Genomic DNA, 71307 nt, shown 5'->3' with positions numbered 1-71307 from the left:
ACAGCCCAACCAGGGGGAAGGAAGGGGGAAGAATGTGTCCACTGTCTCCATTGGCCAAAGATCTGCCCAACCTCATTCTTTGGGGTTGTGGGTACAAGGCCCATTAGTGGCACCTCATACCTCAGAGGCAATATGGAAGCCCAGAGGTAGGAAAAGAGGTGCACAGTGTGGGGATGAGCTGAGGGGCTGGCAAGATGGTGCCCCCTGGAAGTTGGCTGGAGCTGATGCTGAGCTGGTTGCACAGAAGCAGCTAGAGCACAAGCAGTAGACAGGGGCCCCAGAAATGGTGAGGCCAAGAGCATCACGGTGGTTTAGAAGGGTGTCTCATGGCATACGTGACTCCTGTAGCCACCACGTGCAGAGGGTTCTCGAACATTTGAAGAGGAGTAGGTGCTTCGATATAACAACTATAACAATTTGTGTCAGGGCGAGACCAGATAATGGTCTGCCCCATTATCAGGCTTGCTTGGCCTGGTGTTTTGGAAACGCTCAGTAAACATTAGCTATTATTACTATCAGCATCCATGATATCAACCCTGCTCCATCTCTCTGTCCCGGAAAAGGTATTTCTTGCCCACCCCGTTGGCAGTATTCCTAACATGTGTGGCAGGTGGGCCTTTTCCAAAGGCCATCCCACCACATCACATAGGTCATTCTGGCAGCCCACAGAGCTGGGCAAGAGAAGAGAAAGTGGGCCTGAGGGTGGGGCTGTGCTGGGAGGGGTCCCTCAGCTGCATTTCCCCAGATGACTTCCCCTGGCCCTGCCCAGCCCTGCTTCTGCTTCTCTCCACTTGGTCAGCAGACATGAACCAACACAGCAGGCCTCCTACCCAGTTGCCCAGGGCCAGCACCCACGGATGTATTGGGGCAGTTCTGCAGGTGCAGAGGCTCTTTCCTAGGCTGAGTGCCTTGGGAAGGAGGGCGCAGCTGCTGGAAAATACCAGGAACTCCCATTTGAAGGTGGTGAGAGCCTGGCCATGAAGCATCTCTTCCTCATTCCCTCATCCTGATGCAGTCCCTCTCCTCACTACATCCTGGTCATGGTCTCTCCTTACCAGTCTTAGTCTGGAGCTAAGGCCTGTTGGCTTTGAGCAAGTCAGTGGTTCCTCATGGCACCAAAAAGCAGTCAGGCTCCCGCAGGAAAACAGCTCACCAGTAATGGAGAGAGGGGCCAGAGCTGGAACTGTATCTCCTCTCCCCCATCCCCCAGAAGCAGGGTCCCATGGCCCTCCCCATGATAGGAAATCACCCAGTAGCCTGCATCAAAGAACTCCTCTGGACCCGGCTGGAGAGGCACAAGAGGAACATCCAGAAAGCTTCACCAGAAGGATGCAGCACAAGAACTTGACATGTGACCCAAGAGTCTAGCACATATGGTGGTGGACAATTCATATGTATGTTCCTCACTTTAGAGTTACAATTAAGTGATGTGATTTCATTAGCTTATTTGTTCATTCATCCGGCAAATGAGTTATTAGCACAAGAACAAGGGACACGATCGTGAAGTCCAGCTGCAGCAGGAAGAAGGTCCACAAGCAAGTTAATGAAATTATGACAGAGGGAAAGGAAAGGCTATTAGCTTACAGAGAAGGAGAAACTAACTCTGCCTTAGGGAACCAGGAAGGAATTGTCAAGGAGGATTTTTTTAAACAGGGTCAGGAAGGAAAAATAGGAGTCTGCCAGGAGGAAAAATGAGGAGGCTGTGGACAGGATTGGTGCATTCCAGGGAGTCCGAAAACTGTACTAAACTATGGGGATATGAAGAAACATGTATTTATTATCATTCTGTGAATTTTTACCTAAAACATGCTAGGTTCCAGGTAATTGGGTTCAGTGTCAGGAGGGCAGAAAATAACAAAGCAGGAATGATCCTTCTCTCTTTCTAGTTGAAAAACCAGAAATTAAACAAACAAAACTCACACAGATAAGTGTACAATTGTGCCAAGTCTGTGAAGGGGAAGAGGACCTATGGGAGCATGAATGGGGTGAGAGGGACCCAGTTGATCTGGGAATCAGGAAAGGTTGCCCTGCAGAAGACAAGTTGAGCTGATTAGTCAGGCCAAACATTCCAGGAAAAGGGAACAGCATGCCTGACAGTTCTGGAGTAGAAAAAGCATAGGTTCCAGAATATCTGAAAGAAATACCGAATTCAAGCAGCAGAGGACCCTGGCTTATGGGATGCAGGCAGAGTGAGATGACACAGGACCAGAAGGCTTCCTTCTTTATCCTAAAAGCAAGGGGGTGACATAATGAGATTTGTCTGCCCCTGACCAACCCCATGGAAAATGGAGTGGAACAGTAATGGATGTGGGGAGACCAGTTAAACGAGCGAGTCTCAATCACAGCTATAGGTTAGAGTTAACTGGGAAATTTTTCATAAGCATGGTATGGAGCCCACTACCAGGGATTTTTTTTTTTTTTTAATTGGACTGAGATGAGGTTTTGGCATGAGTGAATTTTTAAAGTACTACAGGCGTATCTAGGGGTGAGAAGCCTGGAGTATGAGGATATCTCTTTGAAGAAGAGGAGGAGGAGAAGGATGCTATCACTGCACTTCAAGTGACAGAAGATGGTGGTTTGGCCTAATGGTGATGGAAGGCAAACAATGGGTACTTTTAGGAGGCAGAATAGAGAATAGTAACAAAGAAGTATGACCTACCAGAGTTTGGGTTTGGGCAATTCACTGAGAACTAAAACACTGGGGAAGTGCCAATTGTGGGGTCATGACATGAATTCAAGTTTGGATGTGTTGAGTGTAAGAGGTACATTCATCTGAGTGGATGGAAGGCAGTTGGCTACATAGAGCTGGATCTCAGAGAAGTCTGGGCTAGGGTGCAGATATGAGTGTCATGGATGTAGAAGTGGTATTTGAGATGTGGCTGGGATTGCCTAGCAAAAGGAAAATGTGTGGGGTGGGAGGAGAGAAGAGGACCTGGGGACTAAGGCTGAGGGACTCCTCAGCTGGAGGTTGAGGAGTGGCAACAGAATCTATAAATACGAGGCTGGAGAGAGTCTTGAAGCCCAAAGAAGTCAACATTTCAGTGTTCCTGAAGGTCAAAAACAATAAGGTCTGAAAAATGTTGATTGGATTTGGCAACCTCTAGGTCACTGATGATTTTGGAGAGAGATGTTCTGATGGAGCAATTAGAGCAAAAGCCAGACTGGAGAGAATGGGAAGGAAGGAAATGTAGAGGACACCACAAGAGTTTTGTTGTAGAAGGAAAAAGGAGAGGGTGGTGGTCGCTGGAGGGGATCGTGGGATCAAGGAAATGTTTGCCAAGATGTGAGAGAACAGTGTGACCTGAGTGACCTGAAATGTTACCAGGAAGGAGAGGGAGGGGTTGCAGACACAGGAGAAAGATGGGATCGTTGCAAATGTAGAGGGGTGGGATGAGACCCAGAGCCCTGGAAGAGGGGTTGGGATCAGTGATAGCAGTCACCCTCTGTTGTAAGAAGATTGAGGAATGAATGGTTGGGCGCTGAAGTGAACAGCTTTGTTCCTTTAGGGCGGAAAGGGAAGAGACGTCCCATCTGATAGCTCTCATATTCTCCCTGAGGCCATCTACTGGGAGCAAGGGGTGTGCGTGTTGGGAAGGACCCTTCAAGGGTGGGTGCTAGGAGGCCTAGGAATCTGAAGAGAGTTAGGATGATCAGCAGTATTTATTGTGGAGACATGAAGGCTGAGGTGGCCAGAGAAACAGTAGAATGTGGGGCACAGATCTGTGGAAAATGCTGCTCAGGAATTTATAGTATTAAGTTCTAGAGTGGTTTTCTGAGACCTAGGGAGACTCTATTATATTAATTATTTATTACCGTTTAACAAGTTATCACAAAACTTGTTAAAACAACCGACCTTTATTACCTCAGTTTTGGGTTAGGAATTTGAGTACAGCTTCGCTGGGTGACTCTACTTTGAAGCATCTCACATGACCGCAGTCAGAGTGCAGCCTGGGGCTGGGGTCTCCTCTGAAGGCTCCACTAGGGAAAGATCAGCTTTCAAGCTCACTTGTGTAGCTTTTGGTGGGATCCCGGTTTCCCACAGGCTATTGGGCTGAAGGCCTCAGCTTCTCCCTGGCACTTGGCCTGCAGCCTCCTTCAGTTCTTTACCTTGTGGACTTCTCTGGAGAGCAGCTCACAACATGGCCCCTGGCCTCTCTCAGGGCGAGAGGAGGGTGTGCAGGATAGAAGCCATCATCTCTTGTGACTTAATCTCAGAGCTGATACCCCATTGTTTCTGCCTTACTCATACGGTAGAAGCAAATCACCATGGCCAGCAACTCTCAAGAGGAGGGGATTACACACGAGTCAGGAGATGGGGATGACTGGGGCCACCTCAGAGGCTGCCTACCACATTGCACGGAGCATGCCAAATAGGAGACGAGGCTGGGGAAAGGATTTGGTCAAGTCGTGTAGGGCCATGGATGCCAAACTAAGAGATCAGAGTTTCATCCCACCGACTATTGGGAGCCATGGACAATTCTGAGGCAGAAGGGGTTTAGATGAGTTTTTCGAAGGCTTACTCTGAGGACGGGGACGATAGAAGAAGTTCAGAAGTCGGTGGCAGTCATCTCCTGAAAGGATGGGGACTTAAATTGGAGTCTGAGAGTGCTTATGGGGAGGAAAAAATGGATTCCAAGGACAGCTGAGCAATATTACATGGTTCTCAGCCAGCCCAACTGGTTGTGGTCCAAGGGGTCGCCCCTGATGAGGCGTCAAGGGGTTCTTTAAATGTTGGAAGGACGGTGTGGACTCCTCCCAGCATGAAGCTGTTTTCATCTTGGTGAAACGAACAGACACAGAAACGAACAGGGTTGGGGTAGCCTCCAAGAGGGTAGGTGGGGCTGTCGATGAGCCACGTCGTTCAGGGAAGGTGGGGACTTTCATAGAGCAAAGGAGCTTTAGGACAAATGCAGATTTTTGAGAAGCTAGTGGAGGGTGGGCTGATTCAGAGTCACCAGCTCGATAAGAAAACGTACAGGGTAAGAGGAGGAGGAAACAGGAAGGAGCGCTGCTGGGTGGAACCCAGGCTGGGCGGACCGAGGTGGGGGCTCAGCCACCGAGCTGAGTGATGGCACTGGGCCAGGAAAGCCCGCTAAGTGGCTCGGCCCACAGCGCAGTGGGCCCTGCCTCCTGAGGCAGGGTCATAACCACATGCCCTTCCATGGCAGTTGACAGCCTGCAGGCCCCTTCCACGTGGGTTCCACTGTACTTTCACAACAGTGCAGAGAGGCAGGCAGGGCAGGGCGGATAGTCTCCACAGGAGAGGTGGAGAGAGCGAGCCTTGGGGCCCTCGGTTGATTTTTTCAAGGTCATGTGGCTAGTACACGGCCGAGCTGGAGCGTGAACCCAGGCCGCCGAGTCCAGGCCCAGAGCTCTCTGCCTCACGGCGCCTGAAGTCATCAGGGGGCCCACACAGAAGGTGCCCCTCCTTCAGGGATTCAGATGGCCAAAGGCAGGGCAACAGAGCCACACGAAGAATCCCAGAGTTTGGGCTCTGGGGCTCACTTAGGAGAAACGGAGGAAGACGTGGGAGTAATGACAGAGATCCAGGTGGATTCCAAGGGTGGAACCTGGGGGCCTCTCCAGGAAGTATGGGAATCAGGAACCGGCAGCTGTTAGGACCCCTAAGGGCAGTCTCTCTCCCAGTCTCCAGCTTCCCACGTTCTATCTTTGTGTCCATCTCTCTGGTCTCTCCCTCTGCCTGTGTGCACCCGTCTCTGGGCCTTCCTCTTTCCCCTTCTACCTGTGCATCTGCTTTACCATCTTGTCACCAACTGTTTTCTCTGCTCCTATGCATGCTTGTGGTGCTGAGGGAGGAGAGTGCAAATGGGCCCACCCCATGGTTCTTGAGGCCATGGCACAGCTCCACCTGAGAGCAGACCAGACCACTAACAGAACCTCCTGGAACACAGGATCCGATACGGCCAGCCCGGTGACTCTTAGAAAAGTGGGTCCTTGGGGTGCCTGGGTGGCTCAGTCGGTTAAGCGACTGCCTTCAGCTCGGGTCCTGGAATTAAGCCCCATACCAGGCTCCCTGCTCGGCGGGAGGCCTGCTTCTCCCTCTCCCATTCCCGCTGCTTATGCTCCCTCTCATTGTCTCTGTCAAATAAATAAATAAAATCTTAAAAAAAAATAAAAGTGGATCCCTATGAGCTGGGACCTAAGCACTGGGGTCCTCAGCAGGGATTCTAGTTTGATGCTGTACCAAAGAAACAACCCCTGGGGCCACAACAGTGACTGCCCTCAGCCAGGCATGCTCCAGCCCCGGGGCCTTTGCACTTGCAGTTTTCTCTCCTTGGAACTCACTTCCCAGATATCCATATGGTTTGGTCCCTCATGCTGCCCGGGTCTTTGCTAACATGGAACTTGTCCATGAGCCCTCTCCTGACCACCTGATCTACAACCGCACTCCCAGCCCCTTCCCACATTCGTTACTCCCAGCTTCACTTTCCTCCATTATACACCACCATCAGGCCCATTATAGGTCTGTCACTTATTTTTTTGTGGTCTCTATCCTCCTCCTGCAATGTAAGTGCCACAGAGGCAGGGAGTTTTTACTGTCTTGTTCACTTTCCTGTCTCCAGGGCTGAAGCATAGGGTGAGTGCTCAATGAAGATTTGCCGAATGTACTTGTTAATCAGTGAAGTATATCTTGTCTCCCCAAATGCCCTTTGCTCACATCAGTGAATGTGAAACAATGGTCTTGTGAAGTGGGGGTGAGTGGGCTCCCTTGAATGGACAAGAAAACAAGATTATGAACCCAGAGGTAGACCTTTGCAAAGGAAATCTTTTCTATTCTTATAGGTTGACAGAATGAGCTAATGGTTTGGGAATGAACACAAATAGAGACTTTCTAGGTAGAATAACTACAGATGTGACAAACTCCATGAAATGGAGTAAGTGTAAATGTTAGTGAAGGCTGTCATGTTGTGGGGTTCACCATGGTCCCTCGAGTAACGCCCCATGGGCAGACACCTAGCCTTTAAATGACTAAGCCTGGCTTCCCTTGGCCTCGTTCCTGCCCTAAGTAACACAAGTGTGCTACCAGGTGAGGAGCCCTTGGCCAGAGACGTTGTTGCCCAGAGGGCCAGGAGGAACCATCCAGCTTGGTCAAGACCCAGGTGGGGCAAGGCTTCTGGTGAGGCAAGCCAGGTGCTTAGGGCAGAAAATTTAAGGAGGCACACACTCTGGGGTTAGTGACAATGCAGTTGGTCCTTGAAGGATCTTAAAGATGAGAGCCTCCCTAAATCCTGTGCTTTTAATAGGATACTCGCTCTCTGGATGGGAACCATGATGGCTTTCAGGGCCCTGGGCACTTTTGCCTTTGTGGACCCCTTCCTTCTTAAAAAATATATATTAAAAATTATATTTTCAAACTGGGTTAAAAAGACTAATGTAATCCAAGCTGGATTATATTCACATTTTTCTTCTGATTTTAAATATTTTTATTTATTTATTTGAGAGAGAGAGAGATTGAGAGAACGAGTGGGAGGAGGGGCAGAGGGAGAAGCAGACTCCGCAAAGAGCGGGGAGCCTGTCGCGGGGCTCCAACCCAGGACACTTGGATCATGACCAGAGCCGAAGGCAGATACTTATCGACTGAGCCACCCAGGCACCCTCTTCTGATTTTAAAATAAAACATTTTAATGGCCCCTAAAATTGTCCTGGGCCCTAGGCACCATGCTTAGTGGCAAAGCTGCCCATGGCAAGGGGTTATGCATGCTTGAGACCGAGTCCTCCTGAATGCTGCACCTTAGATGTGTCATTTGCCTCCCCTTAGTCCCCGCCCCGGGCACAGGAGTATTTACAATCCTGAAGTTAAAACCTCTTTCAAGTGATTTTATCTCCTTCCCTTCCCTTCTCTGAGCTTCAGTACCCTCATGTCTCCAACAGTTATAATCAAGTAAGAGTTGTTTATTGCAATATAAATAGGAGAACCTGGTAAAATCACCATGCGACTCAGCAATTCCACTCCTAGGTAATACCCACATGAACTGAAAGCCGCGACTCAAACATACTCCATTCACCCATGTTCACAACATCACCGGCAGAAACCATGTAAATGTCCGCCGACAGAGGCGGACACAGAATTCGATACACAAGCACCCCAGAATATTATTCAGCCAGAAAATGAAGGTAAATGCTGACACAGGCTATGGGGATGAACCTGAAAACATCAGGCTAGGTGAAATAAGCCAGACACAAAAGGACAAATACTGTAGGATCCCACTTATAGGAAGTACCCAGAAGAGGCAAATCGGTAGAGACCGAAAGTGATTCAGAGTTCCTGTCTGGGATGATGAAAAAGTCCTGGAAAGGGATAGTTGTGATGGTTGCACGATACTGTGAATGTACAGAGAGCCACTGACTGAGACACTTAAAAATAGTGAAGATGGCACATTTTAGGTCTATTTTCCCACACTACAAGAATATATACATAAGCGCTTTACACAGGGTAAAATGTCATACAGAGTAAGACATCGTTATATTATCGTTATTGATAATTACTGTAGAGGTGCGTTCCAAAGTTCGCAGACAGACAGGCGGGCGTAAAGCTGCTTTGTAAACACAACCTTCTCCAGCCCAGACCTGTTGCTCAGCACCCACTGTAGCCACAGATGTGATGCCTGAGTCGAAGAATGCATGGACGGTAGCCAAGATTCTAGAAGCCTTGGGTATCGCAGAGCGTGCACTTTCACCCTCGAGATGCACCACTCCCTGCCTTCCAATAGCATTTCCTTTGGGGGGCCGGGGACATGGGCTGGTGGGCTGAGAGAGCTCAGACCGTCTTGCTGTTGGTGGCGTGAGGAGTGAACCGTGAGAGGTCAGGTCACCTACCGGGCCCGGACAGTGGGCACTTTGTGCTGAGCTTGGCCCGATTCTGCCTCCTGGTTTGGAAAGAAGGTCTTGGTATCTGAGCTGAAAGGAGAGCTCTGGGGGCACTGTGACCTGGGAGGGGGGCCCTCAGCACAGAAGCTAGTTCTCCTTCCACGAGCAAACCCCATTTGCCAAGATGAATCTTCCAAAACTCACAAAAGGGGGTGAGGTGGGATGAGGGAGCCCGAGGACAGAAGGACACTTCACAAACAAATCCCCCACATGGTTCCTTTAGATAACAAGTCTATCCAGGGACACCTGGGTGGCTCAGTCGGTTAAGCATCTGCCTTCGGCTCAGGTCATGATCCCGGGGTCCTGGGATCGAGTGCCGCATCGGGCTCCCTGCTCATTGGGGGAGGCTGTTTCTCCCTCTCCTTCTACTGTTCCCCTTGCTTGTGTTCCTTCTAACAAATAAAATCTTAAATAAAAAAAAAGGCTATTCTGTGCAAATTTGGATCCAGGGACACCATGCCTCTTAGGGGAGCCTGTGAATTCCCTGGAATTGGCAAGCAATATGCTGGTATTTGTGGGGAAAAAGTTTATAGGTCCCATCAGATTCTCAAAGGGGTGCATGACACCCCCCCCGCCTCAAAATGCTTTTAAAAACACTGTTCCTGTGAATTTAGGGACCAGTATTCGACCTACATCGTTTCCAGCAAGTGTACAGTTGGCTTCCAATTGTGTATTGGGCTGCACATACCTGGCGGGAAAGATACGATGCTTCAGGAAGGGTCGCTGCTCAATCCCCTTACCTTCTTAAGTGAAGCAATTGGTTTCTAAACAAGCAAGCTTTACATCTGGGCACGAATGCTGTTCACCATTATCTCTCCTCCTTCCTCCCAGCTTCTGTGTGTGTCAATGACACGCCCAAGTCACCAGTGAGCCCAGAGCACCGAGCCCGTAAAAGAATGACCCCCACAAGCCCGACTGATTCCAGTCTATTTTAAGCCCCAGAGTCCTAGGCGATCTGCAGGGACTTCGGGCCAGGCTGGCCAGCATCAGGCAAATGCAGCTGGCCTGGCCCCGTGCTTCCCTGCATGGGAGGCAGTAAGGAGAAGGGTCATAATGCATGGGTAATTTAAAGGCTCTGAAGAGTGACTCAGACATTCCAATGGGGCTTTTATTTTTCCTTTTTGTTGATGTGTGAAATGTAATTGTAGTCATTTTTTCCAATGAGTTGATAGACGGTGATGGTCTGTGGCAGCTTGTGAGCTAGGGCCATCGGGAACAACTCCAGATGCCAACGTTTTTCTCTCTCCCACCCCCGACACCTAAGATAACCACCCCAAGGCCAAGGTTAGAGGTTTCTCAGTCCCAGGAATCGTAGCAAAGGTGTAGGCTGCAAATGGTCACAGGAGGTTGTCTGGGAAGGGTGGTCCCACGGAGGGGTGGGAAGCCTGGGAGCTCAGGCCCGACCACCGCCCGTCCCACCCCCCAATCTTCTGCTCCCTGTCATGAAGGAAGAACAGAGAAACGGCTCGTTGTGCATCAGAGAGGTGGTCATCAAGAATGGGTAAGACACATAACATTTGGTGAGCACCGTCTAGGGGCCAGGAGCTGAGTTAACTATGCCCTTCTTTCCACATGTATCATTTCATGTAGTCCTCACAACAGTTAGGACTGTTTGAGCCTGAATGCATACTCAATGTCAGCATCTACACATACCCCATCTTTACAGCAATTACTCCGGTCTGTTATGGTCTCTCTCCACTTCACCAAGGAGGAAACCGAAGCTCGGAGAATTCAGTCCCATGGTCAGCTAGGGAGTGGTGGGAGGAGAGGGGTATTGAACCTGGTGTAACTCTGAATCCAGTCTCTCGCCACCACACCAGGCTGCCTCCCATCGGAGAGCTGGCCGTCCTGGCCCACGATAGACCTGCATGCCCCACCGTGGCCATGGGGCAGAGCTTTCCATGGATTTCACAGGTAGCGGCTCCTGGTTTCCCCCTCGCCAACCACGGAGACACAAGCTCCCAAATAGAACCTGCTTTACTCATCAGCTGGTTCCTAACAGACCTGCCAGGGAAGGACAAGGCGAGGGGACAGGAGGACAGACCCTTAGATTGGCATTGCACTAGGGCATAGCCCTCACCTCTGTGGGGAGACATTCTTTGGTGGCAGGACTGTTGGGGGACCTCCCCCTAACCCTTGCCCAGGACCCCGGAGCCTAAACCTAGCTAGTGGTATTGGGTAAAGGACAGAGAGACAAAGCAGGACTGGGCAGTTCTTTTGTGGGCTGTTTAAAGACATTGTAGGGGTGCCTGGGTGGCTCAGTTGGTTAAGCGACTGCCTTCGGCTCAGGTCATGATCCCAGGGTCCTGGGATCGAGTCCCACATCGGGCTCCCGGCTCGGCGGGGAGCCTGCTTCTCCCTCTGACCCTCTCCCCTCTCATGCTGTTTCTCTCAAATAAATAAATAAAATCTAAAAAATAAAATAAAAATCCTCCCCCCTCTCATGTGCTCTCTCTCATTCTCTCTCAAATAAATAAAATCTTTAAAAAATAATATTAAACCCCCTAAAGTTAATCATCTTTTTCTTTCTGACTGCTTTTAGGATTTCCTTTTTTGTCTCAGTTGTTCTAGATGTTAATTTGTTGCATCTAGGTGTATATCTCCATCTTTTGTGGGGCGGGAGGGGTTCAGTGGCCTTCTCAAATCCATGGGATGTTGTAGCTAACCACTTATGACAAATTCTCATCCATTTCTTTGTTGACTATTGTACCCCTCTCATTTTTCCCCATCTGCTTCCAAAGCCCCAAGTGGGTGCATACTAGATATTCCATCTCTACTGTCTCTACTCAATGTTTTCATATTTTTCACCTCTTTATCCCCAAAGTTGTTGAGGATGATGTTTGGCACATGAGAAATCATCGTACCCTTTCCTGGTAAAGGTGGGTAAACATAGTTACTTGGCAGGGGGTGGGGAAGCGAGCTTTCTATTTAAAAGACAAACTGAAAAATGCATCACTGCAAAATAGATTTATATGAGGAAGAATTGGGAATTGAGAATGGCCCTCTATATCTTTGCAACTCAAGGCCATTTTCCTGGACTGGTATCCTTGGCCTCACTCAGCAGCTTGTTAGAAATACAGAAACTCGGGGTGCCTGGGTGGCTCAGTCGGTTAAGTGTCTGCCTTCAGCTCAGGTCATGATCCCAGGGTCCTGGGATCAAGCCCCGCATCGGGCTCCCTGCTCAGTGGGGAGTCTGCTTCTCCCTCTCCCTCTGCTCCTGCCCTCACTCTCTCTCTCTCTCAAATAAATAAAATCTTTAAAAGAAAAAGAAATACAGAACCTCAGGCCATCCCAGCCCTCCTGAATTAGAATCTGCATTTTAAGAAGAGCCCCAGAAAATTCATACACACTGTAAAGTCTGAGAATAGCTTCTTCCTCACAAACTTGCCTGAGAATATTAGAATTGCCTGAGGAATTTCTAAAAATACTGGCACCTGGGTGTCATTCCCAGCAACACTGGGGTGAGGCCTGAGCATCGAGAGGTTTTTTTGTTTGTTTGTTTTTTAAAGCTCCCCTGGTGATTCTAATATGCAGTGAGCACTGAGGCGTTCAGGAGGGATGGGTGTCTGGTCAGGGGGAGAAACAGAAGAAACAGAGGATGCACACTCAGCCAGCGGGAGCCAGTCCTGGCTTTTCCCCAAAGGCGGCCACAGGGCTTACAGGAAGGAAGTTGCCTTGGGATTCTGGGTTGTTACCCCAATTCTGCCTCCCCTCCACAGACTGTGTTCCTGAACCTGGTCACTGCCCGTCAAACGAAGGACTAAGTGAGCCATCCCTCTCAGACTCCTGGTGTCCTTACTGGAAAACAAGGCTACTTATTCCCTCTAGCCATAAGGTCTGGTGTTTTCCCTACATGCTCTGTACAACCCTGCCCCCTGCTTCGTGGTCCTGCTGAGGGGGGCCTCTCCCAGCCCTGGCCCCATGAGCAGCCTCGGTAGGGCAGGTGTGCTCCTAATGGGTACAGAGCGCATGATCCCCTTGCCATGAAGGTGGCAATAGCAGTTACTCTTTGGAGTAAGGGACAGTGAAGGGACACTCAGAAGCCTTCTGGGGTGTGAGCACTCTAGATCTAGACCTGGGTGGTGGTTTTATGGGTGTACATTTCACTGAGCTATTCACCTGGGAATTGAGCCCTTTATGTAAATTATACCCCAATTAAAAACAAAGAGCCGGTAGTGCTCATAAGAGGCCCCAGGGGAATGAAAAATTCAAATCACTTGACCATCAGGAGCTGGGGACATCAGCTAGCTTGAGAGTTAAAGCAGAAATTGGGTAGAGGGGGAGAGGAGAGCCAGAGACCCAGATAGACAGACACAGATCAAGGTGGACAAACAGAGAAGGTGCTTATGGGAAGGAGTTGACCCAAATTCCAGGCAGTTGAATTAGTCCTAGGAGAAAAGGGTGGGGTTTGGCCAGGACTCCCACTTTGGGCACCGAAAGTTCTGTATTCTGGGAAATGTCTCGGGCCAAGGCAGTGGGGACAGCTCAGCACCCTGCTCCCAAGGCCTGGTGCCAGGCTGGCGGGCGGGGGCGGGGAATGGAGCAGGCCCAGGGAGAAGCCACCTGCTCCCAGAGCCCCCGAGGGTAGGTGGGCTCTCTCCTCTCCTGCCAGAGGTGGCTGGGAAGCCCCCGGGGGTCTAAGAGGAGGTAGTGACCACCTCCTTGGAGGCCCTCCCGTTTCTCCAACCGCCTTCTGTCCAAACAGCCTCCACCTTCACAGTGCCCAGCAGGTTAGTTTGCAGTTGTTTATTTGCTTATTGGTGTTTTCTTGGCTCGGAGCCCCTGGGGGGTATGGGCGAGGCTTCCTTGCCTTCCCACACTATTCTAGCTCTGCTCAGCACCCCTGCACCAGTGCCTGGGGGCGGGTTCTTGATCTCTGTGCCACAGAGCCTCCTGGCAGCTTGAAGAGGTTTTAATGCTCGTCTCAAAAGAATGCTTTCCTGGGCGCCTGGGTGGCTCAGTCAGTTAAGCGGCTGCCTTCGGCTCAGGTCATGATCCCAAGGTCCTGGGATCGAGCCCCGTATCGGGCTCCCTGCTCAGCGGAGAGCCTGCTTCTCCCTTTCCCTCCACCTGCCACTCTGCCTACTTGTGCTATCTCTGCCAAATAAATAAACTAAAAAAAAAAAATCTTAAAAAAAAAATGCTTTCCATGCACAAAATCAGATGGGGAGGGTCACAAAGCACATCTATTACGCAGACGGACCGCTAGCAAAAGATTATTGTTCGTGCATTTGCAAGCCAGTCATAAACGTCCTCCTTCGAGAATGCCTTACCTACCGAAATCCAGCAGCAGGTGGGGTGCTGAGTAGCCACGACGATGGCGACTGGCCATTCGTGACACCTGCAGCGACTGCACGGCAGAAGTGGGACTGCCTGGGATTTCTGCCGGTGACCATCACAGGTGCCGGCGAGCCTGCTGTGGTGGGCGGCCCCCATTCCTACAGCGGGAGGCCAAGTTTCACTGAGTAGTTAATGAAAATATGGGGGTAATTTCTGTCCCAAGGTCACCCGTACCCCTGAATTCTTGTACTTCAGGTGAAAAAGCACTGTGTAAGTGAAGGAAGGTCAGGTGTAAACTGTAGAGGGCAGTGCCCTGGGAGTGTGGTTAGCCCTGGAGGGACCTGGGTGCTTCTGGGATGGGCAGGGGAGGTTGAGAAGCAGGCTCAAACCGGATTACTAGCCGGCAAACCATGAGGCCAGAAGCAAACAGGGGACCCAGTCTCTGTATCTCCGAGCTGGCTGGCGGTTCTCAATAGGCTTTGTGGTGGTAAAAATAACATTTGGCGTGACCCTGGCCTCCTCTCTCCATTCCCCTGTGTGGGAAGGACTGACAGCTGGCAGAGCGCGGGCCCTGAGGGCAGCCTGGAGAGAGGCCTTTGGGGAACAGGGGGATGTGCTTTGGGGTCAGCCCGGGTCAGCCCCCCCCGCCGCCGCCTGGCCAAGGGAGAGGGTTGGAGGGCTGCTGGGCAGACCTCGTCCCTGAGGCTTCCCTGAACAGCCCCCATGGAAGACCAGCTTCAGGTAAGCCCTCCTCTTTTAAGGTGAGACCCCAGCTGGGAGAGGTGGTACATTCAGACCTCAAGGTCTTAGCAGGAGTGATTTTTTTTTTTTTAAACATATATCACCCTGTGCATGAGTGCAGGGGACCAGAGACCCTGGGGGCAAGAAGCCCCCATTACTGGCACCAGCCCCAGTGACCTCCAGCTGGAACACTGCCCTCTAATTAGCAATCAGGAAATCAAGGCCTAGCACGGCGCCAAGCAGCAGGACCCCAGCCGCGGCCTGGTGACATTTCCACCCTCCAGACAGCATGCCCCTGCCCTGCACAGCAGGGCTGCAGACCCCACGGGTTATTTTTATCTAATGGTGCTATTGTTGGTCATTGAGTAGCTGCTGCGGAGGGTTCCAGCAGCCGTGAGCTCGCAGGGACGGTTCGTTTCCTGCTCGGCTTCCTCCCCTCCCTCACGCGAGCTTCCCTCCCGCCACCAGGGCTCAAGGGCAGGCCTCCCCGAGGGCTCCTTGAGCCTGCCTTCCCTGGCTCGTGCCCCCCAACCCACGAGGGTGCCCCAGCCCCTCTCCTTGGGCAGAGAACTGGCGGGGAGGGCAGGGGGAGTAAAGCTAGTTCTTCTAGGTGCCTCTCTCACACCCCAAGGCTCTAGGAGATAAAAGCCCTGCTTTCTAGCAAGCCAGCTTCACCAGGTCAGGGGCTCTCCAACTGTTCAGGCTGTGACTGACAGCAAGAAAAGATCTTTGTTTGTCATAACCCGGGACACACATCCATACCTCCGTAGGAATGAAAGGTTTCAGGGAAGAACAATCTTCCCATGTCTGCTGCACTCTGATTTTTTTTTTTTTCCCCTGTTCTATTCTAGTTTTTCCTGTTTGAAGATTCTGGTTGCAACCCACAAATAAATCGATTTCACAGCCCAGTAAGGATTCGTGATTCAGTCTGGAAGATACGGTACCGGATACCTCTTTCTGGAGCTGCTTCTCTTTTCTGAGCAAAGGGCACTGGGGTTTCTAGAGGTCCTCTGAACTAGGCACTGGCCTGGTTTGGAGTTCTGTTCATTTGCAAAAAATGAAGCTGAGACGCGCTGGCTGAGTAGCTTTCGCATGAATCAGCCATGGGGGGGGGGGGGGGACATTGAAATGTTGCAAATCAGGGCTTTTCCCCCACCCTTGGGAAGCCAGCTCTTAACACACTTGCTGGTACACCATTGCTCCCCACCCTGCTCTTTCTGGTTCCATAGTCGGTATATCTCGCAGCCTTCTGACCTCAGCTTCCTCATCTGTAAATAACATTAAAAATGCTCACTTTGTGGGGAAAAATTATATTCACTGAGGACATTCTGGTAAGAGGGACAATGACTAGAAGGAAACAAAAATGCAAATAATTATTTGCCTCTGTGATGGGATTTGAAATGAGGTCCCAAACTCCACTGTCTTGTGTAATTTCCATCACTGCTAAATGGAGTTTGTACAGACAAAAAGCCCACACTTTGCAGAACTGTAGAAAATTAGAAGGAAGGAAGGCAGCCTGTAGCCCAGTTGCGAGCTGTGTAAATGGTAGCCAGGGCCAGACAAGAGGGAATTCGTGTTTTTCTAATTGGAAATTGCAAAGGAAGTATTGCAAATGGATTGCATTTCAAAGCAGGACCCTCTGTGCAGGCAGAAGAGAGAGGGGAGTATTTTGATAAATATTCTGATTCACAGACTATACTGACAAACATATCCTACATTAATCACTCATTTTCAAAATTCTAGAATAAGGGCTTTACAGTTTCAAATTTACCCAGTCCAGTGCAGTGGTGCCCCCCCATCTGACGGATTCCTCCACCTGGTGACCCCCAGAGTAGATTCTGAGCCTAGGACTGTGTGGGCTCCAGGGCCAGACAGCAGCCTTAGCCTGGCCGGAACCTCCTCCCGTTCGTTGCCACCGTGCTCTCTGAGGCCACACAGGAGTCTGTATCCTCATCCTCACCATATTTATAATAATAATGGCTGTATTCGTTTCTCATGGTGGCTGTCACAAACTACCGCAAATTTTATGGCTTAACACAGACTTACTATCTTACCGCGTTAGAAGTCAGAAGTCCAGAATGGGTGTCACTGGGCTAAAATCAAGGTGTTGGCAGGGCTGTGTGCCTTCTGGAGGCTCCAGGGAGAATCTTTTCCTGGTCTTTCCTATTTTCTAGGGGCGCCTGCATTTCTTGGTTAGTAGACCTTCCTTCTTCCTCAAAGCCAGCAGCATTTCACCTTCGAACCTCTCTCTGACTCTGGCACTCATTCTTCTGCTTCCCCAACTCGTGATAAGGACCCTTGTGATTAGATTGGGCTCACCTGGATAATCCAGGGTCTCCCAAGCCAGTCAGCTGATTAGCAGCCTTAATTCCACCTGCAACCTTGCCACTTTTACCACAGAACACAGCACATTCGCAGATTTCTGAGATTAGGACATGAGCATCTTTATTCTGCCTACCACAATGGTTAACACGTTTTGAGCACTTCCTATGTACCTGGTACAGTTCTAAGCATGTTACTTATAAAGATGTGTTTAAATCTCACCACAACTCTGTGAAGTAGGAATCCATTTAATAGAGGAAGAAAGTGAGGCCCAGAGAGGAAAAGCAAATTGTCCAAGTTCACACAGCTAGTAAGATGCAGGGCTGAGCTACAGATTCAGAAATCTAGTCTCCAAGCCCATTCTCTTAAGCCATAACCACACTTTAGTAACTGAAGGACAGATGTACAAATAGAATTCTACTTAGTTTAATCCTCATTTGATGATCCAGAAGCCCCTATAGGATGTGACAGTGTCTAAGGTCAATTAATACTGACTGTAATTTGCCACTGATCAGACAACTTTGGATGGGCTGACCAGTGGATTTCCAGGGGCTAGAATGTCTAAGTCTGCTTCCTTCCCCAGTGGGCTTCTCACAATGGGCAATAGTGATTCTAAACTCTCCTCTGTGGTATCTGACCTCAGCTACTTCTCTTTCCCTCTACTCCAACCATGCTAGCTTCACAGACATGCCTCAAAAAATCAAGTCAATTTCTACCACAGGGCCTTTGCACTTGCTGTCACCCCCACCTGGAATCTCTCCCCAGTATACACAAAACTCAACCATCACTTCAAACAGGTCTCTGACCAAGGATCACCTCTTTAAAAAAGAGCGAGGCATCAGGCCCACCTTGGTGGGAGGAGGTGTCTCCCTCTTCCCTCTCCAATATTTTGGTGGAAAGAAGCCATTAACATTCTCTTCTTTTCCCTGCTCCCCCCCACACACCCCACCCCCGCATTTTGTTGAACAAAAGGGGCAGATTAAGGGAGTTGCATTTGCAGGTAGGGAGGTGTCTTCACCTTGAGGTTTCCCTTGACACTGTGTGTACAAATGACCCTGAGCAAAAAGCAGGGGACAGAAGGCTTCTTAACTGCCAGATCTTTAAGGGAAAGAGAGAAAAAATCTTGACTTATGGAGCACCTACTGAATACTCAATCTTCACATCCATGTACAAGAGGTACTAGGAAAAGAATGCTGCAGATGCTGGACATTAAGAAATTGGTCCAAATTACATATGGAGGGGCTGAGTAGGCCTTGAATACAAGTCAGCCTGAATAACACAGCAAAGTTGCTCTTCCTTTATGGAGAGAGGAGGTGAACTGGGATAAAGCGGGGACAGTATTGAAGCAATTCACCATAGAAAAAAATTTTTTTTCTCTAAATGAGTAGTTATTCTATTTAGAAAGTCACATGGAGACAATGGGAAATAGAAGTGAAGACTTTGTTTCTAACCCCAGGAGATATTTGCACATGGATACACAACTGTTTTAGCACCATATGTAGAAAAGACTCCTTTCTCCACTGAGTTGCCTTGGCACTTTTGTCAAAATCAATGGACTGTATTTGTATCTATTACTGGACTGTCTAGTCTGTACTGTCTAGTCTGTTCCATGGGTCTCTATCTTGATGCTAATACCAACCTGTTTTGATTACTGTAGCTTTGTAATAAGGTTTGAAGTTGAGATTTGGGTCCTCTAACTTTGTTCTTTTTCAAAGTTTTTTGGCTATTCTAGGCCTTTTGTATTTCCATATGAATCTCAGAATCAGATTGTCAATTTCTACAAAAAAAAGCTTGCCGGATTTTGGCTTAATTTATAGATAAATTTGGAGACAACTGCCATCTTAACAACATCGAATCTTCAGATCCATGAACATGGTATACCTGTTTATGTAAGTCTAATTTTTCTCAACAGTGTTTTGTAGTTTTCACTGAACAGGATTTGCACATCTTTTGTCAGATTTATCCCTATACTTTATATTTTTTCATGCTCACGTAGTGGTATTTTAAATTTCAATTTCTAATTGTCCATTGCAAGTATATAGAAATATAGTTGAGTTTTGCATATTGATCTTAGATCCTGCAACCATGCTGAACTCACATGTCAGTTCTGGTAGGTTTTGTTTTGTTTTGTTTTTTGCAGGGGGGGTGGTTGGTGGATTTTTGGTGGGGTTTTTTTGGGTGGATTTTTTGGGTGGATTTATTTTTCTATATAGATGATGTTATCTGTGAACAAAGACCATTTTATGAGGGGCTATCTCTAAAAAGGCTGTGTTCTAATAAACTCCATCCACTAGCTGTTGGAAGGAAATAGAGGGACAATCCAAGATGAGGATGATCGAGGGCTGCAAGTTATTCTCAGGACAGCAGGTCCATAAATCCAATGGTTTTATTTAGGCTAATGTTAAAATGGACTCATAGTCTATCAATACTGGGAGACATCCTCAGCACAGATCACTTGATTATCTATACTCAACATAGTTATGAACCCAGATGTGGGCTGAGTGAAGGCAAAAATATCCAGCCTTAGGTTGGAAAATGTCAGAAAACCCTTTCCACAAAGCACCACCTTCTCTCACTCCCACCTCCATGAGGCCTCCTTCTTGATCTCTGGGCCTTCCCTCTTGTGCCCTCCAATCCCATTTCCATAGAGTCAGATTGCATTAAAAAAAAAAAATGCAAATGATCCCGTTCTACACCCTGCACATAGAATAAAATCCAAACTCTTCACCCAGGCATTAGCAACTCTCATGGCACTATTAGCCTGCCCCCCACTAGTTAAACTCATTTCCAGCCTTCTCTCGAGGCACCTCATTCCCTTCTTTGGAGGTCCCTCTTGGCCCTTCCAACAGATACTCTCAGGGCATCCTATTTTCCCTGTGTTGCACTCACCATATTTGTCATTTAATTTCACACTAAAGCAGGGCAGTGAGGGCTGGCACCACTGCTGTGGTGTTTATCCCAATCTCCTAATGATGCCTGACAAATCATAGGCACTCAGTAAATGTTCTGAGTGACTACCGGAGCTCTTTTTAGCTGTATACATGCCCATCCACTCCCCTCCAGTCTTTGTGAATGACCTTATATCTTGGGTGTTTCTCTTCCCTTAGAAAGGTGGCTTAAAACTGTGGCTGTCTGTTGAAAGCTCCCCATGATTCTAAAACATATATATATATATGAATGCTTGGCCCTCGTCCTAGCCCATTGAAATCTAAGTCTCTGGGGGGTAGAATCCAGGTAGTTGTACTTTTAAAAAGCTTTCCTGGTGATTCCGATATGCATCCAGGGTTGAGAACCACTAGCACAGAAGGGAAGGCTGTTTTAATTCAGCCAGGTGACAAAAACCCATGGATGGGCTCACCCTGGAAGGGCCACCAGGCAAGATGTGTACAGAACCTCACTTGGATCGCCTCCTGACTCCGCCTCCCATGCAAGTTGCATCTCAGTGCTGTGTTCGTCCAGTTCCAGCAGAGGTGGAAGAAAAGAAGGAAGCCAGACCAGAGTGGAAAGCATTTTCAAACTTTATTTACAACTGTCACAGTGACAAAAAGTAGTTCGGAAAAAAAAAAATGCTAGTTTCTCCCTGAGCCTCAAAAAAGAACAGATAGAAGTTACAGGAGGTTCATCTTACAACAGGCATTTTTACTGAAATACTAGGGTTGTTTTTGTTTTTTTTTTAATACGATCAGTTAGAAATACACACAAGTTACTTAAAAAAAAAAAATAGGAGGCCAGACAGGAGCTCAGCCACTTGTCCAAGAGTGGCTGGGTCCCTCCCTCAGGCTCGCTGCTGCAGGTCCTGACTCGAGTTGTCAGCCCCCGGTCTGCTCAGACTCCAAAGGGTCATACAAAGGTGTCTAGCGACCAGCAAAATAATAAGTCACCCCCATAAACACACATATACACAAAGTAGATTTGTTATGCAGTTTACAAGCACGTTCCCATCACACGGCAAGACCAGGACAGATGAGAGGGACACAGAAACACAGGATTTTAAAAGGCAAGACCCCATCCACGAAGGGAGGCAGGTGTGGGATGAGACATGCTGCTGTGAGGGAATGAGGAAGGAGGGAGGACTCTCTGCAGCCCGAACAGAACCAGCAGGAGCACGAGAGAGATGCCCTGGGGGTACAGGCTGCGGGCCTCTCCCACTGCCAAGGAGCTGGAAGAAGTTATTGCCATTGGTGTGTGTAACACAAGCGGACAACACAGGGGGAGGGAGCGGGGGGCGGGGAGGAGGGGTGAGCGTCAGCTTCCCAGAACCAAATCCTGCTGAGATGTCAACTGCACACCCTCATCCTGCCCCAGCTCCCCGGAACCACACTAACCTTGAGGTATTAAATACAGCTCTATGCATAAGTCCCAAACTGGGGTCAACCTAGACCCACTGGGGAGCGGCCAGGGTGCCTCTGTTGGCCCAGGTCAGCCTCCAGGAGGATCTTGAGCTCACCTCTTGGCTGCACACTCACGCTGTGAGCTAGAGAAGGTTTGAAGAGTGTGTCTTGCAACCTGCTGCTCCAGATGGTTCTTAACTCTAAGAAGCTCTAAGTCCAAAGCTAGCTTTCTTGTGCACCTGTGCTCTTACAGGGGACAGGTGAGAGGTGGGGAGGGACGAGGACCCATGCCCAGTGCTCCCTCACCGTGCCATCCACCCACCCACGTCCGGAGCGCAAGGAGAAGCCAGGCGATGGCATGACACCTTCAGTTTCAGACTTGATGCCCAGGCTGCTATAGGAGAGCCCTGTTAGCCCCATCTGATAATTCCCAGATTTGGGACCGCCATTAAAGCTCACCTCCCCAACAAGAAACAGAAAGAGTCTCCTCTCCACTCAGCTCCCACCAGAAAAACGGGCCAGGAGCCCACATGGGAGTGGGTGCGGCCGCTGGTCAGGCTGGGAACTGCCCCTGCCCGACTGCTCTGCCCAGGGGCTGCAGAGGTGATGCCAGGGAGAAGGAGGGCGGCCTGGTAGAGCCAGAGCTCTGTGCCTCTGCTCAGAGTAGAGCAAGCCTGGGGGAGCAGCGGGGAGGGAGCTTCGTGTCCAAGCGTCCACCTCGGTCCTCCCACAAAGGTGGGAAGTGCTCCCGCCACTCCCAAAGGGCCGGGGAGGGCAAAAGGATAAATCAGGAGAGAGAAGCTCAAGAGTGCTGCCTCTTAAGAAACCTCCAGAACCTGTCACAGCTGGAGCAGAGGGTGGGGGAGGGGCAGGGAGTCCTTCTTTCCCACGCTTGCCTCCAGCCGGCTTTGCAGGCAGCCAGTTTCTACTGCTCTTCTTTGCCAGCCTCCCGTGAACAGACCGACACAGCTGAAATAAAAACAAAGGCTGGTGGTGGGCAGAGCTGGAGAGAGAGAGGAACGCGTTGTTTTCGGATGCCCGCGGGCGGGCAACTTCCTGGCTGCACTCCTCTGCTCGCTGCTTCCTTTCAAACGGTGTATTTTCTCTTCCCGTCTCCTGTCTCCCGTTTGTTCTCTTACCCTGAATGTTCCCTGCTCGCGATGCACATCCCCCTTCCCCCCACACCCCCCCCAGAGCCCACTGGAATCCCACGGCTGCCTCTAGCCTGCGCAGGTTCAGATACCGATCTCAAAGATGCACCACTTCCCCGCACCCCCCACCCCTGCTCTAAGCAGCTTCCTTTCTCAGAAGGCCTTGCAAATTGTCGCAGAGGGCTCCACTGCCCAGCACATTTCAAAAAAAGAAAAGAAAAGAAAAGAAAACCAGCTCGGTGATTTGCAGGTGCAAAACGGAAGCCATCATTTGACATTTTCAGAACTATTGTGGCTCACTCCCTTCTTCCATCACAATGGGAAAGAACACAGTTCAGGGACAGATGCCGTCTGGTGTAGCCCCCGAGGGAGTCGACAGGGACTCTATTGCTCCTTGTTGTCTTTCTCTGTCTCTTCACAGTTGTCCTGCTCATCCTCCTGGACCAAGAACTCCTCGGGGGGCCACCGGAGCTCCCCACTCTCCACCTCGCCCTCCGTGGGCTCCACCACAATGGAGGGCAGGCGGTCTTTGAGCTTGCAGCAGCGGTCGAAGTCTGACGGGTCGGGGAAGATCTGAAAGAAAAGCAGAGCGAGTCCCGGTCACCTACAGTACAGGAAAAGAGAAATCCCATTCCTCTGCTGCACATACACGTGGAGAACTGAGCCCCCCCTGAGTGCCAGCACCCGTGCCGGGCTCTCGGGACACCGGGAGGGAGCCCTAAGGCGGGAGCCAGGGAGCACATTCTGGGGCCACCCAGGAAACCGTCCCTCGGCAGACTTTAATCCTGAAGCTGCAAGTGTTCAGGGCAGTGCCCCTAAATTTGTGGTGTTGCTCTGTTCATACCTTTTCTTGTCTTTTATTTTCAGATAAAAGAACTTAAAATCATGTAATCCATAGTAGGCCACACCTGCCTGCAGGCAGCACGTCACCCCGGCAGCCCAAAGCATGTCACGGGCTGCCTCCCGAGGTAACCACCAGCGCCTAGTCCCAGGTGCTTTACACATATCCTTTGAACCAATACGGTCGTGCTGAAAACACCTGCTGCTAATACTATCTTAAAGACTCCCAGGTTTGAAGAAGGAGGTGGCCCAAACTATACAGCCTGGAAATGAGTGGTAGAGGAATGAGATTCAAACCCAGGTCCATCTGAGCCCCATGCCCATGCCCATGCCCATGCCCCAATAACACCCCGCCCCTCACAGGGATGGGTCCTGATCTCGCTGCGACTATAAAGTCAAGGCCAAATCAGGGTTGATCAGGGACATTTGCTGGCATGGCCCCAGTCACAGGCAAGCCACGAACAGAATTCTAGGCTCCTTTTTCACCTGTGAGCAGCTCCTGGCTCCTTGACGGTTCTATACCTGGAAGTCTCTTCAGAGTCCCGTCAATGAGGCTTCTTTTTTTAATGCCTACTGTGTGTCCTGCCCAGCACTGGGAGAAACCCCACACCAGGCCATGAGGGGCTTTGCGGATTCCCTGTGCACACCGTGCCCTGTGACTGCAGCTGACCCAATTCTTGGCCCAGCAGCTTAAGTACTTAATCCGATGGGCTGCTGGTCCCTTGCCATCCGCAGCCCTCAGTGACACACCCAAGACCCGGAGAGAGGAGCCTCTGTCTGGGACACTGAGGCTCACAGAACACAGACGTTGAGAGCCACATGGCGTCCTCAAGGCTATCTCTTCCAATCTCTCCATTTGGTAGATGAGGAAACCAAGGGCCAGAGGGGACAAGGGACTTGCTCAAGGTCACACAGCTTGTTAATGGCAAGAGAAAGGAAAGCAAAAATCGGGAGTGGGTGGAGACACATTTGCAGAGGGCCTGGGCCAGATCAAGACAATCCCCCAGCAACAGGCAAGTGTCCTGTATTCTCAGGAGGGAGAAGAAATGCTCTCCTACAAACTCAGGGCTTCCCAGCTCCTGTGGTGCCCAATCTCACGGCACCCCAGCCCCAAGCAGTGCTGGCTCGGTCACAGGCCACGTCACAGGCCACGTCACAGGCCACGTGGGGCTTTCGGGAATCACGACAGGGCCTCAACAAAACCTCCCCAATCCCTGGGGCGCCTGGGTGGCTCAGTCGTTAAGCATCTGCCCTCGGCTCAGGTCATGGTCCCAGGGTCCTGGGATCCAGTCCTGCATCGGGCTCCCTGCTCAGAGGGAAGCCTACTTCTCCCTCTCCCACTCCCCCTGCTTGTGCTCTCTCTCTCGCTGTGTCTCTGTCAAATAAATAAATAAAATCTTTAAAAAAAAAAAAAACCTCCCCAATCCCTGCAGACAAGTGATTATTAACCATTTATCCAATAAAGCCCTATTGCTGGGGATTAAGCCTTAAGCCAGCTGCACAACCAGGCATCATTAAAGACTTAACAGGCTCATAAAAAGTATGGTAATGGCAGCCAGGAGGAAAACAAGCCAGAGGAGGGGCCAGACGAGTTGGGGAGAAAGGCATGGGGAGAGGGACCCCCACTCCAGTCTTTCTCTTCCTGATGCAGCCGACCCCATGGTTCCGCACTGGGACCGCGCTGTGCACACACAGCCGATGTGCCGAGCAGGGCAAGTGGTCTCTTTGGGCTCCTCCTCACTGCCCCTCACCTGGAGCTGGAGGCCCTGCATGAGGGTGAAACACAGGTGCCTTCCATGCACGGGCTTTGCGAGCGAGCAACGGGAAATCCAGCAAGTGGAAAGCACACTACAGTTTGCAAAGCTCTTTTGGATGTCACCTAATGTAGGCCTGACCACGCCCAAGGAGCCGTGAGATCCTCGGCTCTGACGGACACATGTAAGAGCCAGGATTCAAACCTAGATCTGCTGTGTTCAGTGCCTGTGCCTTTTGAAAAGTGAATGGATGCCCATTTTACAGACTGCAAACTGACGAGGGAGGGTGGGCAAGACTCTGGGCTTCAAATGCCCATCCAGCTTAGGTGCCAGGATGACCTCTGGGCAGCTCAGTCTAGAAGATGAGCTTCCCAGTCTAGACAGTTCTTCTAAATCTTCAGGACCTGAGACAGAGCTATGAAATATCAAAAGGAGACGGACACCTGGCTCAGTGCAGACCTGGGCCCCTGCATCTACCCTCTGACCTACCTGTGACGTCCCAGCAACTGGATTCTAATTAGGATCACCCGAGCCAAAGAAGAGCAAAAGGGACAAGACACAGAGAGGCCAGGTGCAAGAGAAGGGGGAGGAGCACGGTGGGAGTGGAGAGTGTGTAATTTTGTTTCAGGCTGGGAATAGGCCTTTAACTAAAATTAGGGGGGAAAGATGTTAAAAAGATGATGGTGGGGGCGCCTGGGTGGCTCAGTCGGTTAAGCGTCTGCCTTCGGCTCAGGTCATGATCCCAGGGTCCTGGGATCGAGCCCCGCATTGGGCTCCGTGCCCAGCGGAAAGCCTGCTTCTCCCTCTTCCACTCTCCCTGCTTGTGTTCCCTCTCTCGCTGTGTCTCTCTCTGTCAAATAAATAAACAAAATCTTAAAAAAAAAAAGATGATGGTGGTGACGGAAGAGAAGTCAGGCAAATTTGCTGGGTAGAATCTCAACCTTCACAATAATCCTATTAAGTATGTAGTAGTGTGAGCCCTATTCTATAGAGGGGGACACTGAAGCACAGAGAAAGCAAGTGACTTACTCAAGGTAACACAGCTAGGAAGTGGCTGCATGGGGACCTGAACTCAGACCTGTAGGACTTCAAATAAGCTGTTCATTTGATAACACATAGTGTAGAGCCACAGACCCCAGATTCTCACTGTGTCTTTGACGTCACTTCCATAACCCCGATCAAGTCCTCCCAACTGCCCGTGACTCAGTTTCTCCTTTTGAAAAGCAAAGTGACCTTCGTGTCTCACTAGATGGGTACAAGTTCTTGGCAAACACAAAGATGAGGACATATGCTGAATTAAAATTGGAATGTCCCGGGTGCCTGGGTGGCTCAGTCGTTAAGCGTCTGCCTTTGGCTCAGGTCATGATCCCAGGGTTCCGGGATCGAGCCCCGCATCGGGCTCCCTGCCCAGCGGAAAGCCTGCTTCTCCCTCTTCCACTCTCCCTGCTTGTGTTCCCTCTCTCGCTGTGTCTCTCTCTGTCAAATAAATAAACAAAATCTTAAAAAAAAAAAAAAAAAAGATGATGGTGGTGACGGAAGAGAAGTCAGGCAAATTTGCTGGGTAGAATCTCAACCTTCACAATAATCCTATTAAGTATGTAGTAGTGTGAGCCCTATTCTATAGAGGGGGACACTGAAGCACAGAGAAAGCAAGTGACTTACTCAAGGTAACACAGCTAGGAAGTGGCTGCATGGGGACCTGAACTCAGACCTGTAGGACTTCAAATAAGCTGTTCATTTGATAACACATAGTGTAGAGCCACAGACCCCAGATTCTCACTGTGTCTTTGACGTCACTTCCGTAACCCTGATCAAGTCCTCCCAACTGTCCGTGACTCAGTTTCTCCTTTTGAAAAGCAAAGTGACCTTCGTGTCTCACTAGATGGGTACAAGTTCTTGGCAAACACAAAGATGAGGACATATGCTGAATTAAAATTGGAATGTCCTGGGTGCCTGGGTGGCTCAGTCGTTAAGCGTCTGCCTTCGGCTCAGGTCATGATCCCAGGGTCCTGGGATCGAGTCCCACATTGGGCTCCCTGCTCGGCGGGAAGCCTGCTTCTTGTCCCACTCCCCCGTTTGTGTTCCCGATCTCGCTATCTCTGTCTCTGTCAAATAAATAAAATCTTTAAAAAATAAAATAAAATTGGAATGTCCTCTTTGGAGCTGTTTCAACAAGACGACAGTCAGTAAGTATTCAATCTCCAAGCAAGAGGTGGTAATACTCACATGGTAACTAAAATAACTCCAAACAATGCCTTGCATACCAGGAGCTGCAAAATTAAGTCTTTTAAGTTGTTGGGGGAAGTCTGAGCAGTGAACTTCTGATACTGCTCAATTGCCAGAGAACTTTGCTCCCTGAATTGCTCAAAGCAGGTGCCATTAAAAAAAAAATTTTTTTTTTCCTTTACAAAGCCTGCTCACTGCACTTAAAAAAAAAAAAAATCACTATAATAATCTCACCTTTCCAGCAAAGATTTTATTTTTTTATCAAATAATGCCAATTTATGCCTCTGAAAATTGTAGCTCTCTCCAAAGCCAAACAACATGCACTCAGAACCAATCAGCTTCTCATTTCCTCACATGCAGACAGAAAGCCTTGCACAGTGTCGCTGAGTATTCTGCCAGCACAGTCTTATCTCCAACAGCTGCTTAAGAGGCTGACCCTAAGGAGGTTGAGATTTTTCCACTAAGTCATGCTTTTTAATCATCTAGGCAGCAGAAAAATGAGAGGTTGCAACTGCAGTGTGACGGGGTAGGGAAGGCAGTGGAAAAAAGGACTCGAGTCGGACTTGCCAAGCACATGACAAGTAGGGCTGGGGCGGTAGGCCAGCCTGGCATGCTGTTTGCCTGCAGGAGCTGGCAGGGAATAAAGAACCACCCCTGCTCCAAAGAGAAACTGCTTCTGGTTAAACCTCTTACTCCAATGTGCACCTTCTCTCTGGACTGGGGAAGGGGAAAAAAAATTCCTTTTCTCTTCCCTCTGCAGCAAAGACTCCTTTCCAAGAGGTCCAGAATGGAAAATGGGAGGCTCTGAGAAGCATTTCCCACCCTAAGCCCCACAGAGGGCAGGGCAGATCTAGAAGCATCCATCCCCAGCTGTGATTCTCTCAGCCCTGCCCTTCCCTCCTTCTGCCAACACTGGACTCCACATCCAGCTACCCAGCTGTCACACTCGGCTGCCACGGCTGATGGCTTGAATGAAGCTCATAGACACCCAGCTCCTTCCTTTGCAAGTGGAGTGAAGTCTTGAAGATCACACACACGGTCCCGGCTGGGTCCTGCACGTCCCACTGTGTAGGAACGGCAGGCGTGCAAACTTGGCGCTCGTGAATCTTACAGAGGACACTTCTTCAGAGGCCTTCTTTGCCGGGTGGCCTCTAATCCCAACAGGCCCTGACATTTTGGGAACTCACATGGGTTCACTTGAAACGTCAAGGGAGCTTTAGGACCTTCTCTGAGGAAGAAATGCTCTGTGAGATGAACCGTGGACGCCAAAATACTGGCATTTCTGGCTGTGTAGATTAGAGCTGTCCACTGGAACTTTCTGTGATGGTGGAAATGTTCTCTAGCTGCACAAGGCCACATACGGCTATTGAGCCCTCGAAATGAGGTTAAATTGTTAAATTTTCTTTTAGTAATGTAAATTTATCTGATATGTGTAAATATAATATAAATTTAAATGTAAACAGTTGCATGTGGCTGGTGGCTGGTGCAGCGGGCAGTGCAAACATTAATAGTTAAATATGAGGACCATGAACAGCAGGGTTGTCCAGGAAAACGGCTCAGGAGGTTTGGTTGATGGGCCAACGTGGGCAGCCTCACAGCAGAAGTCTGGGGTTGGGGGGTGAGGAATTAGTCAGAAGGCTTTTTGCTTAAGTATAAGAGTTGCTGGTCAGTCAGCTCCCATTTCACCCACGGAGGGGGGACTGAAAGGTAATATCAGATCTCCAAAGGCCTGAAATTTGGGGGCCTAGCTATCAACTGTCTGCCTCTAAGCCAGGTGACCTAAACCTCGCTGCCTCTGCGGTGGGGAGAGGAGAGATGTCTGGCACCTGGGATGGAAAATGTGAGCAATTCTGGGTGAAGCAGCCCTCCCCTGAGTGCACGCATCCCTCAGCCATCATTCCTGACAAACAACTCGAGCTGGCCACAAAGAGGGCCGAGGGCTCAGCAAAGAGCCGAGAGATGCTAATAGGGAAAGCGGACACCAGCGGGAGCAGGAGATGAAAGGTGGCGAACTGGACACACAAAGGGCTCATTACCAGCTCTGCAAGCTGAGACCTCCAGAGCATGGGCATCTTGCTCCTCTTTGCTGGGCTCTAACAGAAGGATGAGGTGTGCTGGGGTGGGGTGGAGAGGGGAGGTAGGGCAGAGGGCCTGAGGTGAATCACCAGGCAGTCCCCAAGGCGCTGAGAGGGATCTGCCTCTGCACACAAAATCATGCAGTGAGCCTCGCCCCTCTCTGGTTCCAGAGGGGGAATAATCAACCTCAAACCTGCAATGGAAACTCCCACTCCCACTGGTGGTAGACCAGGAGTCTGAAAAATTGGGCTTTTACTTTACCCCTGTGTCTTATTATCTCTGTGACCTTGATCAAGTCATTTTAACTTCTCTGAGCTTCAGTTGCCTCCTGAGTGAAACAAGGAAGGGATTTCTTCTACTTTATAGTATTGTTGGAAGGATCACATGCTCCTGCATGTTGAGTGCCACATAGTACCCAAGGGGCTCGAAGCCATGGTGGCCCATTTCCCTCCTGTCTTCATCTATAGATTGGGATTAATGTTAATCCCCATCTCATAGGGCTTTGGAGAGAATCAAACACAGGTATGTGTGAACATGTTCTGTAAACTTTAAATTCCTAATGATGGTTCTTATTAGGTAAAACTGGGGTCCCCAAGGAGCATTTAGAGTGAGGGACTGAAAAGTCAATAGTCCCAACGGCTTGGGCCAGGAGCAAGTGAGCAGCACTCCTGGGCTTGCACTCAACAATTCTAGACCAGGTTCTTTGGAGAAATGGGTTTGACTTCACTTCTCTCCCAGTGTTTCTGTTTTTCCAGGGCATGGGTTAGGCCAGGCAGAACAAAAGCCACTGTCTTGTCCAGATCCTGGTCTTCAGTGCAAGCCCCTGCAGCTAGCGATCTTCCCATTATGCACCTCCACACCCCCTCCCCCCAGCCCACTCCAGGGGCCTGCTGCCCAGGCCATCAGACCCCTCCTGCCCCTCAGCTTCCCAACGTCTGGGTTTCTTATTTTTCCTGCAGAACAACAATGGATTGGCCTTGTGTGTTTATTCCTTCCTAGGAGGGGCTGGTTTCTAACAATGGGCAGATCTCTACCAGCATCCTGCTCTGCCAAGGGCTGAACGAATGAGCAGCAGCTAATCCAAACGAAAAGTCACCCTGCTTTTTGTCCCCCAACAACATGTGAAGGCAAGGAATATATATGTTCTTTGAAATACTTGCCTCCTGCTATTTCATCATCATCATCATAGCTATTTGCATTTTACTGACTTTTCAAAGTGAAATGTGGTTAGTAAGAACAGAAAGAATTAGAGCAAATGGCAGAGTAGCTCCTAACTGGATTCAGGAAGAACAGTCTCATCTCCAGCCGGATGCCAGTCACCTCACTCTCCATCCCTGACGCTCTCACTCTGCTCAAATCCCCCTGGCCTGGGGCTCTGGAATATCCACCTCACCCCTTCCTACCCTTCTCTGGTGTCTCTAATCCTATAGGAGACTTGAGGAGAGATTTAAGGCTTTGTAACAACTGTTGGATCTCCTTCCTTTGGATTAAAGATGCTTAAGCCTCCAGCCCTGAAACTTAAAAGAAAAGGAAATCCTCTAGATAAACACCATCCTTCATAAACATCTCTCAAACACACACCCATCCTGCAGGTCAAGAGTTCCAAATTCCAATTAATTAGCACTAATTGCTACTGATAACTCTGGGCCCAGTGAGCTGATGGGGCTTTTGGAAGGTTAAAGAACATTTCTTAAAGCTCTCTAGGGCAGTGAGAGAAAGACTGCAGTTATCTGGCATAGATGATTTCAAATACCCACATCCTATTGACTATATTATCATTGCCCTTTAGAAAGAAGACATGCCTCCCAGTCACCTCTGGGCCTCTGGGGATGACAGATCCCTTTCTCCATCCTCCTCCACTGGAACTAACCAAATGTCCCACAGCCATACCTCCTCTCAGAAAGCCCAGAATGGCACAGCTGCCATTTCCAACCATTCTCTCGTTCTTTGTTTTGGAGACAAAAGTCTTGAATGTGTGGCCTAGTCCCACAGCCTTCCCACCCTTGTCTGGAATCCCCTTCCTGACCCCTTCCACGTGGCTTCCAAACACATCCCTGCATGGAAACAACTCTTTCAAGTCTCTGAGGACAGCCTTACAGCCCTGCCCCAGGGCCTTTGCTCAGCTTTCACTCATCACCACTTCTGCAGCACCCCACCAGGCCATCCGGCCTGCTTCAGGCTTCATGGTCTCTCCTGATTCTTATGCCCCTGCCCTGGCTCATCTGACCCATCTACCTTCATCTTCCCTGTGCCCTCCCTAGACTAGGTGTCATCCTAGGCTTCTCTTCAGACTCAGCTTCCTGGCTTCACCCGTCCATCACAGGTGGAGGATTCCCCAATCTACAGCGGCACTTCCCCCTTCCCACCTCCCACAATGGATGACATCCATCATCTCCAACTCACCTTGTCCCAAAGTGGGGTCATCAGCTAATAGACCCACCTTTCTTTAAGTTAAAAACATTGTTTCCCTCTCCCAAATAGGAATCCTTGCTTGACAGTAGGTGCTAGAAGAGAGGCCTGGAGAATTCAGATGGTCACAGCTACAGTGTTGAGGCTACAACACTGAAACGAACAGGGCTGTATTCCTAGAAGCGGTCTACACTAGCAGGGAGGCGATGGCCCTGCTGTCCTCTGATCACACATAGTCTTCCTGTTCGGTCTAGAGCAGCACTTCTCAAAGCTCAGATCCCAAGCTCCTCTCATGGAAGAAGTGTCCACGGAGATAAAATACTTTCTAAATAATACGAAGATGTCATTTGCCTGTCCCCCTGTGTAAACACTTGCACTATGGCACGCACAGCACCAGTGGGGGAAATTGCTGGCCCCTTGGCAAGAATTAATGAATGCTGCAGCAGCAGACCGTCCTGGTGGTCATTACGTTCTTTGCCACCTCACACAATTAAAAAAAAAAAAAAAAAAGGACCTATATCCTTGATAAAGCAGTCAAAATGAATTTTTGTTAAATACTGACTCTTAAGTACATGTTGTTTTAGTGTTGTATGTGATAAAGAGGAAAGCCAGCAGACAGCACTCTGCTGCATCTCCAAGTCCCATGGTCATCTCGAGAAAAAGCACTCATGTGACGGAGTCGTCAGCTCAACTAGCCACTTTTCCTGCGGAACACCGTTTTTACTTGAAAACGTGACTGCCCAACAAAGCATGGTTGTTTTGACTTGGGTGTTTGGGGGACATGTCCTCAAAAGTGAACAAAACAAGCATGTCACTTCGTGGAAAATGACTAACAATATTTGTTCCCAATGATAAAAATCAAACTTTCAAGCATAAATCGTATCAGCCACCATAAACTTGTCCGCTCTCTAATACTTGAAGGCTTTCTTTTTTTTTTTTTTAAGATGTTATTTATTTATTTGACAGAGAGAGAGAGAGTGTGCACACACAAGCCGGGGGAGCTGCAGAGGGAGAGGGAGAAGCAGGCTCCCCGCTGAGCAAGGAGCCCGATGCGGGGCTCGATCCCAGGACCCCGGGATCATGACCTGAGCTGAGGGCAGATGTTTAACCGACTGAGCCACCCAGGTGCCCCACTTGAAGGCTTTCTAATGAGACTGGTAAAGGCACGAATAAATGTGACTTTCTGATGTTCTATGATGTAATGTGTCCAAATTTGGAAGATCTATCTTACTCAGTGAACATGTATTTTCCAAATGATCAACACACCACATTACAAAACCAAACATGGGCAAAAGACGGATTCGAAGTGCCAGACAGACTGCTGGATTTGAATGGAAGAGCACAAAAACCTCATTGATAAGGTTTCAGATTCCACGTTGCTGCTAACCTTTAAGAAACTACCACTTGTTGAGTTTTGGTGAAATAGCAAAGAAAAATATCTGAATGAGGCTATGAAGATATTTCTTCCTTTTCTTAACTTTTCTAACAGATCTTGCATGGGCCAGATTGTCTTCATTTACTTCAACCAACACGTACGGCAACAAATTGAATGCAGAAGCAGATATGAGAGTCTAACCATTTTCTGTTAAGCCAGATATTAAACAAATTTGCAAAAAAACATGTGAAACAATGCTTTTCTTCTCACTAAACTTTGGTTTGGGTTTGGTTTTGAAAACATATTTATCTTTATTAAAAACTGTTATTTAGGGGCACCTGGGTGGCTCAGTCGTTAAGCGTCTGCCTTCAGCTCATGTCATGATCCCAGAGTCCTGGGATCGAGCCCTGCATAGGGCTCCCTGCTCGGCGGGAAGCCTGCTTCTCCCTCTCCCACTCCCCCTGCTTGTGTTCCCTCTCTCACTGTGTCTCTCTCTGTCAAATAAATAAATAAAATCTTTAAAAAAATAAAAAATAGGGCGCCTGGGTGGCTCAGTTGGTTAAGCGACTGCCTTCAGCTCAGGTCATGATCCTGGAGTCCCGGGATCGAGTCCCACATCGGGCTCCCTGCTCGGCGAGGAGCCTGCTTCTCTCTCTGACCCTCCCCCCTCTCATGTACTCTCTCTCATTCTCGCTCTCTCAAATAAATAAATAAAATCTTTAAAAAAAAAAAAAAATAAAAATAAAAAAAAATAAAAAAATAAAAAAATAAAAAATAAATTAAAAAAATAAAACTGTTATTTGTATTAACATGTAATGGTTTTACTGTTATTTTAAAGGGATTAAAACATGAAAATTTTAAACACTCCATTTTAATATCAAAAGACATAACCCACATAAACAAATATCTCTGGGGGTCCTAAATAATTTTTAAAGAATGTGAAAGGGGCTGAGATCAAAACATTTGAGAACTGCTGCCCTAGAGAAAAAAACACCCTCCAGAGGATGACCACATTAAGTCAAGGTTGACGGAAGGTACGTTTTAAGACTGGGAAAGATCTGAGGGGAATATGAAGTTGCCTTCAACAGCTAGAAGGCTGACATGAGGAAAAGAGAGCAGATTTTTTAAACTCCCAGTGGGCGGATCTAGAATCAGGATGGAGGATTTCACGTCATTATACAACATTCTAACAAAAGTGATCGAATCCACTCTCTCCCGTATAGATGGGGAAATCGAGGCCAGAAAGAAGGGATGTGAGTTTCCTGAGGTGACAGAGGTAGGAGCAAAGCCAAGATTAGAAACCAGTTATCCAGATTTGTAGCCCCTAAGCCCATGTGCTGAGAGGTTCTGAAATTCACATCCCTGATTATGTCCAAAGAACACCTACGTGACCCAATGCCACCCTGCTGTCACGTGCACTCCCACATCTGAGATGCCCTGGTGCCAGTTTGAGTCCACCCATCTGTCTACTCTCTAAAAGAATCTGGAAAAACCCTGTGTCCTTCCACATGTTTTTAAATTGACATCTAAAACTTCTGATATATTACAAACATTAACATTTTAAAATAGAACTTTTATACCACTCTTTTAAATGCACCCAATGCCTTATAAATACCAAAGCAACTTGGTATCAACCATCACCCATGAAAAAACTCACACACAGGGCGCCTGGGTGGCTCAGCTGGTTAAGCATCTGCCTTTGGTTCAGGCATGATCCCAGGGTCCTGGGATGGAGCCCCATGTCTGGCTCCCTGCTCCACGGGGAGTCTGCTTCTCCCTCTGCCTCTGCCCTTCCCCCCCACCCCACCCCCGGCCCCCAGCTCATGCTCTCTCTCTAATAAATAAATAAAATCTTTAAAAAAAATAAACTCATACACAAGCTCTAAAATCTTATTCTTTTCTCTGCTTGAAACTGTATCTCCATCCTACTGTTCATTAGAATTTTAATGTTTTTAGTTATTAGCTTTTTTCATACTTCTCTGCAATAAAGAGACATATTTATTATATAAATGGATAGTTAGTATTTTTATGTCAAATGACCCTAAGGCCTGTTACCAACAACAACAAATCTGGATTGGCTCCTGGCAGCTATGTATGTAACTGATCAATCAACATACCACAATTGTTACACACAAAGGTAATCTTTTTTATTGGTTTCTCCATGTGAGAGATAGGCGGGATTTATGGAGCTTCCTAGGCAGTAACATGTTGAATGGCCCATTTGTTTGGTGCCCCTATGGTTTCTACACCCTGGGGAAGTCACCTTAAAAGACTCAGCAGGGCAAGAAGCAAGGGGGAGGAGGGCAAGCTTGACAGGAAGGTAGGCAAAGAAACTGGGGAAGCCCAGCTTCAGGAAATGGGATTTTAGCAAAGCAACACAAGGAGGCTGAAGATGTGGAACTAGGTTTCCCGAAAATGCTCTCTGCTGTCACATCCCTTGGAAAGTTTCTGTGAACCCCAGGGGCAGCTGTCCGCTGGTTTTAACACTCTGTTAAAACATCAAGTAGTATATACATGGAGCATCATTAAGAAGTAATTTGGCATGAGAACCTCTAATCTTAGGCTGACAAGGAAAACAGCCAGGAAGGATCCTCATGCTTCAACTGCCACATGTGAGGGGCAAATGACCAAAGAAATACGGAAATCATGATTTAGTGTTAGCTGATCTTTAAGAATGCTTTCATCTAAGAGGATACCAGAGTCGAAGAAAAGAAATTCCTTCATGATAACAATAGTGATGCCAACCTCAGGAAGTTGGATACCATGGTAATTACGCCTTCATGTCCACAACCATAGTATGGCTCAATTATCTTTTTTCTTTACTCATTTGTTTAAAACATATAAAAATGAAACTCTATATCACTACAGAGATGGAAAACTAGTATTACTTGTCATAGGTAGTAACCATAAAAATATACCACCATTTCTAAAGCTTGTGTAATACCTGAACAGACTTTGTAAACCACCAGGAGTCTGTGGACCCTACTGGAACACTGGCTTGGAGCATTTATTTGTTGCAAAGAACCTGAGGCTTGCACAGTTGTTGGGTAAAAGGCCCCTGAGTTCTGGGCCCAAAACTTCTATTATGCTCAGATCTACTTCTAAGAGCCCAGTCCATCCTGGATTCCAGGGAAGCCATATTTCTAAACCATGACCAGTCCACGAGCCAGACCTGGAACCTCGGAAGAGCAGGATGGCTTAGGGGACTACATTTGCATCTCTCCAAACTTCATGGGTCTCCAGGCGGAGGCAACTTCACTGGTCTTCCTCAAGGTCACATGGTGTTCCAACGTCATTAATAGAATAAAGGAGACAAGTAGGGCAATCGCCGACCCATATGCATCTGTAATCCCGAGTGTGTCATTATAACCACGAAGGGACAAAAACATGATCACCAGCTATTTTGCAATGCTGGCTAGATGCTGCCTAAACATCATTAGTTGTTATCATCTCTGCTCAAAATAAGCAATTAACAAACTAGAAGAAGATGTACAACATCTCCTAAACACTCTGAAATAAACCACCTTCCTGACTCTAGCCACAGAGCTCTTTCATGATCTCATGTCGATAGCTTTTACACCCCTGAAATTCTATGTGCTAGAGCTCTCCATGCCAGGAGCTTCTATTTTGATAAACTTTTCTATTTGTTTTCTGTCTTTAAGGTAATATATAATCAAGAGGCTTAATTATATTGAATCTCTTTGAATTAGTAATTGTACTTCCAAGAACTTATTCCAAGGAAAGAAATCAGGTCTGTGCAGATATTTATGTAAAATGATGTTCAGAGCAGTGTTCTTTGCAGGAACAAAATATGCCACAACCTAAATATTCAGCAGTAATAAGTGGCATGTAACAAAATGAAATGCCTTTTTATAAAGAAAAACAAATGGACATAGTCACAAAATTAGTCAGTGAAAAAAAAATTCACTAGAGCATACACATATTTATCCCAATTTTATTTTTTTAAACATAAATGCATACAAAAATACTAGAAGTAAACATACCAAAATGTTTCAGTGATAGAAATATGGGTGGGGTTTTTTTTGTATTTTAAATTATTCAAAATTTCTAGAAGGAATAAGTATTGCCTTTATACATATAACATCCACCCACCCACACACACACACAAACTCACACACTTAACAACTTTTGACTTAGAAACTCTGTCCTACGACTCGACTCTGAGGAAACTGTATCAACTATGGACAGAGATTGATTATATTATATAAAGATTATATATATTATATATAAAGATATATAAAGATTGATATGTAAATTATTACATTATTTATAAGAGGGAAAATGGATATAATCTAAAAGTTTTCAACAACTGGGGAACAGTAAAAAGAATCATGTCATCACTTTAGGATCTAACATTGTACACTTATTAAAAATGCTGGCTTTGAAGCATTTTTAAAGTAAGTTGTCATGATGTGATGCTGATGACTTACAAACTGGTAAGTAAAAAAAAGCAGACCACAGCTCTGTGATTTTTGGCTATGTGAAAACATTAAGTGCACTGGAAAAGAAAGGAAAAGCTGCTAAAACATGAACAGCTGTGACGTGGGCATGGTGAGATCATGGTCATTTAGAAAACAAAAAGGTTAAAGAAAATTAAAATTCCATCACGGGCAGAGGTTACTTTTAAAATTTGAGAAGCATGAGAACAATAAAATACATACTTTATCAGTGAAAATATGAAATTACTGGAGGGGGGGAAGAAAGAGAAAATTTTCCTATCATCTCAACACTCCAATCTAAGACAACCCCTATTAACATTCCACCGGCTGCCCTTTGGTCATAAGTGAGTGTGTGAGTGTGTGTACATGTGTGCACGTGCATGCACGTGTGGGTGTTCATGGGAGTGTCTGCAAGTGTGTGTGTGATGAGTACATGAGTCTGAGCAGGCACCTTGGGCTCTGTCCACAGAGATCAGTGGCTGAGTTCGGTGCTGCCCACACGCCTTGGGCTAATAGTGACCTCCTAAATTAGAGCTTGTACGCAGGGCTGTGTCTGGAAAAACACATTCAGGAATTGGGGAAAGCCAAGGATGCTTCTCAGATCCAGGGTGGACGAGTGTTCTACAAAGTAAAGGCAGGAGGTGAGTTCACGGTATACTCTTAATTCTGTCTGGGAACCACCTTCAGATTCAAGTTAGGATAAGGTCAGACCTAGAAGACAACCACCTCTGAACTGAGATTTGTGAATGCCCTTCGTGCTCAGGCCAATTCTACTTCGGGTGAGAGATCCAGAACCTTCCTCCCACTGGCTCCAGTAAAATTTGTGGCTGGGAAACAAGTAGTCAATGCTGCTTCAGCTCAATGCTTGGGTGCCTCTTCTCTACAGCTTACCTCAAAAAGGAGGTTCTGACAGTGCAGGGCAGCTAATTCTAGCAGTCAGGGAGCTCCTAAACTTCCCTTAAATTCAAAATGCTAGCTGCACGATAGTCTGGAGAAACTTCTGGCAAATTTTGTTTCTAAGACAGGTCTGTGCAATAAGGGGCCTCCCCCAGCTGACGAATGAAGCAGCAGACACAGGATCTGATCAAGAATCCTCCTGGGGTGGGCTCAGGGACAAGAGAAGGGCAGGTGGGGAGGCCAGAGGTAGCAGAGGCGGTCCAGCACCTCTGAACTGGAAAGGAGTGAAGGCCTGACAACTCTGAGCCGCATGTGAATGAGGGCCTGTTTTCATATCCTCCGAGGATTATTTCAGGACTTGGACCTGAAAGATCATTTCAGGGCATTCACTAGACACCCAGGAATAGCTCTTGGCTCTGGTCACAAGATTCGCCTCCCAAACTCAACCCCTTCCCCAACGGTACAATCCTCCTTTCTATTCAACTTGCAAGACTGGGCTGATGTCAAGAAGATGCTGATCCTATAAAAATCTCTGCTGTGGGATGGCCACGGTAGAGGGATAGTTCTCCGTGCGGGAAAGGGAGAGGGGAAGGGACCAATGGATCATCCCGCGCTCCTTGCGCCGCTCTGTGCAGGATGCAGGGGCCCGCCCTGCAGGGACAGAGAGCAGCCTAAGACACAGCCCCTGCTCAGGGCAGTGAGGAACACACCAGCCGTGGAGAGGCGTCAGGCCTCACACAGGCCCTTTGAGAGAAGGCTGGGCTGCTCGGTTCTAGCGTGCAACACGGTGGCCAGGAAAGTGAAGAAAGCTTGTTCTCTCCCTGGCCGTGTGACAGACTCACTGTTGTGACCACAGTGTGTGCGCTGGGGGGAGGGGAGGGGGGACCCAGGGGGACGATTCCAGCCTTCTGCAGGCCCTTACCCCCGGGGGCACTCCAAAACAGTGAACATGATGTTTGTGTCAAGGCTTTGGGCCTAAGAAGGAAGGTGCCGGGTCCCTCATACAAAGTAGAGCTGATCTGAACAAGGTAGGCACTGACTCAAAAAGAGGCAGTGTGTGTCGACACAAATCCACCCAAAAACGAGGCGCTCCTTGGGCTTTGGCCCCAGGTGGCCCGAGCTGCCTGTTTTGCCTCACATTATTATGAGTTGTACCAAGGAGGGAGCGGAGTGGAGGGGGTGGGAGAGGAGAAAGAAAACTTGCTGTGATTCCAGTAACATGTCGTGTCCATAGCTGGACGTGTCCTGCCAAATGCTCTGCAATTTTAGCTTTATTTCCCTCCAGGGACAATTGAGGCTTTTTAAGTCTGGTGTTGTGAAAGATGATTTCCTAGGGACCATGGGACTTCCGTGAGGCCACGCAGCAGGGCCTCCAAAACTCTTGCAAACATGTGGAGTAACACAACTGGGGGTCACCACAAGGAGGAAGAGACAGAGGCGGTGGATGGATTCCACCTGTAATGGCCCCCTGAGCAAGGCTTGTGGGGGATGGAGGCAGGGATGATGAGGAACTTGAACCAGGGGAGGAAGCTCCACCCATCAGGTATTTACTTCAACACGTGCATTTGGACGGGTGGGAACACACAGGGGGGGCCAGGCTCAGGGGGTCTTCCTAAAGAAAGACTCCACACAGAGAGGGTTTCTGAACCACTGCCTGACTTAGAGATTAACAAGGGCCTGTTCACTGAGACAGGATTTGCTGCTTCTTATAAAGGGAAGCAGCAGGAGGAGGGTGGAGAGAGCCTGCTGCTGTTGGGCCTGGCAGACAGAGGAGACTGAGAGATCCCCGTCCAGGGAGAGGCGAGCTCTCAGCCAGCCTAGTGCTTTACCCCCGCCCTGAATGCCGAGCTACCACTCAGGCTCTCAGACTGCAAGAAGCAAATGACAGAACTGTGGCAAGAGGTCAGCAACCCCCCCCCCCCCCGTCTCAACTCTCCCTCCTCCCTACAGTGCAAAAGCCAGGCTCTCCCTCCCTCTGGTCTTAGGAAGCGAAGGGAAGGATGCAGGGAAGTCCTGAGCTCTGCGGATCAAAGGGAAGACACAGGACACGGAAGACTGTGGTGTGTGAAGAGTGAGCTCCTTCTGGTTTATAGTGCATCCTCCCTGGCTTCCCTGAGGGGAGCTCGCTGCCTGTCGGACTGGGGATGGATGTCAGGTGGTAGGAGTCTGTGACCAAGCCCAGCATAGGGAATTCAAGGGGCAGCCAGTCAGAGACACGCAAGCTGATCAGAGAGGAATTTAAAGAGCCTCGGGAAGGACAGAGCTATCAGATCTTGGTCCCGATGCTTGAGAAGGGGCAATTTTAAATGAAAACCAAGGAGCCATACCTCTATCTAGAACTTAGCGAGGGTGGTAAGATTGCAGAAGGTTCCCCAGGCCGTGCTGGGGAAAAGGCAGGTAGCAAGGCCAGAATGACGAGAGCCCTTGGGTCGGGGCACGGCCAGCGTCTCCAAACAAAGGCGAAGGACCCTTCCCCGCACAGGACCCAGGCCGGGTCAGCTGCAGCATGAAAGGAGACCCCATCGGAGAGGCACTCCAAAATGCTACATACTTAGAGCCCCTGGATCCAATGGAGGGCCCCACAAGGCAGCCACTGACCTGCTTCCTTGAGTTGGGGCCAAGTAAGAAGGTGGAGGTGGCAGCCGTCCAGTGCCACAGGTGGGGGCACCACGGGAGGCCCACAAATGCAGTGAGGGGAGGGAGCCAAAGCCATTGGGGACCTAAATGTCTTCATGGCTCACTCAGCCCCAGTGAACCAGCCACTCCTCACAGCCTGCCCAGAATGTACTCAGACTTTCGGGTAACCATTTACCCACCCACCCAGCAAGGTGCCATAATTCATGCCAAGTACGTGTGCAAACAAGGAGTTCCCATATCGAGCTGACTTGAATAAATGTTAAGATGAAACAAGGCACTGGCTCTGTTGATTTTTATACATGCTCACAAAACGACACTAACTCCTAAGCATGAAAGGTAGGGCTTACCTGAATTTTCCAGGGCATAAAGATATTTATCTGAAGACTTGGTAGGCCTGAACAGAGGAGACCCTTTAAAAATTCTAAAGTAGAAGTGAAGATGGCCAGCTTTTGGATCAGGAGATTCAACCTCACCGAAACAACCACCATTCACTTGGCACCTGCTCTGGAAAGACCTAGAGCCAGCATGCATCTTGGGCTGGGGAGGCTGATGGGCACAAAGAGGGAAAGAAGGCATTGCCTGCCCTCAGAGACTTGGGCAGGACCCATATCCTCAAAGCGCAGGGCAGCATCGTTTCAGAGAACAAATGCCACAGATGTTGCAAGAAGAAAGGTCACATCTGGGGCAGAGAAGTTAGGAAAGCTTCGTTCTTGCGTAGGTCTGGAAGGTGGGGGAATGATTGACGAAGTCCAGCGTGCCTATCTATTTTACGACCTTGTCTCAAGGTCAAATCACAAGCCTGAGATTCTATTTCATCTGCCAAGTCGGGATTGATGTCTCCTTCCCACTTTCAGTTCCTTGGAAAAGCAGGGCCTGGTAAAAGCCATGTACTATTATTACCCTCAGGAAGGATGCCAAGAACAGAGTTCTGAGATGTCCCGCCCCAGATCTAAGCCCAGCCCGAGCATGCACAGAGGATGGGCTTCGGCCAGTGCCATCCCAGAGCTCTGGTGGGAATGTGTTTAATTGCATGACACTAGCTCTGAGTGGGCCCAGAGGATATGGGTCATATGACAATTGTCAGATCAGCTGGCTGCAGAGCCCTGCAGCTGGTATAAACAGGGGCAAGCCAGGGGGGTATCTGGGCATGCAACAAAATTAGATTAGAGATGGAGGTGCTCTCTCCCAGTCCTAATATTCTCGCAGGGCCCAGCCCCAGTCTGACCGGCCAAGCCTTCTCGTGGCCATCTGTACCTGGACAGACCATGGCTTTGTGTCGCTGCCCCAGACTGCCTGTGTTCTGGGTATTACGCCCATGTTGCTTTCCCATGGGAGACCTGGGCCCTCTGCAGAGTGCCCACCTCAGCAAGTGCCCAGGAAAAATGATGCTCTCCCCTTTCTCTTCATCAGGCAACCAGAGGACCTTTCCGAAATCTGGTGACAAGAGTGCTTTGAAGTTCTAGGTAAGATATTTTGGAAGTGGACAGTAGCCCCCACCCGGGCAGCAGGAAGACATTTCCTGAGGGGCCGTGGGAACCGGGCTCTCAGGCCAGCACCACTAGGAGAAAGTTAGGGCTCTTTCATCAGGCGGCATCATGACATCTTGGGAGCCCAAAGGCGACTTGATTTTCCACCGGCCGCTGCAACCCCAAGTCAGCCTTCCTCCCCCCGCGCTGCAGCCCCTTCCACCCCTTCACCTGTCCTAGCCCTCACTCGGGCAGGGTGGCCTGAAGACGGAGAAAACAGCGCTGTAGGAGGTGGCCCCTTGGTCCTGGGACATGTTCAAAAGAACGTAAAAAGCACACACAAGATATACTGACGACTGTGTTTGGAAGGCTTCTGTGATGGAATGCTAAAACCCAGAACTGAGAGAAAATCTCACCTGTAACCACAAAGAGATTCAGTCCGATTCAGTGGCTTGGAAACTGGTATCCAAAAACACCCTCGCTGGGGGGCCAGGAAACTTCTACCCTCCCACAGGCTGTGGGGCCTTCGATCGTCTCTCTCAGACCCACTCTGGGGGTGGAGGGTAGAAAACCAACCAGGAAAGGGTATCCCCCTCACTTCCTTCATCTCCTCAGGCAACATGAATACTTCTTTCCAGCCAGCTAAAGGGGCTTGGTCAGACCCTGACACTGAACAGAGAGGCCTTCTTGAGCCTCCCAGTCCGAGGTGACTCTGCTGTCACCCACCAAGTTACCTTACACGAACTCAGCTTTCATCTCAGCTCTTTGATCAACCCCTTCCCCATCACATGCCCGCAGCTCCCTATTTGTTTCTTCCTTTACAAAATAAATGCCCTGGAATGGTTCTACAGAATGACTAGCCAGAGCAAGTCTAGATTCTAAGCAAGAACCAGCTCCAGGTACAGACCCGTGACATATCAGAAGACCAAGGCTTTGGAGTTTGGGTCTACTACAGTCTGAGCCTGTTTCTTTGTCTGTTAAACAGAGCAAGAACTCCCACCTCAGAGCTATGGTCAAGAGTAAATGAGTGGGGGCGCCTGGGTGGCTCAGTTCGTTAAGCGACTGCCTTCAGCTCAGGTCATGATCCTGGAGTCCCGGGATCGAGTCCCACATCGGGCTCCCTGCTCGGCAGGGAGTCTGCTTCTCCCTCTGACCCTAACCCCTCTCATATGCTCTCTCTCATTCTCTCTCTCTCAAATAAATAAATAAAATCTTTAAAAAAAAAAAAAAAAAAGAGTAAATGAGTGGGCGCCTGGGTGGCTCAGTTGGTTAAGCGACTGCCTTCGGCTCAGGTCATGATCCTGGAGTCCCGGGATCGAGTCCCGCATCGGGCTACCTGCTCAGTGGGGAGTCTGCTTCTCCCTCTCCCGCTCCCCCCTCTTGTGCTCTTTCTCTTTCTCACTCTCTCTCTCAAATAAATAAATAAAATCTTTAAAAAAAAAAAAAAGAGTAAATGAGTAACATTTGTTAAGTGCATGGCTCACAGCAGACATTCATTTCGTATCTGCTGAATAGGCCCATCACACCCCTTTCGTCTTCCCCAGGCCACACACCCTTTGTACACAATTTCCCTAGCTCCAAGGTCTTCCCTGAAAAATAGACTCCTTCCTCTCCCACAGTAATAACCTCGGAACTCTCCAGTTCACGCCCCCAGAGATATCAAGCTGCTGTGTAGCCCGCTGGGGGCAGCAGGTGAGTGCATAGCAGGGAGGAAGAGCATTGTGTTAGGAATCTGAAGGTCACACTTAGGGCACTTTTTGAGGTCTTCATGTATTTAACATCCATCACGCAGGATGATCTCTAATCTAGACGCCGGAAATCTGATAGCTTGCCTTTGGGGAAAGGTCTCCTCAATTCTAAGTACTTTGAACATTAACTCTGGTGGCCTCAGTGGGTCGACCATCCACCTGAGGAAGAAAGCAGCATTTGACACAGATGTTCCTCCACCCGATCACCTTTCCCCATAAGCTACCCTTCACGGTGATGTTTCTCCTGCCAAGGCACGGCCGTGAAGGGAAGTGCTGGTCTGAACCGACGGCACAAACCACGTCCCCGCCTCGTTGCTGTGAATGTGCGAGTCCACAGCAGCTGGGATGACTAAGGAATGACATCGGCTCATGCCTACTGAACCCTTACTGCGTCCCAGGCACCATGAATGCCCTCTACCCAGCATCTCATCAAGTTGAATCTTTACCACAATCCTCTGAGGTAAGGACTATTGTTGCCCCATTTTACAGATGAAGAAACTGAGGCTTACTGGCATGAGGGGACTTTCCCAAGGTCACATAGCTGTTCCAAGTGGCACTGGGACACAGAACCACATCTGCCTCCAACCACAGCAAGAGTCACCAGCTCCAAAGAGCCGGAAGGAACCCAGGACAGAACTCACCTGATAGGAAAGGCCATCCTTTCGGGGGTTGAGGCCAATCTCCTCCATGGATGGGGTGTTCATCATCACTTCAGTCATCTCGGCAGATCGCAGATAGTCGGGGCTGCCAAGAAACCCAGACCAAAAGTCAACAAACACACGCACTTTCACATTCCTATCCTTGGTGCTTTCTGCTTTTAGATCAGGGGACTGTCTGGAGGCAGGATGAGAGGTGTTCAAAACAGAACTCACAGAAAAACAAGCTCACACCCTGAGGAAGTGCCTTATAAGCCCAGGGCATCAGGGCCCTCAGCCTCAGCCAACAAAGCCCTGAAACTGCCTGAAAACCGCCCTGGCAAACCTCTCTTTCCTCCTCTCCTGTACAAGTCCCCACTGGCACAGAGCACTCTGGATTTTCTTTGTGATACTGGCAGAACTAGAAAAAAACCCAAACAGTAGGTAGCTGAGTCCATATGTCTATATTAAAACCAATTCAACCCGTCTCTAGGGGAACTGCATATTATTATTACATAATGATAACGGGTCAACCTCAGGGAAACCAAGTCCAATAATGCTGCCTTCCCAAATTCCTCTCTCTCTTCCTCTCTCTCTGGTGTTCCTTTTTGCAAAATGTCCCACTTAAAGCCCCAAGGGGTCAGCTTTCTGCAGGCTTCACATCTGCCATCCAACCCCCTTCTCTAGTCCAGCCACAGCAGCTGCAAGCTCACAGCTTGAAAAACATCCCCTGGATTAAAAGCCTTAAGGATGCCCGGACTCTGATTGCAGAGGAAATTTCCAGAGGAGCCAAGCTGGCCCACCAATGGCTGACATGTGAAAGTGCTTTGTACTCTGTAAGCAGGATACAAATGTTCCATTATCCTCACTCAAACCACGGGCACATACAGGGTCCCGAATGCATAATGCCAAATAGTACATACCAGTCAGTGCATTCCCGACACAACACCCAATATTTTCACCATCATGCCTTTACACAGTTACAAAATAAATAAATGTTGGCAAGGCTTTAAACTGACTACATCTAAGGAAACAGGGGTCTCCTTAGATTCTTCTTCACTTCATCATTACTACAGAGAGTAGAAACAGCATTGGATTTGGAAACAGAAGCATTAGGTCTGGTCCAGGCTCTGCCACTCAAGAGCTGTGTGATCTGGAACAAGTAATATAACCTCTCTGAGCCACAGGTGCCCTGTTTCTTACCATGATGCTAATAATGCATATATCACAATTACGCTAAATGGCTCATCTCTGGGGTGGAAAAACCGTTGCAAGCTATGAAGAGCCAATCAACTATAAAATAATTCCCAATTATTTTATTTCCCTTAATTTCTCAGGGGATAATAACCCTGATGGGCCCTAACACCCACCTTGGCAAGTATTGAGTGGCCAGGGGCACAAAGCCTCCAGCAGCCTTCGAAGTCTCACCCACATGGCACCTGGCTGCTCACACACCAGGGAGGCGGGAGGGGAGCGGCGCCCCTAAGGAGGGGGTACGCAAGCCTCACGGGTGGGGGAATTTTTACTTTGTTCTGAGAGTTCATTTCTCTAGACAGAGCCAGGGTGGGGGAGGAGAGACAGAAGATGCTGGGCTTCCGGGCAAGGGTTAGGGTCAGGAAGGGAGGGGGGAGGGGACTCCACAGGCGGATTCATCCCGGGTCCTGGAAAGGCTGCCGCCGACCCCCAAAGAAACGGGCCCACGGGGCTCTCGCCAGGCTCTTCGCCTGGTGTAGGGGCGCTCGCTCCTCGCTCCGGGCTGCGGCGCGGGCCCCAAAAGTTGAAGCGAGAAGCAGGAACTTCCCGGTTCCTGGGCTGAGCAGGACAGCGCGCAGTTGGAACCCGCGGGTCCGGCCCGCCGTGCCCGCACCTGAGGGCGCCCTCCCGCGCCGTCAGTGGTCCCCCGCAGCCGCTCCTCCTCTTCCCGGGCGCAGGAAGGAAGCGGCAGCCGGCGCGGCCGGGGGCCTCGCTCCGCAACTAGCGCGGCGCCCGCGGCGCATCCCTCTCGGCCCAGATCCCGGGTCCGTGCGAACGTCCTCCGCCCCCCGGCCCGGCCCCGGATTCTTCCCGGCGGGTGAGAGCGGCTCCCCGGCCCCAGCCCGGGCCCCCACAAAGGCGCATCGGGTTTTGAGGAGGAATGAGATCGAGAGCGCGCAGCTTGTGCTTGTGCTGCTGCTTGTGGCTTTCATCGGGTTCCGTGTGGGGAGAGCGTTTTTCCCCACCCCTCGAAGCTCTGCAAAAGCCGCCGCTGCACCAGCTCAGCCCCGCTGCCGCCGGCCTCGACGCGGAGACTTGCATGCAAACAAAAAGAAAAAGGGGAGGGGCCGGGGCAGAGCAGGAGCCCCCTGCGCCAGCCGGGGCGCGTGCCTCCTGCAGCCCTCCGCATTGGGGGTTCTATTAGCGGGATTCAGGCTTGATCCCTGGTTCTCCCCCCACCCCACCACCAGCACATACACACCCTCCCAGCCGTCACTTAAGTGAGGGCTTCGAGTTCACTCCCTTTGTCTGGATGCTCTCGGCACCACCGGCCCCCACCCCCACCTTTGCAACCTTGACGTTGACTCCGGCACCGGCTGGGGCGGCGGGTGAGTGCCGGCGCCCGCGCCGCCTGCTGCCCTCGCACCCGAGCCCGCAGGAGCGGGCGCCCGGGCCCCGCAGCCATGGCCGCGAGACAGATGCCCGCCGAGGGCGCAGGATACTCACCAGTGAATGGGGAAATACACAGACATGAAGTCCGAGGGGAGGCTGACCCACGCCCTTGTGATTTAAGAACGGCCACCGCGTCCCGAGTAAGGATGTCAGGGGCGCAGACAGGCGCGGCAGGCGGCGGAGTGCGGGCACTAGGCGTTCGCCGGTCCGCCTTCCGGAGACAGCCCCGCTGCCAGCTGCGTCGGCAGAGCACACGGAGCTCTCGGTTCCCCACCGAGCCCGCGGCCCCACAAAGAGCCCGGGAAGCTGTATTTATAGGGGCGGGGGCGGGTCTCGGCCGCGGGAGGCCCCGCCCCCCTCTCGCCCACTCCTGGAATAACGTCACCAAAATCATGAATGGCTTCAGCGCTCGCAGCTCCTGCCGGCGGCGCCTCGGGGGCGCGCTCGGCTCAGCTCCCCGAAGGCCGTGGTTTGCTTCCAGCCGGGCTCCCTCCCCAAGACTCACACACGCAGACACGCGCGTGGACACACGCGCGCGCGCGCACACACGCACGCACCAGTTCAATGTCAACGTTTCTTCCTGACGACAAACCCGCCCGCGTCCGCGGCCCCCTCCTTGCACACACCCCTGGGCACTCGGGGCGGAGGATCGTGGGCTTGAGGAGGGCGCTGGACCCGCTCCGGACGTGACCGCTCGGCAGCCGCGCTGCGCGGTAGGAGGGCGCCATCCTTCGACGCTGGATGCCTGGCGCCGGCGCCCTCCTCTGCACCTTCTCGCCGTCCCCAACCCCATAACTCGGGGCCCCTCTTCAGCGTTCATCCCCCAAACTAGGCCTCGCCCGTGACACCTCGATCGCTGCGCCCGAGGCGCGTCCCTTCCATCTCCAGCAAGCTGCGTGGAAATGGGAGCATCGCTAAAAAAAAGAGGCAGTGGAAAGCAGGGAGGGGGCGCGAAGCTGGGGAGACCCAGTGCCCGTGGGGGTTCGCGTTAGCTTGCAAGGGGCTGGTGTGCAGCCCGCAGATCCGTGGAGGATTTTATTTGTGTGAGAAAGGATGTGGTGTCGTCGTAGGGTTTTTCCATTGGACACCTACACAACGGCGGCGCGGGGCAGGGGGTGCGGGTGGGCACCGCACAAGCACACCCCACTAGCCTTGGCTCCGGATCTGCTGCAAGGAGAAGAAACAAAGAGCTTCGGCCAAACCCCTCCCACACTGCCCAGGAATTACAACTCCAGGGGTCTGTCCAGGTGGTCAGGCTTCTCAGCCCCCAGAGCCAGGATGGGAGTCTGCCCCTCTGTGGCTGGAGCGCGTTGCTTCACACCTCTGCTCCACAAACTCCCGTAAAATGGCTTTATAACCCTGATCTATATGTGTACTGGGGATTGAGGAAGTGTGTGTGTGCAGAAGAGGAAGGGAGAGCTTTCAAAAACTTGGCAAAATTAAATGTACTTTGAAGTCAGTCAGCTCTTTCAACGGTAGTGAATGTATTGAATCCATATATACACTTTAAAGTGGAAATACATAAGCTTATCTCAGGTGAAAGATAATAGGATTAATGGTGAGGGCTTAACAGTGGCAGGACCATGAGGAGGCCCTCATAATTTTCATCAGCCCTCCCAAGCTAACCCAAATAAAAATAACCATGGGAATTAAATAAAAACAACTTTGCTATTTTGGGTCATTCATATATACAACCTGAGTGATAGTGTACTTCCTATGAAAACACAGCTTCAAGACAACCCCTCACTCCCTGCCTCCCCCCTCCCAGTTGTTCCTTCCAACCTGAGAAATTCAGGAGCTTCTGCTCACCCCCACCCCACCCCATAAGATAAATCAGAAATTGATTCATGCTGCCAAGAACCACCTCCATGCTCCTTCTCTGGAGATAGTGTACTGATGGAGGTCGATGCTTCTATGGACAGGTGCTAAGGGGAGATGCTCCAGTATGGGATTACCACTAACAGAGGGGGCTGTTTGTGCCTTTTGCATAGGGCGGAGAAACTTCTCAAAGGCTGGGTGGGACATGTTGTCATCTACATAGTCAAAGGAGAAGCCAGTGTTTGGAGAGCTTATTTCCACCCTGCGACTGAGGTCGGCCCTGGGAGAGCAGGACTCGTGTCCTCTGCCATTTCTCCCCAGTAGCAATCCCTGGCAAGGCCTGGGATGAAAGACTTACTCACCATTTTTACATACCAGCAGCCCAGCATTACATATTTGTGATTATCGCTTGTGAAACTTTCTAGATTCAGAAAGCTACCCCCTACCCCCTACCCCCTGCAACACACAGACCCTTCAAGTGTCAAAATGGCCTCATTTTGAAGAGGGTGGGATGGAAGGTCTCCACCAGCAGATGTCCGGCCTTCTGAAAAATCCCCCACATTGGAGAACCTTGAGGTAACTCCCTGATGCCTGTTCTTGAGGAAACTTTATATTAATGCCCATTTTAAGTGAAAGTTACCTCTTGTCAGTAAGTTGGAGTGGAAAGCAAGCCTTGGGTTAGAACCCCAAATCTACACTTTGTGCTTCCCCTCTGAAACCATGGTGACACATTCATTCATATGAAAATATGGGAGGCATGGGGCTAAACTTTGGTGTCACTATAACAACTACGCCATTTCTCAGTCATAATACTTGATGTAGTGCCTTTTTTTAAAGCATTGCCGTTTTTTAAAGCATTTTCATGATCTCAGCTTTCAAAAGAAGGTAATAAGATTACCATAGCACAATATACAGTCCCTAGCCTAGAGTGTGCAAACCGAGTCTGAAATTAGGGCACTTGCCGAAGATCACACAGCTACTCTGCTACATTGCTCTGATCATATCTGTAAAGACACAGGGTATCTGAACATGCAGACTGACCACGGCTTCCCAATATCTTATGAGATAGGTTTCTATCCCTACTGCCTTCAAATAAAGAAACAGAAACACCAGTGAATGAAGTTAACATGGAGGCCCAGAATCTTCGGGCTGAAAGAGAACTTCCAAATCACCGAGTCCAGTCTCCTCATTTTACAGGTGAGAAGACACCTAAGAGATTAAATGGCACGTCCAAGGCTATTAAATGGTGTAGATGGAACCTGAACGCAGGCCTTCAGACCACTGGTCAAATGTTCTTTCCACTACAACGCTACGTCTCTGCCAAGAAGTCAGTAGCAGAAGTCAAACACACGATCTGGACTCTCCCAACCCCGTCAGCCCACCACTGGCATTTCCTGAGCATCTCCTATGTGCCGCTCAGTGAACTAAACAGCCCTCTGCACTCCCTCCCTCTGCCACCTTTGTCTTCAGGGACTCAAGAGTCGAATTGCAATTCTGCTTCAGTGAAAATCCAAGTGTAATCAGAACTGCCTTGCTTTCCAACATTGCCTAAATCCAGTTTCCCAGCTCCTTTTCTCTCGCACCTAAAATAAGAATTAAAAAAAGAATAAAGGTACTGACTTACCCATGGCATCAATGTGCAGGTATGCAGGCCATGTAGCTAATTACTCATTGAGTAAAAAAGTCTCCATCTAAATTCCTTTAGCAATGTATTTCCATGCTTGATCTCCCTCCTGCCTTGCAAAAAGACAGTATTGCTTTTAATCTGCCTTGTAGTGGTGAAGCTCGTGCTTTGTTCAGCTCTAAGGGACTTCACAAAGTAGATGTTGGCTAAGGTTCACTTGTGTCTGCTAGCATGTTTACGCCTCACGACGACTTTAAGACATAGGCACTATTATCCCATTTGTCAGATGGAGAAAGAGAGGCTCAGAGAGGTCAAGTAACTGGGCCATGGCCACACAGTTCTCGAATGGCTGAACCAGAATTTGACTCTGGGCCTTGTTGGTTCTAAAGTCTATGTTTTCCCCACGATACTACACTTATCCTGGCCCTTGTGGCTTTATTTGTTTTAACAGATAAGCTACAACTGAATATAAAATGTTAGTTCCGGGAGCGCCTGGGTGGCTCAGTCGGTTAAGCACCCAACTCTTGATTGGGCTCAGGTCATGATCTCAGGGTTGTGAGATTGAGCCCCACCCCCCATTCCACCCCAGCCCCACCCCCGTGTTGTCATCATCATCATAATCATCATCACTGGGCTCCATGCTCAGCAAGGAGTCTGCTTCTCTCCCTCTCCCTCCTCCCCTCTCCCTGCTCACTCTCTGTCTCTCTCAAATAAATAAATCTTTTTTAAAAATGTTAGTTCCAATAGCAAAGATCAGGACTACTAGAGTCCATCCAGTGGGGTAGGGCTGGCAGAATAAATAAATTTCCCATCCTGGGAATCTGGGAGCTTCTTAAAGATATCAGTCAAAGGCTTGGGGTTTAAAAAAAAAAAAAAAACTGAGTAGAAGAAGCGGAGTTTCTAGCCAATTTTTTCAGTGAAACTCATTTGAGTACATAAAAAATCTGAAAGGCAAGAATGTGTGTGGGTTGATGTGAGGATGAAATGAGATAGTGTTATGAAAACACTTGGTAAGCTGGAAAGCACTGAGCAGACGCAGGGCTTGTTTTTAAGGTGTTTTGGGGGAAAAGATGGGGTTCAGCAGAGTTGCTTGCATCTGCTTTGGTTTTCCACTCATTTCAGGCAAGGACTGCCCCATTTTCCCCTGGAGTCCCTTGACTGAAGTTTCCAGCACTGTGGGGAGAGGGGGAGCAGTCATGAGAGGCAAGTAGTGAAGCCCTGCCCAGCGGGTGCTGCTGTGGTCCCAGCGTCCCCACATCTCCCCTCACCCCCTACGAGTTCCTCCAGTCTTTGGTGCCTCTCAGCAAGTGTCCAGCCGGGTTCTGGACACATGATGAACGCCCGACCTGAGTGTGGGCATGCTTTCCCACATCAGCCATCAGGGAACTAGTCCTCACACGAAACCACCAAACCCACCAGACAAAATCCTCTAGCCTTTGACTTACTTTGCTGTAAGTTCTCAGGCACGTTGCATGGCTTCTCTGTGTCCCAGACTCCTAAAGCAGTAAAGTGGGCAATAGGAATCTTTTGAGCTCTCAGAACTCTAATAAGGCTAAGAGAAATTGCTTCTATAAATGCTCAAGGGGAAAGTGCTTTGCATCCTATCATCCAGGCTCTGAGGCCCGACATAAAGCCTGTGGGTACTCTTGCCCTGCGCCATCTTAGGAGGGGCCTCCATTTTTTCCACCCAGAACCCATTCACCTCCCAAAAGAAGTCTGGGACCTGGCAGCCCACAAATCCTTGCTTTCCCAAATATCAAAGAGATTCAGCCCTGGCTTTTTCTTTATTTCTACCAAGGGGCCTTTGAACCAAAGGGATTTTTAGAGAACGAAAACTCTATGGAATCCTTAGGGTCCAGGCTCTTGAAAGAAAACACCAAAACTGGAACCAGTTCAAGGCTCTCATGTCCAATTAAGGAAATACTCACATTCCTATCCTAGCTCGCCTCCAGCATGCTTTCTCTCTTTCCACATCTACACAGGAATGCACTTTAACAGCCAGAAGAGAGGTTCCTATCACCAGGACTCGTATCATATAGCACGGGGCTCCTCGGGGTGGGCTCCAGCAGGCTGACACCTTCCCTGAATTAGACAAAAAACACGCACCATGGAACAATCCAAATTCCCCTCATACCTCTCGGCTCCCCCTCCCCCCACTCCCCTATTTCACCCACAGCTCTGGACCAGAGGAACTCTGTCATACCTGTGGGTTATGAAAAAAGAGGAAAACACAATAGTTTCTTGTGAAGAAAGACACTTTCAGTTTTCTTTTCAAGTATACAGGATGTCGCCCTGCTTCCTCCAGGGGCAGCTGCGTCCCTCCTGGCTTCATCCCCAGGGCTCCTTGGAGGAGGAGTGAGCAGTGAATTATGCACCAGGGAGCAGCTCCTTCAGACGGCCTCTGCCAACTGTAATCCGAGCTCACACCAGCTCGCTGGAGTCCCAAGTGTGCTTCACACCCACATGGTGCCCAGCCTTGGGATCAGATGGCTGGGTCCTTATTACACTTTCCTGCCCTTTCAGCAACAATTCCACCAGGTCCTGGGCACTGACTGTGGGCCAGACTGGGGTGGCTCCAAGGAATCAGTTGAGGGGAACTTTAGCTCTCCTAAATCCATCACCCCCAAAGCCATCCCAAATAAACATACTCCAAGAGATAACAGTGTGTCTACCGGGCCAACACAGCTTTAGGATAAATTCCCTAAATTGCTTCAGTGATCCCTTACACAATCCTAAGGCTGAGTAAAAATAGCACACATGCTATGCATACAAGTTTTGCATATGAGTTTGCATATAAGACCCCTCGCCTCTGGGACTCCTGGGTGCCTCAGTCGGTTAAGCATCTGCCTTCGGCTCAGGTCATGATCCCAGGGTCCTGGGACAGAGCCCCACATCTGGCTCCTTGCTCCGTGGGGAGCCTGCTTCTCCCTCTGCCTGCCACTCCCCCTGCTTGTGCTCTCTGACAAGTAAATAACTAAAATATGTAAAAAAAAAAAGAAAGAAAAAGAAAAGAAAAAAGACCCCTTGCCTCTGCCTTTCCTACCAGATTTGCTCTCCTGAGTTCCTTGTATAAAGAAATCAAGGGCTGCCTCTGGGGCTTGGCATGGGGTCCTTCACTAAGGAGATTGGGAGGACCAGACACCAGTCCCTTCTAAGACCATATGATGACCACTGCAGTAAAGACATGTGACCATGGTGGGTGGTGTGATTACTCTTGTCTTGGGGAGAGGGGTGCTGACTACCAGAATATAAGCTCCATAAGGGTAAGGACTGAGTCTGTTTTGTTTACTGCTGGACTTCATCACCTGGAAGAGTGCCTTGCACATAGTAGGCACTCAAAAAACATTTGTTGAAGGAATGAATGGATGAATGAATGAATGGTATCAAGAAAAGCTAAAAAGAAAGGATGCCATTAAGCTGGCCTCGAAGGATGGGTAGAAGCCAGAGAAGGGCAATCCTTACTACAAGAACAGCAAAAGCAAAGGCTCAGGGGTGAGAAAGTGCCAGGGGTGTGCTGGAAACGAGGAGTGAGCAGAAGAATCTTGATCTTGGGAGGGAGCACTGGAGCCCCCCACAACTCCAAGTTTGCAAGCTGGATGGAATGCCTATTTGTTAGTAAAGGTCCTTGTACTCCACAGAATGGATTGTGCACAGAATTTCTAGCAGGAAAAAAAAGGCAGTCACTTCTGTCGGCCAAACCCATCCAGTTTCCCTCACTTCTACATCATTTGAGTGAATATCAGCATTTGTTTTCCAGTTAGGTGGCACCCTAGCAGAAGTGTTAAGTAGGTCAACTTGAGCTGATGTGAACTGTGTCTTCTGAGACTTCCCCTTTCCACTCTCTCTCATTTCACACCTCTCTCTGACCTGCCCACTGATCTCAAGAAACCCATGCTCCCTTCATCACAGTCTTGCAAGCTCCAAAACCACGCTTTTCTTTTCCCTGTGAGTGTCCATCCTTCAGCTCCCTAATCCCAGGCAGCTGCCAGGCAAGCACACTTGATTTGATGCAGAAATTCACACTATGGTGAGAAAGACATGCTCGCGGTGCATCTGTGGTCTCCATCCAACAGTAGGCATTTCAGGCAGGGTAAGTGGGTGAGAAGAGAGAGCTCTGTGGTCACAGAGGCTGATGATGGTTGGTGGCAGAAGTCTGAGGGGAAACCATGCCATGGTAAGACAGAGCAAGAAGTGAACCCCTCAGAAGGGTGGGGGTGGCTGCAACCAGTGGGCTTGCCTTCTGGAGGGATCTGATTGGAATCCTGGCCCCCAGCTGTAATCTGGCAACAGCACTCGAGTGGATTAAGTCCACTGGTCAATGGGAGTGGGGGGAAGGGTCTTGGCAGACCCTTTTCACTAAGAAGGTACAGAGCTTTGGACTGAAGGGGACTCCTCTGAGTGGGCCCCAGGCACCCGGTGCACCTGCCCAGGCCCAGGCCAGGCCCGGGAGCCCAGGTGTGCCCCAGGAGAGAGGTCCTGCACCAGCCTGAGCCAAGCCGATGACAAGCCATGATAGTGAGAAAGGCCATATGCCTTTCCACGTGCTTAATGAGGCCCTCAGGGCAGCCGAGGCTCCCATGGAGGGCTTCTAAGCCTAGTGAGCCCACGGAGTGGTACAGTATGGCTTCAGGCAGGAGCACCGTCCGCTACTGGGGCAGCGGAGCAGCTGGGTACTTCTGAAGCCTGCAGCACCGCAGAACCTTGCCCTGCACTCCCCACCTGCCCTCTGAGTGGGCCCCTGTCTACATCTCCTACCTTTTCATCCAGGCGTCCTCTTAGGAAACAAAAACCAGAAAGGTGGAAGGAGATTCTCCTGAGGCTGCTGTCTAGCTTTACGCTTTAGTGCCCCTGATGTTACTAATGAAAAAAGCTAGCATTATGTGCGCTTGAGTCTTTCTGGAGCTTGGGGGCCGTTCCTTGCTCTATAGCCACCTGCTCTTTTGAATTTCGGAGTGCTCGGAGAGTGCGCCAATGAGAGCTCCCACCCCAGACAGGGTCCCCTGCACACCCACTCCCCAGGGCCATTCTCATTTTATCGCCTCCCTCTGCAGGACGTAATCTTCCACAATGCTTACGAATTTCTCAATTTAAAAAGAAGAAAATACAAGGGGCACCTGGGTGGCTCAGTTGGTCAAAAAGAAGAAAATATAAAGACTAATGAATTACACTCCAGATTATGATGTTGCCTGAGATTCTTAACAAGAGAATGACAGGTCTCTTTACTTGGCCTCACTCTACTCATCTGTAAAATGGGCCTGATGTTCCCCGGCCTCAGCTCACTGCACAGGAAGGATGCAAGAATGGCAAGCATTCAGCTGCCTTGGCTGAGAAAAGTGAGGTATTAAATCATCCTCCATTGGATCTGCTTGAAAATGAATAGTAAAAAGAAGGAAAAGTGAAACTCCGGTTGATTACTTCGTTTTATTGCTTGTTAACAGGAAAACATAGCAAGGGCAGCAACCTTTTCTTGGGTTTCTTTTTTTTTTTTTTTAAGATTTTATTTATTTATTTGACAGAGAGAGAGACACAGCGAGAGAGGGAACACAAGCAGGGGGAGTGGCAGAGGGAGGAGCAGGCTTCCTGCCGAGCAGGGAGCCCGATGCAGGGCTCGATCCCAGGACCCTGAGATCGTGACCTGAGCCGAAGGCAGACGCTTAACGACTGAGCCACCCAGGGCACCCCTTCTCTTGGGTTTCTGAGAAAGCAAGGCCAAGCCAGTTCTCTTAGAAGAGAAGGATGCCAAATCTAATAGTTGATATCCTGTCTCTCCCTCTTTCCAGCGCTTTCTTGGAGTATTTGCACTGGCTCTCGCACCTGCCGACACCCTCGCTAGAAGCACACAGGTGTGTGAGCCACGCTTTCCCGTGGCAGCCCAGGGAGGTTATACCTGACTTCGCAGGCACGGATACGGTCTCCCACATGCACAGCCTGCCCATCCACACGCGGGGACGTGGGCATTTTAAAGCTATTTGTATTACAGAGTATTTCTCAATACCCTGGTACTGAGTGCCAGCAAATCACCCAGCTCTTCTGTCCTTGGGGCTCTATGGGTCCGCACAAGCACCCATGCATCTCAGCCGCTGAACGAGGTCTCTGTCTTCTGGGTCCAAGTTAAGGAAATAACGCTGACCCGAACCCACGTAGAAACAGAAACTTCTCATCCAGTTCACATAGTTTTGCCACCTTTGTTTGTGTTTGGGTATTTGTCACAAGCAGCAACGAACTCCTCCCAGTGACTTCAGGGGAAACAGGTGTGAGGGACTGGTGTGATTCCAGCATCTTCCTCCTACAGAGCAATGATAGGGAGCAGAGGTGCGCATCACAGGGAAAGGAGCCAGCATCGGAAATAGCCATCTGACAGTCGGGAAGGAGGCGTGCACTGCAGAGGGAGGTCTGCAGGGGGCTGCTTCCCAGGCCCGAGCGGGAGGCGGCGCTCAGGGGAGGGGCAGGGGACGGTGGGAGGCGGTGCAGAGGTCGAGCCTGCAGAACTCAGTCCTTGCTTGGATGTGGGAGGGGAAGAGAAAGGGAACTGGAGAAGCCTTGCATTTCTTGAGCCTGAGGGACTGCGAAGCTGGCACCACCTGCAAAGTGCAGAAGGGGCTGTTCTGGGGGGAAGCGGGTCCTGCCTTTTAGGGGGCGGGTTTCCCACGGGAAGATGGCCTGAGTTGTAGCTATGGCTACACATGCTGTCCTAGCGACCACACCGGTTGTTTCTCTCACTCTTCGGTCCACGGTGGCCAAGGCTTCTGTTCCGAAGGCGAGGCGCCTGGCCATTCTGGGTGCCCTGGGTGCCTGGATGCTGTTGCTAGATGGGTTCTTCAGGGGCAGATGTGGAGATAGGGCTTGGGACCAACCAGGAAAGGCAGGAGAAGAAGCAGGAGGGGGCCCAGAAGGAGGTCTCACGGAGAGGCAGGCTCCCCAAATCTCGGCCAGTTCTATGGGGAGCTGTGGAGGAAATATTACCTGTCGGAGTGGCCTGTGTTGGGACAAAACTCCGGGGTCTGCCTTCCCCTGCACTGCTCAGTCCTCAGTGTGGGCTGTCCTGGGGAAGGACATGGTCTTGGGAGAGGTGGCTCTCTTTGGCTGGTGCCAACCATAAAGGAGCTGACAGCTGGAGGCCATCTGCTGACCCCACTTCCGCAGCTGGGCAGTGGGTCCTCCTCTGACAGGGGATCCGGGTGGCGCATTTCTATCTCTACCACAGACCTCAAAGCTTGCAACTCGGCTTTATGGCCTCTCTTCACTTTGCCATGCTTTGCAGAGGGTTGCAGCTCGGAGAATCCTCAGGGAGAGGACAGACGGGATGCTAGCCCATGTCCTCCATCCATCTTGCAGGCGACAGAACTAAGGCGCCGAGAGAGGAGTTGCCTTTCCTCAGCTCCGACGGTCAGTGAGTGGTGAACTCAGGACCAGCACTTGGTCTGGTCCTCTGGCTCCTTGGCCTGTGCTTGTCCCAAGAAAGGAGACTGCTCTGTGCCCAGTGGCTCACGGCAGGAAGACCATTGCTCCCAGCCTGTGGATGGGCTGCATGTTGTGACCCCAACTTGCCCATCAATGTCTGCAGGTTTGCTGGGAGCACAAGGGCCTCACTTCCCAAAGCACTGAGTGAAGACGACACCAGGCCTGGGGAAAAGACTGCGCTCAGATTTCCAGAGAGGTGGGGCCCAGAGGGCCTTAGAAGTCAGCCCTTCAGGTCCCCAGAGCAATGCCCATAGAATAGTGTTGAGGACGATCTTCATGACTTTCCACTGTGTCTTCTGATTCTCCCCCATGGGGAGCCTCAGCGCCAGGAATGAACTGGATGCGCATCTCTGAAGCTATTGCTTCTTTTTTGTACATCGTGGGTGCAGTGAGTGCTGGGTGGGTTTAGGTTAGCGGAGTCAGAGCTTGATTTGAAGATAGCTTAGCCCAAGCATACGAGACCTTATGGTATATGAGAAAGTATTACCCCCATTAGGTTTCATCCTCTTTTCAAACCTTTATTTTCCTTTCCCTCATATTCTCTCGTATTTTTTTTTTTAACTTTGCTCTATTTTACATGGTGTCTGTAAATTCCCTCAAGTGCTTGCTAGAATGATGTTATATGTAAACAACAATATTAATTATGACTTCTTTGGAGGCCTCCACTGTGTCTTGGGACTTGCTGCTCTGAGTGTTTTCTTCTGGGAAGAACTTCGCAGGGTGGAGCTGGGATGGCTCTCCAGGAGTGCCTGAACCTGGCCTTCCCCACCCTGCAGTGCAAATCTCAGTCCCATCTCTGAACCACTCTGGGTGAGGTTCAAATGCTGATGGTGTCCCGGGGGAGCCCGACTTGTTGAGGGGCCACCCAAACTCCAGTCCTCCACGGGTCCGCAGGGGGTCTCTCATTGCTCCCACTGCGCCCTGTGTGTGGGGCTGCCTTGCTCCTTAAGATCCGGACATGATGCAAGTTCATAGCTGGAGGCAGTCTGGGTTTTGCAAGAGCACATCGAAGTTCTTCGAAGAATTTAAATATCTCCAGGTCAGTCAGTCCGGTTATAATTGCCTTCACTTTGGTGTTTCCACAAGCTGGGGCATTTTTTTCTTCTGAATGGCCCTAAGAGGCATTCTTTCCAAGCTGACGCATCAAAGCATCTGCTCCAGGTATGAAGATTCTCAAACGGCATGTCCTGTGGGTGAACACATCAGCGCCAGAGGGATCGAAAACGAGGCTTGTCCACCTTTCTGAAGAGCTGTCTCCATCGAGGCCAGGACTTACTGGGCCCCATACTGATTCTAGGGTTCCTAAATTCCTGTGCTTGGCCCTGACAATTCTGTACAAAAGGAATTATTCTCAGGGATCAAGAGGGTGAATGGCCAAAAGCAGAGTCACCCCACCCGAAAGCAGGGTGTTTATTATCCTTTGTCTTTGGGTTTTTTCAGATCACTGGGAAGGAGAGAGAAGGTAGTAACGAAATCTCTTGGCAATGACACACACCTCGCATGAATTAACCTCTCTTAGCCTCTATTTCCTTGTCCGTCAAGGAGGGGGCAGGAATAATAACCCCCACCTTGCAGAGCTGGGGTAGAGAATAAGAGCTAGATGACAGAAAACCCCTGTACAGCACCTGTCACAGAGTCAAGACAGAGCTCCTTAAATGCTTACTATTTCGACTGTGTAAAAGGCACACAGTCATCTGAACGTGAAGACTTTGTGAACTCAGTGTGGTTGGTGGGCCAGCATTAAGGGCAGGCCCCCCGCAGCTTGATGGAAATGCAATTTCTAATGAGATCCCCAGGTGACCATATGCGCATTACAGTTCGAGAATCATCGAATTCGGGGACATCAGTTCTACCTTTGAATCTGGTGGATTTGATGGCATTTCTCTTGGCAACCGACAGAGTCAGCAATGAGACCGTCAATCAAATCGAGGCAATATTTACCTACCACGGTCTGCCCCCCCCTCCTCCCCCCCCCCCCCCAGCCCCCCGGGGCCAGTCTGGCTCTGCAGTGGCCCTAGCCAGCATGCTGCTCGCCCCACTCACCTGTCTCCTGTGGTCAGCTGTGCGGTGGCCAAGGCTCCGGGGACATGAGGGCTCCTTGTTTACTGGGCAAGCACAGATAAGGTTTCTCACAGCCCCACCTGAGCTCCTGTGCCAAGGTAAACTTGCTCTCCAGAACTGCTCCCTGACTGGAAAATGTGTCAGTCTATTTACTTCTCACTCCCCCTGGAAAAAATGTTGGGGGGGGGGCAGGGAGTGGTTGGCCATGATATCATTCTTTCCACGGAACTTCTCAAAGGCATTGCATTTCACGGTGACTTCCAGGCACCGCCTGCGTTTCGCTGCGCAGCGCGGAACAGAACTGGCCAGGAGCACGCGTCTCTCTTCCTTCTCCCCAGCACTCTGCCCCCTCCCCTCACCTCTCTCTGGGGTTTTTACTCCCCGCGGGTTTTGCAGGCAGCCCTGGAAAGGAACCTGGAAGCCAAGAGGTGGGTGAGAGAGTTCTCCCTAGCATTTCTTGCAGAGGTGGAAGGAGCCAGGAAAGGGACCCCCGGGGGGCAAGTCTGCTGCTTTCAGACACATCAGAGAATTGGGAACGAAGAGCAAACCAGTTTTCTAAAAGCCATACAAAGGGTCAGCAACAGTTGGGGGCACCGCTGCATTCCTCAGTTCTTGTTTACACTTCTCTGGAGAAGAGCTAAGACTTTCTAAGTGGGTATCTGGGGCCCGCAAGCCACTGAGAGATGCTGCAGGCTGGCACACAGCACTGGAGGGAAGCTGGACTCAGGCTGGGAGGGCGAGCCCATCGCTCCTTCCCCTCAGCAAGATCTCCTGCAGATCAACATTGCTTCCATCTCAGGTCTGAGGTACTTATTAAGAAAATAAGAATTAATAAAATAAGAGCAGGACCTTGCACAGACCAGTAAAGATAATGTGCTATGGGCTGAGAAATAGGATTAATCCAGTCCAAATTAAGAACTTTTAAATTTTTATTTGTAATTTTTCAATATGTAGATAAAATCAGAGACTAATGATACAGGGAACCCCTGTGAACCAACTTCCCAGCTGTATCCGTCAGGAAAGACTTGGTTGTGCTGTGCTAACAAACATCCTCAAATCTCAAAGGCTGGGAGCAACAAAGCTTACCCATCCACCTGTCCTCCACCGGCTGCCTGGAGACATGGTGTCTGCTCAGGTACTGGGGAAGAGAGAAGGTTTGACTCTGCGTGGCCATGTTGGCCAAAACTTTTGTGCACTGGTTCATGAGGCCAGAAACAGAAGTCACTTCCACTCCAGTTCACTGGCCACAGTAAGCCTCTAGGTCACCCCTAACTTCAGAGTGAATGGGAAAGGCAATCCTACCATGGGCCTGGAAGGCAGAGAGCCAGATACATTCGGTGGGCAGCGTTAATAATGGCCACATCAGCTTTAGCAAATATTAGCATATTGCCTTATTTGCTTCAGGTCTTTCTACTGCAAAGAAAGTAAATATTAGAGCTACAACGGAGTTCCCCTCTGTACTCCTCTCCAGCACATCTCCTTCACTTCCCAGGGCTGAGCACTGTTTTGAATTCGGTGTTAGTCATCCTCATGCATGTTTTTATATTTTGTTACTATTCTTATTGCATTTTGCATGTATCCATAAGCATTATAAAGTATTACTTATTATGCCCTTTTAAGCTACATACATGTATATATACAGTATCAGAATCTTCTGCAGTGTTCATTTCTCCCTTAGCATTACAATTGCGAGATTTTTATCTATGCCGGCCCATGCTGCACTGTACTCCATTGTATAACTATAATAGGATTTAGTTATCCATTTTCTTGCTGATGGACATTTAGGTTGTTTCCAAGCTACAGCAAACATCTTAATACATGTCTTCTTGTGCCCACATACAAGACTAGATGCCTAGGAGTAGAACTTCTGGACATGACCACCTACGACTTTACTAGTTATTGCCAATTTTACGGTCCCACTAGGGGGAGTGAATTTCCGTGATTTAACAGCTCTGCCAACACTTGGCATTGGCTGACTTAAATTTTGGCTGATCTGGTAGATGTAAATGATATTTTACTGCTGTTTTGATTTGTATCTCTTTGCTTAATAGTGGAAGCAAGCATCTTTTTGTATTTCTACTGACCTTCTGGGGTTCCTTCTCTACAAATTGATAGTTTATATTCTTTGCCCATTTCTTCCCAAGTGCTGTTTATCTTTTTCTAATTAATTTGAGAGATTTCTTTACTTGTTACACTCATTGCAAGTGCCTTCTCTCAGGGTACGTCTTGTTTTTCACTTTGTTATAATGGCCTTTTGTTATGAAGAAGTTAATTTTTATGAAGTCAAAATTATCGATTATTTTTATGTTCTCTTTTTTGTTTGTTTGCTTTCTTAAGGAGGAATTGTTCATTATCTTAGGGTCATGAAGAATTTTTCTGTATTTTCACTCTGTGCTTTAATGTTTTGCTTTTTGTTTTTAGTTCTTTAATCTACAGAGGGTTGATCTAAGGCAGAAATCTAATTTTGTATTTTCCATATGGATAAAAGTCATTCCTAGGACTCATTTATTAAATAGACCACCCTCTCCCCACACATTTGTAATATCATCTCTGCTTGGTATTGTTTCCAAACACGGGTGGGCCCGTGGTTAGGCTTTCTGTTCTGTTCCAAGGTTTATCCTTTTGCCCAAACTCTGTTGTCTTCATTACGAAATATTTTGATAATAAATCTTGATCTGGTAGGGCAAGTTCTTCCATGTTCTACTTTTTCAAAATTGCTTCTCAGTTATTCTTGGCCCTTTGCTCTTCCAAATCCATTTTGAGAAATCAATTTCTTCCAAATCAGATTATCTAGTTCCAAACAAAACAAAACAAAACACCCTGTTAGGCTTCAAATAAAATTCTATTGATGAATTTGACAACTTTATGATTTTGAGTGTTCCCATTCATATTCTTTTGTATGGCATGTGCTTATGATTTTGCAGCCCTCAATAGACCCTCATTTCCTCCTCTGCTCCCCTCTCCAACCCTTCTGACCTTGACTCAAACATTGCATACTTCCCGTTTCTTATTGTAGCTTCAGTATCTTTACTTCCAGTACTCACCTCTTTCAAAGGTCTCCTAATTCTTCTTTTCAGCGTGCAACAGGTAAAACCCAGACACACATTATAATGATAAGGGGGTAGAAGAGGGGTTCTTATAGTCTCCTGGGAGGAGATACGACAGCATAATTACATATGAGGGGGTGCACAATAATCTTTTCTGAGCTTCAGGAGGTAGCATGGGTAGTAGTTAAGAGGCCAGACTGCTAAGTTTGAATCCTAGCTCTATCATTTACCGACTCAAATCTTGGGCAAATTACTTAGTGTCTCTGTGCCTCAGTTCTCCCTTCTGTAATGTAGGGGTAAAAATATTAATTATCTCATATTATTATGAGAAATAAACAAGTTAATGTATTTAAAGTACTTGGGACAGTGCCTGGTATACTGTGTGTTATCAGTTATTGTCATTACTAAGATAGGATTTCCAGAGCACATTGGAAATATGACTAGTTTGAATGTTCAAACTAGACAATGTCAGAGTGACTCATTAATCCTAACACAGAACAAAGAAGTTGCTGGTTAGCATTGTATCTTCTCAGTAAGCAGATGGGCACTACCCACATAATTGAAGGTTTAATCATTAGTGACCCTCCCTGGTGCTAGTTTAGTGTTAACTATGTTGTAAATTTCAGACTCGATGAGTTTAGGGTTGGGTAGTGCCCAAGATAATCCAATCCAATTTCCCACCTCATACTTGAAGTCTCTTCAAATAAAGCTATACAAAAGGAAGACTTTTATGAAAGATCAGAAAGGCAGGAATATTGAAAGAATATCAAACCTATTTTAAAAATAAAAAAGAGGAGATGGTAGAAAATCACATGAATCGATAAAGGTTCAAAGTTTGCTCGGAGTGGCCAGTAAGAGAAGCCAAAAGTGAAAGGGTGTTTTCTAAAAGCTGATAGCCTAGGTACAGCAGAGAGAGTCCTAGCCAGAAAAATGTCTGTGCCTTGGAAACCAAGGGAGTATTTGTCAGGATTATACATTACTGCCTATGTGGGCTATTTGAGGGGTTTGGAAGATGTCCTTCCCCCTCCTTGCCACCAGGCTCCAGGGGACCTGGCATTTCCCACCACTGTTACCCTCTTTGGGTTAAGACTTTGGGTGCCCTACTGAAAGTATATTTTCTATATATATTTCTTCTATATATAGAGAGAGAGAGCTCATGAGGAGTAAACCCATATCAGCTAGGAGACCCTTAAGACTGAATTCCTCAGCATAGGCCTAGCTGAGAGCAGGATCGTAAGGTACAAACGCAGTGAAGGAAGTTCTGCTGGGCAGAGGGGAAGGGAAATGCTCAGAGTATGGGGCCCTCTCACAAGCAGGGGAGACCAGAATGGGAACTCAGTGAAACCAAAGGAGGGGAGGATGCGGGGGATGGAGTGGGGAAATACAGTACAAAGTTGTGGTTGAGCATGTGGGAGGGGAGAGTGAAGAGTGGGTGGAATCACCAGCCTAGAGTTGCTGCTCCATCTGAAAGGAAGCTGGCTCTGGCCCCCAGAAGCTTCTTCCCAGTGATCTGGAGAGCCACAGACCTGCGGGGAGTCTTGACCCCCTCTAAAGAAGCAGGATTTAAATCAAGGACTCCACATCACCAAGGGGGAATCTGCCTTCACAACTCAGACCCAAGGGCTAGAGGTTCTTAGGTGCATCGTGATGTGTCCCTGAAGACAGTGACACCTTCTTACATGCAGCTCTTCACACTTACAGAGCACTTAAACATCTCTTTTGCAGCTCTTCACACCCTGACAAGCTGGACAAGGCAATGTCATTATCCCCAAGTTATAGAAGAGAAAACTGAGGGTCAAAGAGCAGGACAACTTGCCATAGGTCCCATAGCTGGATAGGAAAAAGTCAGGCCAGTTTCACCTCGGGATCCCCACCACCGTCAGAATAGAGCTCGAGGCCAGAATTGGTTGTGGATATGGCAGTCGTTATCTCAGAGCATGGCTGGGCCAGGCTGGCTGCCCCAAGTGCATTCCCACAGGGAGGGAATCTGCCAAAGGGGCTGCCCCCCCCAATAGAGGTCATGCATCTGGGTGTGGGCACACAGTATTGTCACGAATCTTGATTGCTGACCTGGCCCCAGAGCACCTCATGCTCTGGCTCTGTGGCCTCTCCCACTCCTCCATTCTCTTAGTTCATTCATTCATTCATTTAACACACAGTGGGCACTGATGCACTAGGATTACAGACAGAAAATCGGACCCTATCATTGCCTCCCACAGTGTGGTGGAGGCAGGCAGTACCTAAACAGAAAAGGGCAACAAAATGTTGAGTCTTTTCAGAGAGGGAGGGTAGTGCAGGGATTAGGATCAGACTCTGGAGCCAGGATGGGAAAATAAATTATGGAGAGAGGGTATATTTGAAGGTAGACTTTGACTGAGACTTTCTTAGAAATAAAGAAAATATAAAACTTCAGGTTGAAAGGACATAGTGTTAAACAAGATAAATAAAAAAGGAACTCACAGCTGGGTATATTGTAGTGAAATTTAAGAACATTAATGACAGAGAGAAAATTCTCAAAACATCTATAAAGAAAAAGTAGATCAACTAAAAAGGAAAAAGAATTGGGGTACCTGGGTGGTTCAGTTGGTTAAGCATCTGACTCTTGGCTTCGGCTCAGGTTGTGATCTCAGGGTGGTGGGACCGAGCCACAAGACAGGCTCCACACTCTGTGCGGAGTCTGCTTGGGACTCTCTCTCCCTACCCCTCTGCTCCTCCCCACCCCCCCCCAAAGTGAATTAATAAATCTGTAAAAAATAAAAATAAAAAATAAGGAAAAAGGAAAAAGAATCAGCATGACATGAAACCCCAATAACAGAACAGGACACAGACAATGAAGTAATATTTTAAAGTGTTGATGGAAAAAGAATTCAAATCTAGAATTTTATATCCAGCTAAAGTACTATTTAAATGTAAGTAAAATAAAAATAATACCAGGTATATTTACCTGGTAAATATCTGAGGCTTCAGATAGCTTAACCAAAAACCCCTTTTTAAAACATTCTTGGAGCTAATTTTTTAGTGCAAGAAGGAAGCTAGATAAAAGCTCCAGAATAAACCTGAAGAAGAAGAAGAGGAGGAGGAGGAGGAGGAGGAGAAGTGGAAGAGCAGGGGAGGAAGAAGAGGAAGAAGAACAAGAAAAAGAAGAAGATGGAGGAGGAGGAGAAAAGGAAGGAAGAAAGGGAAGACAACATATAGGTAAGGTCAAAAATCAGAGAAGTAGACTAGACCAACAACAAGACATTAAACTAGCTGGTGTTTTGAAAAGATTATAAAATATACAAATACATGACAAAATTAATGGGGGAAAGACAGAGAAGATAAACAAGGAATAAACACTGAAAGAAACCACAAACACAACAGAAAGTTTTAGACTAACAATATTATGAAGAACTGTAATTAGGAGACAATAAAATTGATGTAATTTTGGCAAAATGTGATTTCCAAAATTAGAATAAGAATAAATGGCACACTGAGTTGCAAGGACCCAGTTAAGAATTACAACACAATCAAAGACCTCCCTCTTCCTGAAAAGCCCTAGGCTCAGATGGTTTTACAGAAAAGTTCCACCCACTTCTAAGGAGGAGATAATCACATGAGATATATAAATTGTTCTAGAAACTAGAAATAGGTTTCTCCTTTGTTATAAGACTGGTGTAACCTTTATTACAAAGTCAGATAAGGATTGTAAAAACAAAAAAACTATCATGCTATTTCATATTTGAATCTAGATAGGAAAATTATAAATAAAATATTAGTTAACTGTATCCCACCATGTATTTAAAGAGTTATGACAAATTAAGGTTTATCCTAGAATATGGGAAACTTTAACTTGAGGAAAAAATACTATTAAGGTAGGGGCGCCTGGGTGGCTCAGTCATTAGGTGTCTGCCTTGGGCTCAGGGCATGATCCCAGGGTCCTGGGATCGAGCCCCACAGCGGGCTCCCTGCTTGGTGGGAAGCCTGCTTCTCCCTTTCCCACTCCCCCTGCTTGTGTTCCTGCTCTCGTTATCTCTCTCTCTCTGTCAAATAAATAAATAAAATCTTTAATAAAAAAAAATTTAAGGTAGTTTTTACCATTAATGAGCTAAAGGAGAAAAATTTCATGCATTTCAAGCATTTGATGAACACCTCTTTTTGACAACTGAGGACTGACCTTTGAATTAAAAAAATATATCTCACAGAACTAGAGTAAATGTATATTTTCTCAACTTGATGAAGACTATTTATTGAGTATCTACAGCAAATACGGTATATGGAGAAAGTTTAGATGCATCCCTGCCAGCCCAGGTACCTGCCCTCACTGCTGTGGACTAGTCCAGTACTGGAGAGATTATATTGCTTAACCACAGCAATATAATCAGAAGAAAGAAGAGCTAGAGGCAGGAAAGAGAACTATGACTGACCACACTGAAAATAGAACATAATCAACAAATTATTGGTAGTAATACAAAAGCTCAGCCAGTTTGCTGAATAAAGATAATATCATAAAGATGAATATCTTTCCTCTACATCAGCAACGGAAAGTATATTAAAATCGAAAATATTTTTAGAGTGTACAATTTGGGGGCACCTGGATAAAGAAGTGGTATATATATGGGTACACACACACACACACAACGGAATATTATTCAGCAATGAGAAAGAAGGACATCCTGCCATTTGTGACAACACGGATGGAACTTGAGCACCTTATGCTAAGTGAAACAAGTCAGAGAGAGAAGGACAAATACTGTATGATACCACTTACATGCGAAATCTACAAAAGCTAACTCATGGAAAAAGACTAATGGTGTTTACCGAGGGCTGGAGGGTGGGGGACATGGGTAGATGTTGGTCAAAGAATATAAACTTCCAGTCACAAGATGAGTAAGTCAGTCCTGGGGAATCTGCTGCATGGTGATTATAGTTAATAATTCTGTATTATATACTTGGAAGTTGCTAAGAGAGTAAAATTTAAATGTTTTCCCCACAAAAAAAGAGATGGTAATTATGCGATATGAGGGAGCTGTTAGCTAACACTAGGGTGGTAATCATTTTGCAATATATAAGTGTATCAAATCAATACTCCTGTACACCTTAAACTTACACAATGTTATTATGTCCATTATATCTCAATAAACTGGCGGGGAGACTTGAGTGTGCATAGAAATCACCTGGAGATCTTCTTAAAATGCAGATCTAATTCAGTAGAACCAGATGTGCCTGGTATTCTGCACATGCTTCTAACATGCTCCCAAGTGATGGCAATTCTGCTGGTCTGGGGACCACATCGTGGGTAGAAATACAGTAGATCTGCACTGTCCAGTTGGCAACCACTAGCACATGAGTATATTTCAATTTTATTTTAAATTAATTAAATCTAAAATTTAGCTCCTCTGTCACACAAGCCACATTGCAACTCTTAATAGCCACATGTCACCAGTGGTTACCATATTGAACAGCACAAAAATACAGAACACTTCCATTATTATGGATTGTTCCATTGGACATCACTGGTCTATCATTCAACTATTAGAATATGTAAAACTTGTATAGAGGATCAAGACAAGAGGATCAAAGCAAGAGTGTCAATGATTTACTGTCAGTCTTATAAGAAGTTAACTTGGACTTTTAGGTGATGACTGAGGACTGACCTAAAGTGACTGATTCTGAACATCACTGTCACTGCATTGGACGCAGGAGTCAAAAGCATGTACAATAAATAAGCAAATCATACAAAATGATCCAGGAAACACCTCCAAGGTGAGAATTAAGACCCGGAGTAATATAAAACAAATCAGAAGCCAATAAGAATAAAGCAAATGAAATAGGTAAAGTAACAAGTTATATACTTCAGGATGGCAGGAGTGGGGAATGAGGAAAGCTTATAAATCACTAGGAATATAGCAGAAGAAGGACCAGAGGTTAGGGTTCATGGGTTGAAAACAACAATACCAAAAAAGAAACACTTGTTGAAAGCATCACAGACATAGTAGTGGTCAGAAATGTATCTGGCTCTAGCTTCCAAATGAATGAATGAACGAACGAACCAATTAATCACCCAACCAACCAAATTGGAGGGAGTGCCGATTTGGGGGCTGAGAAGGAGTGTGGAGGAGCAGGAATACAAATTGGGGATGATGCGAAGACGAAATGGAAGAAATTAAACCAGCCAGAGAGGGTCTTTGCACAGCTTGATAATGGTGACACATCATAAGTTGAGAATGATGACCTGACATTTCTATACCAGAAATTTAAAAAGAAAGAAAGATCAGTTGGAGAGGGATTCGAGATCTCTGTTGGTGGAAACATTAGGGCAGGGTGGTGTCTCTAGGGCCCTAAGACCAGATTCTGCGTTTGTTTTTTAACCACTGTATGATTTTGGACAAATCAGTTAAGCTGGCAACATTTCTTTATCTTAAAAAATGGGGTTAAAGGCAAATCTGTCCTACCTGCCTCTCAGGATTGTTAGCCTGATAAATAAAACCATGAATGTGACCTGAAGTTGCGCCCCTGGGCAAAAGCATGAAGGGTTGTTCCTGTGATGACTGCCGGTTCCGGTGAGCAGCCAGAAGGCTTTGGGCTCTGTGGTCTCCCTCTTGCCTTTCAGTTCTGAGCTGTGTGGCCTGGAGGGGACTCTGCCCATGGTCCCTGGGGCAGAGGGAGCTGGGTCACATCGTTGACCCTCATGCTTCTCAGCTGCTGCCCAGGGAGGTTCAGGGCTTTCCTCTGAGGACAAAGGACCCCAGGGGACAGAGAGCCCACTGGAGGCACCCCACACTGGGCTGGAGTGTCCGAAGCTCAGGGCGACCCCTACCGGAGACTGGAGGCAGGGGCATCCCCTTCCCCCTCTGCTCAACCCCTCAGGGCCAGCCGGCGCCCCCTCCCCCAGCTCCCCAGCACAGGCGTCCACAGGGTCACCATGTCATCAGCTCACATGCTAGTGAGAGACGATTTTAGGGGAGCTGCCTGCGAACTCACCTCAACTAACCTGTTGTGTGCGACTTGCAAGGACACGTTACAGTCTGCAAAGTGCTTTTACCCGACCATTCCAATAGTCCTGTGAGGAGGTTGTTAGGATCTATTTTTCCTTGATGTGGGAGCAGGCAGAGAGAGGAGAGAGGACACAGGAAAGATGACATGGCAGACGGATGACCCAAGTTTTAGATCGTCTGTATTCAAATCCTGTGCTGCTGTATGCTGTAGGCCTTCTGGGGGCACCCTCCCAACTTCTGGGGGCAGGCCACAGAGGGGAGGGCTTTTCTTTCCATGCCCCTGGCTCTCAGATGCACGCTGCCTGAAACTGGCCTTTCCAGTCCACACGGGCTGTCCTGCTTTTCCTCTGGGTTCTCTCCCCGAGAAAAGGTCTTACTTTACTTACTTCTGGGGCCAACCTGGGCTTTAAAAGGATGGAAGCATCGAGAATGGCAGGCT

The 71307-nt window shown here is 48.7% G+C and overlaps 1 protein-coding gene across 1 annotated transcript; it reads right to left on the bottom strand.

Moving 5' to 3' along the window:
- Positions 1 to 20734: 20734 nt before the first annotated feature.
- On the bottom strand, positions 20735 to 48159 carry LBH (LBH regulator of WNT signaling pathway). The gene is made up of 3 exons (XM_021697484.2): positions 47938 to 48159; positions 45244 to 45346; positions 20735 to 23287 (listed from the first exon to the last, which is right to left on the bottom strand). The coding sequence occupies exons 1-3, from the start codon at positions 47961 to 47963 to the stop codon at positions 23099 to 23101; spliced, it is 318 nt and encodes a 105-aa protein (XP_021553159.1). The 5' UTR covers positions 47964 to 48159; the 3' UTR covers positions 20735 to 23098.
- Between the last annotated feature and the right edge of the window lie 23148 nt (positions 48160 to 71307).

The sequence above is a fragment of the Neomonachus schauinslandi genome, chromosome 10 (genome assembly GCF_002201575.2).
Source record: "Neomonachus schauinslandi chromosome 10, ASM220157v2, whole genome shotgun sequence".
In the NCBI taxonomy this organism is placed as follows: domain Eukaryota; kingdom Metazoa; phylum Chordata; class Mammalia; order Carnivora; family Phocidae; genus Neomonachus; species Neomonachus schauinslandi.
The sequence above is the reverse complement of the archived record's forward strand: the minus strand, read 5'-3'. Positions and strand labels throughout refer to the sequence as shown.

What these genes read in the sequence shown, in the direction of transcription:
- LBH (XM_021697484.2), bottom strand. Translation starts at nt 47,963, where the DNA reads ATGTCTGTGTATTTCCCCATTCACTG. An exon ending in GTGTATTTCCCCATTCACTG is followed by an intron (nt 45,347 to 47,937) that starts GTGAGTATCCTG and finishes GTTTCTTGGCAG; the next exon opens with CCCCGACTATCTGCGATCTG. An exon ending in AGGATGGCCTTTCCTATCAG is followed by an intron (nt 23,288 to 45,243) that starts GTGAGTTCTGTC and finishes CTTTTCTTTCAG; the next exon opens with ATCTTCCCCGACCCGTCAGA.